We start from the raw sequence: 70,418 nt of genomic DNA, 5'->3' as shown, positions 1-70,418 counted from the left end.
CATTGGTTACTCATTTCATTTATGCTTTGAATTAATGAATATATAAGTGGATGTGATGAGTAGTTTCCAGTTGAAATTTATAACGTTCTCAGAGATGGAAGGAGGCAGGAGCTTAAGGCAGGGTGGTCAAATTACAAAAAAAAAACTTAAATTAGAGGGGTCAGATCAATAATACGATTATAAAAGGAAATTATAAGGAATATAGGTGAGAAACTTGTTGGATTAATCAAATATTTATATAAAATTTACATATAGAAAATTTTCCAAAATTCAGATGAGTCAAATTGACCCTCCTGAACCCACTTCGGCTCTATTCCTGCCTGTGTTGATAACTGTAGAGAACGAAATTACTGTTGATAAACATGGTCAAAAGGAATACTAGAGAAAAAGAAACCCTAAAAATGTATATTTTCATAAATGGAGATTAAAAAAATTCAAGTGGGGTTGATTCAATAAAGGCCATGCAGTGAGGCATAGAGTATGTGGTGTTGGATGATTTGATGGTTGTCTCAAAATACATTTATTTTTAAATATTTGAGAGTTAAGCGGTTAATTCATTTGTAAGTTCAAATATTATAAGACTGTCATATTATCTTGGGATTTTTATTATACTTTATCATATTAAAATAAAAATAATACAATATCTATTTATTTTGAATATATAAATATATATATATTTATACGTATTATTATATGATTAAATGTTATTTTATTTTTAATTTGAAATTATTCAATCATATAAAAATATACATATTAATATATATGTATTTATATATTTAAAATAAGTATACGTAATTTTAAAGATAAAATAATTCATAATTTAGTTGAAGTAATAAAAGTCAAACATGCAAAACAGGTAAATTACTACAAGGATTAATTTAGTTTTTGTTATTATTTGTTCTGACCATAAAGAGGCCCTAAGCACTTGAAAATGGGCTCAGGTCAGATATACATTTCCAATAGGCTCGATGTAAAATCATCTGCTTCATAAGTGAGCCCATCCATATGATCCAATGGGCTTCAATATTAAGCCCACTCTAAAACTCATTATAAACAACTGGCGTCCTACTAATCGACTGACAATTAAAAATATATTGCACGTATTTTAAATTATTTAAATTATTATTTTTATTAATAGTTTTGAAACTTTACTTAATCCATTATTATCTACAAACTATTTTTTTATATTTATCTTTTCATGGATGAACATTTGCCATAGGAAATAATACTAAAATTATAAGTTTTTAATTACTTCACTTATAAGTTTATTGTTATTTTTTCTTCAAAGTATTGGTAATTAATTTGATAGATTTTTTAACTAATTACATTCTTAGAATTGTTTGCAAGATTTTTTTTTCAAATGTTGACTTTCAATTTAATTACTTAAAACTTTAATTTAGAAATAACAATAATGAGATATATAGTATAACAGTAGTTTTATGTGTATAAATAATATATATAACTTTATATATAAATAATAACATATTATCATGTGATTAGATAATTTTATATTATAAATAAAATAATATCTAATCACAAGGTAATATGTTATTGTTTGGATACAATGTTATGCATATTATTTGTGCATATAAATAAAGGAAAACTCATTTTAAATATGAAAAAAATGGAATAAAGGGCATTTATAGAACTGATGGTGTCATAAAGAATTAATTTAAAATTTTTGAAATGAAATGTTTTAAGAAATGAGGTTTAAAGGAGTATTGTACCTAAACCTAAATCTAAACCGAACCAACTTAATCTCAAAAGTTGGCTTGACTCAGTGCAGTTGGGTCGAAGTTCGTTATTTACAAATTCGAATCAAATTCAAGCTATAAAATATAGCTAATTTAGAAAACGAGCCAAACTCAAATCACAAACCAACCATTAGCTCGGCTTGGACCAACCTAAGTCATAGCTCATATGAGCCAACTTGAATGACAAATAAATGTGTTGTTTACCCAAAATAAAATGACTAATAAATGTGTTGTTTTCATCTTACCACTCTTTATGTAATTTCTGACTTTCCTACCTTTTTATACTCTCCATTTTGACTTTCTATCAACAAAACAAAAATTATCTCCATCAAAATAAAATTTCTCACTCTCTCTCTACCATTTTCTTTCGTCACTTTCTCTCTTCACCATTTTCTTCCTTCCTCTTTGTCACTTTCTCTCTTCTCCACCATTTTCTTCGAGATATTAATTATTTTAGTCACATTTTCAATAGCATATACATATTTAGCCACCATTTTTATTATACATTTATAGTCTTATTTTGGTTTGACTTCCTTTAAAAATGAAATCTTTAACTGACTACACTACTCATTCCAACTTTAACCATTTTTTTGCCAAAAAAACAAAAGCAAAATTGTTGAAATGTTGCATTAAACTTAGGAAGATCCAAGCAAATATAGATCTAATTTTTTATAATTTTATCTATTTTGTTAAAGATTTGAAATCCATAAAGTATATACAGTGTGTCTGATAATTTATGATTGTTTGATAAAAGTCGTTTCAAAGTTGAATCAGTTAAAGTATTGATTAATTTATCCAAAAAATTAGTAAATTAAGTAGAATGCATGTTTTTGTGATCAAATTATTGGGAGAAACATAACTATTGTGATATGGTATTTTGGGCTTGGTTAGATGAGTTAGCCAACCAACCAAGTTTGGATGGAATGGTTCATTTGAATTTGAATTTTATCATATCAAATATTTATTTTTAGAGCAATACTATGTGTATCTATTTTTAGTACATAATTCATATACACAGTGATGTGTCATCATGTAATTAGGTAATTTTAAAATATGTGTCATTATATGATACAGAAATATCTAATCACATGATAACACCTCATCTGTGTACATAAATTATGTACTAAAAATGGGTATATATAGTTTTATTGTTATTTTTATTATATTATATTATATATATATATATATATATATATATATATATATATATATATATATATATATATATATATATATATATATTTTGTTGTATTGCAGGTATTATTTTTGTTTCAAAATGGCTAAAGTTACATTTATGACTAAGTTTGGAGGGTATTGAGTTACCAGAGATAACAATATTATAAAATATATTGGTAAGAATGAAAGAATGTAAATAATTCATACAAGAGCTGATTTCAAAGGATTGGTCGAGAAAATTTACTATCATCTTAGAATCAATAGAATATAATCAAATGTTTGTATATATACGGACAATGATTTGTCATTGCTTGGAAACCCATATAAGTTTTGAGATTATGATGACATTGAAGTTTTTATGTTGGTAGTAGGAAAAAAATTACTACCAACACGTCTTTATGTTATAGAGAGTTAAATCGAAGAAAGAGACAATTAAGACAAAAAGCAGGTTGAGGAAGAACAATCAGAGATGATTCAACATACTATTAGGCACAACCACAAAGTGTCCCGAAGGATGATAAATGAGATATTCTCAATAATGATAATGACGATGACGATAATGATGATGATGATGATGAGGATGAGGCTCTTGAGCAAGAATTTGTTAGGTTGTGGATGTTGACAAGATATATGATGTACTGATCAAAGAGACTAAATTGGATGGAAAAGAAGACATTGAGAAAAGTCCAAGTAATTTTCATAATGTTAGGGTCGAGTATAACACAACTCGTCATGGTTTAATTGACTATGAAGCATCTTTGGTAAATGTTAGTATCCCTTATCCATTTCAATGGGATTCATCAATAGTTGTGGATATTGAAAACAAGGTTATTGGTAATCTTGAAAGATGACCCGATGCAAAGATCAAATTAATGGGTATTATAATTGTAAGGAAGAATTGCGAGATCTATTTGCAAGGCTTGCTTTAGAAACAAGTTTTCAATTCAAAGTAGCTCAATCTACCATGATATGCTGGGAGATTAGATATGTACACCAACAATGTAAATGGTCGGCATAGTCAAGAAAAAAAGATGACACTGAATCAAGGCAGTTACATCATATGAATGAAATCCACACGTGCCCTATAAATTAAATATTACCACATTATAAATAGGTTGGTGCTTAAGCATTGAGGAAGATTCATAAATCAATGTTTGTGGTCGATCGCATCTATCGACTAAAAGAAATCATTGTCAATATAACAGATAGATACAAGATTTACATATCATATGCATAAGTGTGACGTGCTAAGACATGGACATTAAATGCATTAAAAGGATCACCCAAGGATTCTTTGATGCTATTATCGGAGTATTATCATAATCTCATGTTATGAAACCCTAATATAGTAACACATATTGACACAAATATGACCAATCGCTCTAAGTTTTTTTTTTTTTTATGGCATTGGGTTGCTTACTATAGACATTTCAACAGTTCTATCATTCAATCATTTGCCTTGATGTTGCATATTTAAAGGGGAGATACCTTATGAGACTACTTATTGTTGTTGAGAAATACGATAATAATCAAATTTATCCATTAGCATTCAGTATTGGGGGAAGGACATAAAGATGTAGATAATCTTCCTTAGATACTTATATAGGTGTATCATTGGCATCCCAAACTTGGCGATTATTTTAGATTGACATCCTTTAATAATTGTGTTAGTGGCAAACATATTTTCTAATATCTATCAAGGATATTACTACCATTACATAAAAAGTAACATGTGTGTTCACTACAAAAAATTAAAATTAATCATACAAATAACTACAAAATATTTCAAATCAATACTTACAGGAAAAGCCTCCATAATCATTTATTCATGTTCCCACATAAGGCTGCTTATGGTTCTCCATTTTAGCATTCAAAGGACCCAATCAACTCTTACATTTTGAACAGAAGCTCTTAGGTTATCTAATGTCTCGTAAATCCAATACTACATTATCAACAAAAATTTTGTTTAATATTTATGATCATTTGTTAAAAAAATTCATTAACAAAAAACATGATTACTTGGAAGGTCATTACATACCCCATTATCGGATAAGTTATAAATGGTGGTACATGAAGGAAAGATGGATAGCTTTTAATAATATGTTTGTATCTCTTGTGTATTGCTTGTTACATCGATTTAGTCATTGCATTCCACACAACAAAACCCCACAGGTTGTAACTAAATGTGTCAAGATCGTCTGTTAAATGTATGAGCCTATCTTGGATGACCTTGTTATTGTTCGCCCCTATCAATCCATTATGCAAAAAATAAAGAATGACTAGCTTCACTACATCTTTATCACAATCACCTTAACAATGTAACTTAATTGTTGTTTGCATATCACTATAATTAATCGATGAAGCCCCTAGAAAGTATTGTCGCCTCAATTAGGAGACCTCTAAAATCATTACATAGGATGACACTTTTGTATCATTGCCAAAAATTAGCCATATCACCAAGGCTAAAGCGAATATCAACACCATTTACTCTAAACCATAACTTTTTTATATGGTCTCTGCTATTTATAAGACGAAATAACACTAAGTGCATGAGTATAGAACTATTCTGATGTTCTTCCATGCCTAAAAAAATGCCCAAAACATGTTGCTTGGAACATTTCTCTCTAAGTCATATCTAGGTCAAAGCGGATCATTGTAATTGCATCTAGATATGCTCTGAAAGTCACATGGTCCCAAAATTTGTGGGTAACATGGAATCTAAACTCACCATCACACTCATTAACACCAAATGTCTAGATGCGCTCTGATAGTCACGTGATCCTAAAATCTATTATTAACATAGAACCTGAACTAACCATCTCGCTCATTGACACCGAATATTTGAAACAAACCACAAAGAGAACAAGTTAGTAAACAAATAAATTTCTTGATTTTCTATGTAAAATCATTAATTTATGTTTTTTCCATCATAATTTACGTAATTCATCACTTCTTGAAAAATTTATGTGACCTTATAAATGACTTCATTCACTTTCTAAATTTTTGAATGGTTGGTTCGATATTTGGCTCACCAACCAAGAAAATTTATGGAAAAAAAAGTAACTGATCGGGTGTTTGGTTAGCCAACTAAGACAATTTCTTTTTAAAAAAAAAAAGTGGCTAGTCAGGTGCTTGCCCGACCAACCAAGGTAATTTCTTAAAAAATGTAGTTAGTTAGGTGTTTAACAATCAACCAACCATTTTCTATAAAAAAAAAAAAAAGTAGTTGGTTTGAGCAAATCAACCACCGTGCCAACTCAATCACCAAAAAAACTAAGATTTTCATCAATAAATCAACCAAACCATGCATCATAAACAATTTTTCGACATAATTAAACTATTTTTGCCTACCAAAATACTATTTAAATATAATAAAATTAAATCTAAGAAAACCAAAATTTTGATAATTCAAAACTTAGCACAAAACTATAAATATTTGGTCCAATACTCGCCTAATGAAAACCAGCAAAGATGAGTCAAAATTGATGGGATCATGTTCTTGGCTTGTTAATGAATTGTCGACATGGTTTGTTGACAAAAAGGAGTCGATGAGATATTGGCCAACCTAATTTTTCTACAAACAATTGGAACTGCTATCAACGACCAAGAAGTGTGGAGTTCTTGTTGTCGACAACTGCTTAAGGAATTAAAAGAGCTCGACTAAGAATGCTTGGCTAGGTTCAACTTCCTTAGGTTAATCCTCTCATGGGAATTTTGGATATTTTGTATTTGTGGCTATAAATGTATGGTGAATAAAATGGTGGCTAAATGTGTAAAGGCCACAAAATGTGGCTAAAATCAAGGTTTTTAAAACCGGATCGAAGTAAAAACCAATTTAAGTACTGGTTTTGGCCAGACCGATTGAACCGTTTAAATCGACTGGTTCAACTGGAATTCTAGTTGTATATACTAACCTAAAAAAATTATATTTAATTAACTCGAAGAACTCTTATGATAAAAGGTTAAGGGTCTACTGTCATCTAAACATGTAATTTTAGATAGAATAAATTAGAGATAAACTTTATTATAATATATCATATTGAGATTTCTCAAATCTTAAACGTTTATAAATAACCTGTGATTGTTCACTACTTGGGCTAACCCGAGTCTTTTATAGTAATTTAATAGAGTGATAATCCTTACAAACTGTTGTCTCTTTTGGTTCTATGCATTTCTACTACGTACAGAATAAAAAAAAATAATTATTGAGTAATTTCATAACTGAAAATAAATACACCAAATTTTTAGGATCAAATTCCCCAAGCAAAATTTAAACAATTACAAGATTGCAAAGCGAACAAGAGTTTCTAGACTTAAAGATGACACATGTTCTCTAAATGACGTACCAAAACAATCAATACTAGGAATAAATTAATCTCCTCATTACTCAATTTGGAATCCAACAAAACCTATTTTATTAAGAAATAATGGAGATGACATTAATCAATATCCTAAAGAAGAGAACAAACTCAAACAACTCACAACGTCTTACAGAAGACCAATCTATCGTCATTGTTATTGATGTATAATCATCGGTCACAACAGCAACAGGAACTCATCATCGTCAGCCACCATTGGAGCCTAAGAAGTTGTCATGAAAGATTGCAAATATAATCCTAGATACTCGTCTTGTGAGCCTATGATTGAATCCAACACCCTTCAACGTCATCGTCGTCGTCGGTAGACATCGTTAAACCATCGTCGGCAAGAGCTAAATCAATGGAGCTTTGAATTTGCGAAATTGGAAGATGTCGTCGACTGTAGAAACTGTTCTTCTGCCTGCACAACAAGGAAGAAGAAAGTAGAAAGGAATAAAACTTTTGTTTTATATGCAAAACCTTGAATCGGAAATATCCTAAATTGGATTAGACTGCGGTTCAAGTACGAACTAGCGGTTCGACCACGGTCCAACCCAATTCCTAGCCTAAAACGGTTCTGTCTTCTATAGAACTCGTTTATAGTGCCGGTTCACGGTCCAGTTTTTCAATCCTTGGCTAAAATAATTAATATCCCATTTTCTTCCTTCTTCTTTCATCATGTTCTCTCATACTTTCTACCTCTCTTCTTCACACAAACAAAGGACAACAAAAAGAAAATAGTTCACTAAACTTTGGTGAATTGATGAAAGAGACATAAAGTATGTGAGAAAGAAATCCAGTCAACAAAGAGTATAAAAGAACCATTTTCTCTTCATTTCTCTCTACTCTCTAAACTCTAGTATAGCTATCGTTGATATATGTTAAATATTTCTAGCAAATTTGGGTTAAAAAACGAGCCACAAATTTGAATACTAAATTCGAACCGAGCTATGAACCTTAAATTTTTCTCTCAAGCAAAACTCGAACTTTCATTTTGATTAGCTCATCGAACTTGAACTATCTCTAAAATTATTTAAGTTGAACTCGAGCCAACCTATGTTTGGGTTTGGTTAAGTTTGAATCCACCCTTAACTATACTATACTCCAAAATAAATACAAAATTTTAGCAAATAATGGATTTGGAGACATGTAAAAATACAAAATAAGTACTAGTTAGTAAGATATAAATAGTAGTTACAACTTTTAATAACGAATAATACCCTCAACTATCAAAAATAATAATAATTAAGTTTTATAAATTTGAAAAATAATAATAATAATAATATTTAAGTATTTAAGCAATTGTTTATATCTAAAATATGTTCTTTTGATCTCAATTAAATTCATCAAGTTTGAACTCAAACTCGAGGCCTATACCTACTCCATCAAGCTGGGATTGAGCCAAAATGGTCATGCCTCATTTATATTTCAGTTCTCAAGTAAATCAAACCCCATCTAGAAGTAAATTCATACAAGCTTGTGCTTGTAATGAGATTTTAGAAGAAAACACTAAAAGAAAAATAACAATATTTACAAATGAGTAAATATCCTATAATAAAAAAGTATACATCCTTTTGTAGTGTTATAATATCATTCTAGTTTTTTACTATGTATGTTCAAAAGCTAATTCACTTGCTCTACCTTTTCAATTCATATTTCTTAGGCCTTGGAATAATTTTATTCCAACAACAAAAAATTATGTACACCCAACAAAAAATTTGAACATCAACAGATTTACCAAGCGGTGACAAACCTTCACACGAAAATTTCAACACCTTGCTAATTCTTTTTCTGTCTAGTAAAGTTGGATATGCGCGTAACCATTAGGAAATTGATGTTGATCAAGGAAATTTCACCATTCTCCTCATAAGTCTTATTGCATTGGAAATGTCATTGATAGCTAAAGACGTGCACTCAAGATAACATGCTTAACCACTATGTCATCGTAAAAAACTTAGGATTCAGCAGTAGAACAAAGATACATCATAAAATGCCAGTGCCACTCATAAGCATTCATATGTTCAAGTCGAATATTATAATTGAAAACTATTGTTATAAATATAGAGGAAAATATACCAAAACTATAAGATAAACAACTCACTTACAACCATTTTTAAGCTTAAGCTAGCTCCCAAGTTAAAACACCTCCATGCTTTCTTTGAAGTCAGTCAAACATTAAAGCTTTTAATGATTTTTTTTAAGAATCAGTCATATTTCATCGGCAAAATCACTAGCAAGCTTAGCTTGAATAGCAAAACTAATATCCTACTCATGGCTTCCAAAAAGTTGGAATTTGTAGTTATATTTTTTTGTGCCATTTTGCTAATAAATTCAACCAATTTTGAAGTCTCATTATGCTTAGGTAACCATTTATAAGTGTAATAAATATGACTACACTTGGAACACAATCCTCTGCTCCATATATGACAACAATTTCCTTGTCTTTTCTATGCCTTCCCTTGTAAAGCCCATCCATCATAATGTTATATCTCACAAAATCTAGAACAAAACCTTTATTTTGCAATTTGCGAAGTAATTCCAAAACTATTTTAAGTCTCCACATATTGTAAAATCCATTAACAAATTCAAGTTTGACTTTTCTTAAGTGAGTCGAGTTCGAATAACTTTTTAAAGGGCTTAACACCTTTCAAATTGAGTGTCGAGCTCGAGCTTAGGGAAATTTGAGTCCGGCTCGGTTCAAATCCAACCTTAAATACATACATCTCATACTTATCATCAAAACAAACAACTACTTAGCATCTCTAATTTTATCTACTAAGCAAAAACCATCAATCAAAATACTATAGCTAACAACATTAAGCTTACACTTGTTACATGCCATAGAAACAAATAGCTTTCTTGAATCTCCAATTCCACCTTCCAAGCTAACCATTGAGGATTATGTTATAAGTAATGAGAAGAGTGAATTTGGTTTGATTTGTAATACTATCATTTCTAAACAAAAATATTAGGTTACAAATGACACCACGCATACCATTCCCATCAAACATTTCTTCAAATAACCGATGGGTAGTTCAATTTGACACAATATAATACTCAATATCCCAAATGTAATCATATTAGGCCTACAACCAAAATCGATCATTTTGTTGAACAACTCATCCCTCTCCTCGATCCTACCCCCCATACTAGTAATGGTATCTGGGCAAAAACCCCTCCTTAATATGCTTTCAAAAACCACAAACCCATCATAAGCCTTACTCATTTGGCATAAACAGTTAATGAAAAGGCTAAAAATAATCAAATCAGGCGAAAACTCAGATGAAATTTTAGAAACTACCCCCTTTTGCTAATGAATTTCATTTAAGTTGCAAGGAAAAATTTTACATTGAAATTATTATTTTGTTGTCCTTATTTTTGGTATATTTGAATTGTTTCTGCAATTTCCATGATTCATACCGAACACTTTTAATTATCAATTCAAAACTCTAATCAATATATATATTAATAATATTTTAATAACATTATAAAATTAAAAATATTAAATTAAATTATCAATTGGAGTAAGGTCCACCCATGACGAGTCGACCCGACCTATAACATAATTAATTGCAATGGGAGTTATGGGAGTTGGTTAACGAAGAGAGAACACATTTTTCCTGCTTTTCCTTTTCTCCTCCAGAAAAATGCATACAGAGAAGCAAAGAAAAACATACAAAGAAATATTGAGCCTCCATAAACAATACGAAGGCAAAATGTGTCATGGATTAGATTAATCGTTGAACCTTGGATAGTATTTGGATTGCATTCATCATGAACATAAACATATTCAAAAACTAAATACGTTATTTAACAATAATTTAATTTGACAGAATTGACATAATTGTTTCCAATAATATCAATCACACTTGTAACTTTATTTGGTCAAAGACTAGTGATGAATCAAGTTTCGAATGAAAAATGTTTCTTCATATTTACTGAGTTAATAAAATTTTAACTTGTAAGTTAATAAAATTGGATATAGTTAAGCTCAACGGTGGTTTTTGAGAATTTGAGCTTTTCCTATGCCATAAAATATTTAACAAAAAGTTAAGGGCCCTGTAAATTCTCCCAGTAATATTATATACAAAATTTTTAGTTTTTTTCTGTTTATTTGTAGAACAAGGCGTCGGAAAGGCAGCGCCTCTTTGTCCTATCTTTAATAATGGCTACTGCTGCTACTTCTTGCCAGAGCTTTATTTTCCTAAACTACAATACTAAAACCCCAAATTTCTCTCTTCCAAACAACTCCATCTCCATTCTTAATCCCGTTTCAAATTCCATTCTTCTCACTGCTCGCTCTAGACCAACCCATTTGTGGCTTAATAGGAACAAATCACTCACTCCTCGTCCCTCTTGCACCAACGGTCTTTCCTCAATCACTCCCAATACCAGCCAGTACAAGGTAATCTTTTTCTTCTATTTCAAACTGCACGCTATTTTTTCTAAAATTTCTTGGAAACCCACTTCATGTTTTGTGAAAAATACTGCAGTTTTCAGATGGGTCCTCCGAGGTTGAGTTAAGATTACAAGTGGGTGGCCAAGATATTTTGAGCTCCAAAGATGTGTTTGTTGATGCAGATGGTTCTTCTTTGATTGTTAGAGTAAAGCGCTCTGGTTCTCTTCTTACGCTTATTGAAACTAATCAACTGTTTGATAAAATAAAGCCTGCTGAAACAATATGGTTTGTAATTATAAACTCAGAAATTGGGTACATTTGTTTTTGAAACTCTAGAACTTTAGTTGTTTGATATGAATACAAAAGGTTCTTTCTTTGAACAGGTATATAGATGACGATGAATTGGTAATTAATTTGAAGAAGCAGGACCCGGAATTGAAGTGGCCGGACATTGTGGAATCATGGGAGTCCCTGACAGCAGGGTCTATGCAGCTTCTTAAAGGAACATCCATTTACCTAGTTGGGGATTCAACTGAAATCAATGAGAAAGTGGCTCGTGAACTTGCTGTTGGTCTTGGGTATTGATCTGTTTTCCTTTAGGTTCAATAGAGTTTTATTAGTACTTTGTTGTCATTGGCAAGTAAAGAAACCACTCTACCGGTCTGTCAGTAGAATACGAAATTGTAAGTGTTACAATTATAAAGATTGGATTAGTAATTAATTCACAGGACTGCTGTTCTGCCTTTATGCTAATAGCAGGCTCTGCATGTATATTTGAGTCTTGCATTTGTCTTTGCTTTCTTTTATAAGCTTTTTACAAAATTTGATATTTGACTCTTATGATTATTCAGGTATACACCTCTGAATACAAAAGAGTTGCTGGAAACATTTGCCAAGCAAACTATTGATTCATGTAAGTTTAATGTTCCCTGATGAGCACTGATTACAATGTGGACAAAGCTAGCTCTTCACCTTTCTTGGAACAGGGTTCACCTTTTGAACACAATTAAAACCTCAATCCTCCAGTGTCTTAATCTGCATGTGTTTGCATATAAATATGTTCCAAAAGGTGTTCATCTATATCAAATAGTAAAGCAAATACAAGCAACTTCGCTGTACAGATAGTAACAAAAATAAGAATAGAAGATGCAAGAACGCTATGCGATAATTTCTTTGTCACTGTTATAGTATATGGTTCAGTTCTTTTGTGCAATATAGGAAGTAATCTTCTTGTTACAGCTGTTTCTCTCATTCCTGAACCATTTTCCGAACTAAGCAGTAAATTTTTGTTGTTCTAGTGCAGCCTATTAAACTGTTGAAGCATGATAAGATTAGGAAATAATTGATATAATAATAAAAGTTATGATAGGATTAGATAATAATGGAATTAAAATCAAAATAAAGATTATGATAATATTATAAGATTAGGATAATATTATGATTTTGAGAGAATTAAGGAATTTAATAAATTTAAACTAGGATAAGATTTTAGGATATGAAAGTATAAAAGGGGAATAGAAAAAAGGGGGGAAAATATGGTTCTTTGGGCAGTTTTAGCTGTGGGCAGCCCCTTAGGGCTGGTTGTGAAGGGAAAGGCACCTCTAATTGCCTTTGGGAGGAGTTGGCTCCTCTTGTTGTGAACACTATTTTCTTTCAATATTAATAAAATTTAAGTAGATTTCTATCAAATGGTATCAGAGTGGTGAGATCCTTGGTAAGGGAGAAGGCAAGCAATGTTGGGAAGACAAACTCTTATCAGAAGAAGCATAGAAGCATAAACAAAAGGGACACCAATACCTAACCCACCTTAAGGACAAGGTGGTTCTCAATGGAGCAAGTAATAATAAAATTAGGAAATAATTGATATAACCATAAACGTTATGATAGGATTATATAATAATGGAATTGAAATCAAAATAAAGATTATGATAATATTATAAAATAAGGATAATATTATGATTTTGAGAGAATTAAAGAATTTAACAAATTTAAACTAGGATAAGATTTTAAGATATGAGAGTATAAAAGGGGAATAGTAAGAGGAATAGAAAAAAAAAGGGTGGGGGGAGAGGAGGGGAAATATGGTTCTTTGGGCAGCCCCTTAGGGCACCTCTTGTTGCCGACACTATTTTCTTTCAATATTAATAAAATCTAAGTAGATTCCTATCAAATGGTATTAGAGGGGTGAGATCCTTGGCAAGAGAGAAGGCAAGCACTGCTGGGTAGACAAACTCTTACCAGAAGAAGCATAGAAGCATAAAGGATAATATTATGATTTTGAGAGAATTAAGAAATTTAATAAATTTAAATTAGGATAAGATTTTAGGATATGAGAGTATAACAAGGGAATAGTAAGAGGAATAGAAAAAGAGCAGGAAAACATGGTTCTCTGGACAGCTTAAGCTGTGGGCAGCCCCTTAGGGCTAATTGGGAGGGAAAAAGCATCTCTAACTACCTTTGAGAGAAGTTGACATTTTTTGTTGTCAATACTATTTTCTTTCAATATTAATAAAATCTAAGTAGGTTCCTATCAAAGCATCATTTTATATATCTGTGAATAATTGAATTGCACCATTGTCATCCCCTCCTCCTTAAGACCTTACCTTTATAGTAACTTATTTAATACAAAAACTTTCTACTTTCCATATTTCATTTATCAGCTCCATTGCAGTAACTTTTATTTTGCTATTTTTTCTTTGCTCAACATTCCACTTTGACTTTAATAAAACATAAAAGTTAAACTGATGTAAAATATCTCTTATTCATTATGATCAAAAGAATCTAAAAAAAATCTAAGTTTCTAAAGTGACTTGTAGTACACATCTTGGAGTGCATTAACAAGTTAGTCAATTTTAGGGATGCTTGCTGAAGGCTCAGACTCTGTAGCTGAAGCAGAATGTGCTATATTGGAAAGTCTAAGTAGGTATGATCTATGGTTTAAATCATTCTTCAGGTCATTCTTTGTTTAGAAACAATAAAGAGTATTCTTCCCAGGTTTGTAACTTTGGTTTCTCTTGCAGTCATGTACGTGCTGTTGTTTCAACTTTAGGAGGGCCACAGGGTGCTGCCGCAAGTGTTGATAAATGGCAACATCTTTATGCAGGATTTACTGTGTGGCTTTCACAGACTGAAGCAACAGGTACCTTTTTTTTCTTCAAGTGCTTCACTTTATATGAGTAACTCTTAGTATTTTACTCTTTTGATGCAACAAACTTGCATTTTGATAAGTTAATGCAAGACCTCCTCTTTATGGAGAAATTTCTTGCAAAATGTTATGAATACCCTTCTGGCCTACAAATTTTTAACTTTATGGTAATAACTCAACATCATGCAAGAGAGCATGTTTTGGAGTTACTATTTTATGGTATCATGAGCAGCAGTTGATCTAAACCTATTCATGCAGATGAGAATTCAGCTAAGGAGGAGGCCAGAAGGCAAGTTCAAAATGGTAATTTAGGTTATTCAAATGCAGACGTAGTTGTAAAGCTGCAGGGTTGGGATGCTGATCAAGCCAAAAGTGTGGCTCAGGCATCCTTGAGTGCCCTCAAGCAATTAATTTTGTCTGACAGGAAACTCCCAGGTACTCCTACTTATATTATTGAACTTCATACTTCACTTCATACATCTTACTGCTCTTGATTGATGTGTAGCTTGTGGCAGAATAACCGATGCAATTTCCAGTTCTTTATCACATTTCATGATTGAGAATGTTAATATTATGTTGTGGCAGTGCTGCTCTTGTAAATGTCATGACAGTGTTCTTTTTGTGTTGTGAAGGTAAGAAGAGTCTTTATATAAGGTTGGGATGTCGTGGTGATTGGCCAAACATTAAGCCTCCAGGATGGGATCCGTCATCTGGAGCTAATCCATCTCCTGCAACATTGTAGAAATAAACTATGTACAATAAAGCAATGCAATAGATTACTTGAGCATTTGTCCTCAAGATATGGCTACTTCTGAATTAGTACACAGACTATTCATTTAGGTATGTTTATCAATTTCATTTACAATTAAATAATAAAATTGAGAACCAAACTTTAATAAAAGAAAGATGCCATAGCTGGTTGGTCTAAGAATTGCCGGGTTCTGACCCGAGGACCTGGATGGCTGAAGATCAAAACCAAAAGGCGCCAGGGTTGATCATAGAAGGTGCTGGATGTGCTGATCCATTCTCTAGTTTCCATGGAGATATTTGTTTCGCAGTTCAATTTTTTTTTTATTACATGAGTTAACGTAAGTACATATTTTCTCAATAAAAAAAGATATTATTGGTAAATTAAAATAAAACTTTAAATGCATAACATAGCATATATTCTAAACAATACCCATCCGCAATTGAATTGACAAGTCTAAAGGATGAAAGAAAAAGTGTTTCGAACTAAATTAAACATGGACATAAACCGAGCTTAAACTTTTCGTTTGTTTAAAATCTTATTCAACTATTCAAGCCCCGGATTAAGCTCTAAGCCCAACTAGGCCTGAAACTCAACTCTGTCTGACCATACCCCCTAGGCTTTCTCATGAAGCCTCTCCGGAGGCACATACCTCCCACGATTTTTTGCATTTGGGTGTGTTCGTGTTTGCGCCCAAAATATTTGCTGCCAACAAAGAGAAAGCAACAAAAAAGTTGGCAGCCAGTTAGAAGAATAAAAACAACACGCACCTATACCTTTTGTAGCCATAGTACCATTGGTCTTGGTAGCGAATACATCGCAAACAATATCATCCAATACAGTCAGTCATTTGAATGGAAGTGTGCAAAAATTGCTTTCATAGCTATCAATATCTCTTCCCTCCACATACTTCACCAGAAGCCACATAGATATGAACATAGCTGCCATATCGTAGTGCTCTCAGCACTAGACCAACTTCTAGTGATGTCTTCTTTCCTTTGTCAGAATTATCGATCTGCAATCAATCGAAAATTTCACATCATATTTCGAATGCGTGTATCCATGTGAGTTTTTATTTTGAGCTTAATTTTGACCTAAACATGGACCCAAATTCCTAAAAATCTTAACACAACGAATAATGCTCCAATAAGCCCAGGCCTAATTACTTAGGCCCGATTCACATGCCCACCAACCCAATCACCACCTAACCTTTTTGATAGAGGGCAACAGAATATTCCTTTATTCAGACAAGGACGGTTTTGACTTTCTGCAAAAGTTTAGCTGACAGCCCATAATTTGAACAGGGATAATTTATCTAATGTCGTTTCTGACCAAACTTCCTTCTTGGAAAAAGACATGAAATAAACTAGTCAAATCTTTCGTTATTTCTAGAAACTCATTGCATCATTGAATTTTCAACAAAGATAAACCTGAAAGAGTCCACTTATTCTTTGGATACTCTGTCAGCATCCACTGCTTGACTAATCTTTAATCTAAAATTCAAAACAAAACCATGATTGAATTCCAGTGGTTATATGCTCCGCACTGAGATTTTTCGGAGGTAATTTGTAATAGTAAGCAGTCTCTTGCATAGCAGAAATTTGCAAATTCTTCATCAGACACCACTAATCTTCGAAGCTCTGCCTACACCAATCACCAGTGCTATTCAAGATTTTACAAAACCAAGAATTAAATATAACCCTAAATATAAAGGGAAATAATAAGGCCACAGAAGAAAAGTATCATTTCCACAAGCAAAATAATGCAGAAAGTCAAAGATTCCAATACAACTTAAAAGCAATTAGAGTCGAACTCATCTAGACTAAAACAAAACAAAGAGTAAAAACAACTAGAACTGAAAATTAACTAAAGAGCTAACATCCTTTAACAGAGTAATTACTGTATTCACAGCTTCATGTCGACATATTTCCAACAAGCATGTACCCAGCGTTGCCTCCTCCCCTCCTCTCCCCATATCTGTTGAGAGATGAGACCATGAACAGCTGCTCAGACTCCAGGAGACGGTCCTAACGATAACTGAAGCTCAGGTAATTTTTCAACATTTTGGTTCAACAGTTCAACTTCTCGCTTGGATGGTACCTGCAAACAATCATCATCAAAATTTCAATTAACCATCAAAAGTTCATTCCATGTGGGTGTATAGAAGACCCCATCCATGCTTTCTTAGCAAGTACCAATGGCCTTTGCAACCACCATGAATCAAATTCAATCAAGGATAATCACTTAGAAGTCTCCAATTAACAGAGAGAGGCAAAGCAGGCAGAAATAAAGTTGATTGTTCCTCCTCTGGTACAGTGGGCCCACCATGGAAGCAAGAAGTGTACTGATATTTCTGACAGGCTCTGCAAACTCAATTGTAGGTTCAAAAGGAAACATTCAAAAACTTTTAAAATGGAACAACTTTTGTTCCATGTTAAAGACATAAAAAATGAAAAGACCAAGTTGAAGATTACAAAAAATTCCCAGTTCATTCGTCTAGTTTTTTCCTCATTCTAATACATAAGTTCCAACAGAAATGGAAAGCAAGTGGTCTACTCACTCTTTTGACGATAAAGAACCATGGGAGGTAATCATACTGCTTCAGATTTTAGGGTTCCAGCAGTATGGTCGCAGAAAAGGGACTCAATAGGAGAAAGAATTTACAGCAAAGCAAAAACCTATAAGTAGTCCTTGGCCTCTCAATTGAGATCACATAGAACGCTTGCTAGATACATAAGGCCTAGTTAATACCGACTAGTCCCATAATGTAGTAAATCAATTGTTTTATAGGGAATTTGATGCTTTTGCAGTAAGTCAAAGGCTATAGTTCCTTGGAGGTGCTAACATTAGCTGTTCTTTCGCTCATATGGTAAGAAAGGAATATAACCGAATATAAGGATCTTTGAGGACACTTTAGTGGCAACTCAAATATTGAGTAATAATATTCAGTTCTTAGTTTCATCATTGACAGGAGTTCAAGGGGCGTAGGTATACGGGGTCCAACATTTTTAATATGTTTTTTGATTCAAGAGATGCAATCTCATAAGCCTTGGAATGCTGTTTTGACAGGGATAGAAATTTAAACCACATCCGACAGACTACCCTCGACAAAGATTGCCTTTATTTAATCTGTAAGTTCATGACAAGAATCAAGACTTCAATACCCTGTAGATTGTCTTCATTTAAGTCTTAACCTAGTTCTTCTCTTTCATTCAACTTCTTCGTACTTAACACTGATGTATAGAGACTCAGACCATGCAACATCTATGCAATAATGTGTCATTATGGCTTCAAGCACAGTCCACGCAACTCCAGGTGTTTCAATAATAGAATTTTTTGCGATTTGTCCAGCATAGTTATCAAGTTTTTAATTCAGTAGAATCCTAAATGCTGTCAAATAATTAAACTATAAATCCTGGTATCGCATAACCAGTATTGCATGCCCATTTAATAGCAGCTGTCCAAAACACTACCTTGCATTGTAGAGCAGTTATTGTTGACCTCAACAAAACATCTCCAACTGTCACTCGCAACTTTTTGACAAAATCATCCCGACTAATCTTCTTCGCCTGATAAAATGTCCAAAACAGAGAAAAAGGTGAGAGGAGGACAAATAGAAGCATGAGACAGAAGTATAGAGTGTAATACCAGTACATTATTTAACATACCCTGAATAGTTCATAATGATTGGTAATTAACTCCATGTCATTAGGAGAAACTTTATTTGAGATGGCAGCAAATAACATAGGAAAAGGCATCCAAGGAGATTTGGGAGCCCTTGGACTGCATGAATTAGTACTAGGAGCTTTTCCCTGAGATCCCCCAGTCTCTGAAACCAGAGGACTAACAGTTCCCTAGAAGATGACAGATGTCAGAATTTAATGCAAACTGAAATATCAATACCATCAGATGCTGATATTAAAATAAGCTAATCACTTCATAAGGATTAAGTAATCCTGATAAAGCAGTAAGAAAGCCACCAAAGAAATTATCAACAAAATCTAGCTCACAGGTTTTAAAACTTCCACTTTTAGAACTTGACGTTACAATAAATCAAAACAACCCACCATTAAGTTCTCTTAATACCATGACTCTAGTAGATAGTTAGGCACCGAGAAAATTTAATTGTTCGTGTACTTTAAAGTCAATCAATTCCTTGTTAGCAGAAAAAACATTTTCTCACAACATATTCAACTCACTAAAGTAGTAGTAAACATTTTATCATTAGGCTACAATGTGATCAATGATTGGTTATAACATTACAGTTTTAATAATTTTTGCTCATTCACTTTCCCATTGTAAAATTAAAGAAAACAGTTAACATGTTCCGGACACTCACAAAATCAACTGCAGAGGATTCCAACCGCAAATGGTTTCGAAGCCCTTGCGAAGATGTAGTAAATGCAGATATTGTATTCTGATTCTCACTTCCAACCACATTCCCTGGAGAGACAACATAAAGTACTAATGCTCAAGTATTAAGAATGTTTCAAGAAATAATTTCACTATATTCATACAGCATCTGCAGAAGACAAGGCCGACCAAGAGGAGATATCTCTACAAATCATGAATCGTAATGATTCTTAAAAACAACTTTTAATCTTTCACATCCAAAACTGACACAGATTGAACAGTTGAAGTCGCTTTGTTGGTTTCCAACAATCAAAACTTATTCGCTGTGTACCATCCGGAAATGACCAATGTTGATTGGTAGCATCACATAATGTAAAGTATGAAATTATAAGTCAGGGACAAAAACTGAAAGAAAATTTTACAAGGAACAGAGAAATATAAAGGTGAAATGTATCACCTTCACCATTGGAAGCAATCTTGAAACTAACAACAAATTCTGGGTAAACATGGGTATTCACATTCATATTCCAGACTGTGAAATGCCTTGGGTTCTGAAGATCATCAACTCCACTGTCAAAATCCTCTGTACTGGGATGATACTGCTTAGTTCCAGGGCATAATTGCTCCATATTTCCCATAATCACACGACAAAATACCATGTGTTGCACACCATTTTCGTCAACATCACAAATATTTACACTGTCATCAACAAGAAGCCAAATAAGTAGTAGCCCAGTAAGAAGAGACAAATAAAAAATTACATGTCAAAGATAATACAAGTGATAAGTATATGACAATAATTCTGCACTGTTATCAATGAAAAGTCATAATTTCCTTTAGTAGCACAAGTTTTCATCATCCTTGTAATGTTGAAACATATAAGGTTATTGAATAAATGCAATAAGAATCAGAAAAGTAACTGTCAAACCTGGCATCAGGAGAGCTTGCAGCAGCAAGATGGACACCAATGCCATATGCGGAGTTAGTTGTGGATGCTCCACAAAGCCCAAGCCCAAATGTCATAATCATAGGAAGTGCTCTTTTTGCAGTAGCAAGCCATGCATATCGAACATTTGCATCCCCACGATACTTTCTTGTAATTTCAAGCTGTTTCTGGAAAAGCTCAAAACGTGCTGACAACCTAGGACTAGCACAGCACTGTATATCAAGTATTTCTACACCACCAAAACATCTCATACCCATTAAAAAAATCTTCTGTACGGCATCAGATCCCAACTTTTCATCAACTAATTCAGTCCTGGCCACTAAATTGGTCTTCATATGCTGATTGTCTTCAATAGCTTCGTCTAATTTTGCATCAGTTTTCCGGTTGCAACTATCCTCAACTTCCACAACATACTGGGTACCAGCAGATTTTTGTGCAATTTGGACCTGCTTAATAACAGCATTTGACTCGCCACTACATTCTTTCAACTTAGACTGCTCCACTCCAGCTACATCAATTTCAAGCTGTAGCTTTATTTCATGGGGCCCATAAGAATCCCTCCGCACTGATTCATGGTCTTTGCCACATTCATTTTGGCAGCAGTTATATGATTCTTCGCCGTTGATGTAAATTTCTGGAAAGAAGCAAGCACCTGCTTCATCAATCCAAGCAATCGATTGTTGTGCACCTGTTTTTAAGTCCAGTCGCAACATATGCAGGAAATCAAGCAGAAAATAATGACCATTTAGCTCAACCTCTACGGCTGCCTTCTTTTCTTGAAGATCTTTCTTCACAAAAGCAATAACATCCTCAGGAAAATCAGTCCAATCACCATTCTCATAGTACATAAGACGTTGTGGTATACCACTTTTCTTGTAATTTGAGTAATAATGGATTAAAGATTTTCTAAAATTACACCCACTCACAACTTTGCTTTTGCATCCATCTAATTTCCTTCGCTTTTCAAGCTTTTGCGCCGACGATTTGCAAAGGGGCAGGTGCTGTAAAAATGCTCGTCGAGGCCCAGCAAAATGTGTTGCATGTGGAGTTGCTCTCTTTCTCTTCAGGCCGAGCACAACTCTAGAACTACTATCCAACACCTTTGCGATCTTTGGATCCATTTCTATTTCTACCTACTAGATCAATCCCTATCAAAAAGGTTAAATCCAAAGGTTCAAATATAAGGATATACAAGAACCCTACTCTAACCTGCCACCCGTCTCAAAGAAACAGTGCCATCTGAGTAAACCGGCAAATCCTGCACAATAAAACTAGTCAGGACACTTAAGATTGAATAGATAAGCTCATACTTCATGAAAGAGAATTTATAAACAAAAATTCATATAAACAAGCATTCAAGATAGTACTGATAGTATAAAAAATAAGCTCATCTAATAATGCAATCAATTGAAAGAATATTTAGGAAAAGAATACCACTTACCTAGCACCACAGTTAGTGTTCATCATATACAAATTCCTCGTGAATAGCTACTCCCTTATTCATATACAGTCCTGAATAGCTCTGCTCCTAAGCATCCAAATAGTGATATACAAACTCATACTCAAAGCCCCGAAATCTATTATATTTCCAAGTCTTGAACTCATTGAGAAATAAAATTGTATTGTTCAGCAATCTAAACAAAAAGATTCAAGATATAATTACTAAATTCCCATGAATACTAAGATCTCAGTCACCAAAGACTACAGCCACTCTTCGTAGCCAACTCATAACCATGACTAAATTAAAATTATAATTAATTAATCATATTCGAAAAAGACAGAACCAGTAAGTAATAACAAAGCCAACTCATGCTTAAATCACTACTTAAGGAAGATTTAAAATTATATATTCAAATATCTTCCTTCCTTCTCCTTACACAAACAGATCATGCAAAAAATGCAGAATCAAATAATTGATCAAATACTTTTTTCAGTAAAGGAAAAAACTTTCCTCATAAATCAATGTAATCAATCCTTCAAAGCTTAACATCAACCAAACAAAATATAATCTGAAAAAATTACACAAATCTTGAAACTATAACCCTAATCCAAGTCAACCACAGAATGATCAACAATTTATAAACATCAATTCTAAAAACCTGTCCGCCAAATCCTTGATAATCTTGGGCAAACAAACAGTCAACAAATTAATAAATTAGTTAACTCCATAATTACACTTAGATCGCTAATTTTTCACCAAAACACGAAAGATCGTCATAAATTCAAACCCAAAAACATATATCAGTACAAATCGACTCCGATCTAACAAATTATCCACTTAAAACATTATTTGAAAAATTAAAAACATACAAATCGTTCAATATATTTAAAGAAAAAATAAAAATTCCTCCACTACGGAATGTTAAAAACCGAAACCACCACGCAAAAAATAAAAACAGAAAAAATAATTCAAAAAAAATACTAAACATGAAACAAGAATAAAATTACCTCTGAAAACGTAAAACTAATACCGGTTAGGGTTTGGATTTTGGTGCAGGATTATTTTCATGAGCTAAGATTTCCTATGTCTATTCCAATTTTTATTTTCATTTTTTCTTTTTTGCTAGATTAAGAGAAATAGAGAGAGAAACAAAAGGAAGAAGAGAGAGAGTCAGAGCAAACCCTAACTACTGGTGAACGTAGAGCGGAACAAAGAAAAAGGGGAGGGGGGTGTGAATACGACGCCGTTGGAAGTGTGATTTAAAAAAAAAAAAAAGGCGAAAGTAAAACACGCGCCCCTTTGACTGAAAAAAATGAGTATTGTGTGGGTATCAAGCCATCTGTTGTATTCTATCTATTAAGTCGGCTCTTTCTCTCCATCTCTCGTCTACGCACGTCGTTTTTGCTTGTGCGAAAAGAAATACTGCTCGCCCACAATAAAGAATCGACCAACGTTTCTCATGGGCAGTGATAACATCACTCAGCCTGTGTTTGTTTTTGTCACAGAGTCCTTTCAATTGTGAAGACTTTTGGGATGTTCCGACGTGGAGAGATTTCATTGGTCGTTGAGTCGAACATTTGGTGTAGCTGGTGAGGATAGATACAATTTGTTTTTCATGATAAAATTATTTGTTTTATTTTTTGGCTAAAGTTAAGGACATAATTACATTTATGCCCATATCCGCAATAGTTTTATATTTTTCTATGAATGATTAATTTTTGGAATTAAGAAAATTTAGAAATTTAGTTAATTGGTTTTTTAAATAATAAAATTATATATATTTATTTTAAATATATAAATATGTATATATTTATATATTTTATTATTATTTAATTAAATAATTTTGATTAAAAATAAAATAATATTTAATTATATAATAATATATATAAATACATATATTTATATAATGGAGTGCAGAGGGATAATATTGGTTTTATTGGAACATAGAATAAAAACAAAAGAGGTGGGGTCCAATAGGAAATTTAGAGGAAGAAGATTTAAGGGGGAAAGTTGAAATGTCAAATCTAAACAGACGAAAGTATGGTAGACAAGAAGGGGCGACGTGTTTAAAGTTCAAGCACCTTCTAAGAAGGTGGGGGACTTTTTTGTTTTGTTATGACGAATTGGAGTATTTTTCTGAACTAAATGAATTACACTTATAGACTAAACTTTGAATTTATTGGTCGAATTATTAATATTAAATTAAATTAATTAAAATATAAATTTATCGATACACTTTTTTAATATTATGTTAATTTTGACGTAAGATATATTTGATTGGTTATAATATTGTTTACAGTGATGTAAAATATTATTATTATTTAACGGCGTAAAAATTATAATATGATAATACCTTATTATAAATGAAAAATCATAATTAGATTTTATTTATCAGTCAATAGATTAATTTCAATTAAGACTTATTAAATTTATTTTTCTTAACCAGACTACGATAACTTAAACACATAAATAATAATAGTAAAACTAGTTCAACCAAGGGAAAAGGACTATTTCCCACCTAAATTTTAGGGTGTTTTTAAACATATACCCACGAAAGATGAAAAACCCCAACTCTCACTCATAACCAAACTTCTGTTAATTTTTTCTGTTAAAAAGTTATAAAGTTTACTATTCTCTGTTCTCCCAGGTTTTAGAAACTAATATTTCATTTTTACTTAAAATTTTCAAACTTTGAAAAGTAACACTAGGTTTCTATATTTTTTAAAACTCAGCAGCCCCCCATAACTTTCAAAAATAATAGTTTCACCTCTATTCTTCAACTTCACCTTCCGATGTTGTTTTCGACCTCTTCTTTCTCCTAGTGCGACGACAGTGGTGATTTGAAGAAATCTTCATATCCTCGTCTGGGTGGTGCGACAAAGATCTCTTCGTCGCACCACCCAGACGATGAAAGGCGACGCTTCGTCGTTCTTCTTCGCTCGTCAAGTTGTCCAAACGTGACGACGAAGCATCGTCCTTTGTCTATTATTTGAGATTTGGATACACTTCGTCATCCAGATCTAGGCAACGAAGGGTCATCCTTCATCGTCCTTTCTAGTTGGAGATGGAAGATTAATGGAATACATCAGTCGTTGGTAGTAGTCGAAGAAAGAAGTAAATCCTAAGGGTGAAATCTAAACTTTTCAAACTTTGAGGATAAGTTAAGGTGTTAGTTTTTAAAACTTGGGGAGGGAAATGATAAAATTTTAAAGTTTTAACTTTTATAAATAAAATAATGATTTTGCCTTTGTCTCTAATTGAAAATTTGGACAACAGTTTGCTCATGAATGAAAGTTGGGGTTTTTCATCTCCTGTGAGTACAGATTTGAGAATGACCTAAAATTTGGATCGAAAATAGTCCTTTTCCCTTCAACTAAAATATACATACCTTAATTAATTCCAAATATAAGAAATTAATATGGTAGCAAATAATTTTAACGGCCTTTTCATTAAAAACTTTCCTAGACATCGATCCTTACAAGTTTTATAGGTTTTATATTTTTTACATCTTTGATTAAACATCAATGATGGTTAATTAAAACTTTATAAAATTATGAAACTAACTTTAATAAGTTAATAAACTTAATCACACTAGAAAAGAAATTTTACTCTACAAAACTATCCATGACAAAAAATCATCTTGTGATATCTTATTGCATTATTATTTCATTAAACACATTGTCACGTCACTTTATCACATCATCCACAATTGTTATGTCATGCCTCTTTCTTTTTTTTCACTTGATTCTCATCTTCCATTCAACCTCTCTCTTATTATAGGTTTTTCGTTTTCTTTTCAAGTTGAAAATTTATATCCCTCATTATTTGCAAGCATAACTTATATTTATAAGAGAAAATATAAAAAATTATTATAAATTCACCCCGAATCCACTTTGGATTAGAAACACTTCGTTCACAAATTCTATGAGGCACTACTCATCCACACAAAGGGTTGGACAACAATAAGAGGACTCACAAGTGCTAGCCTATGATGATTGAATGAGTATATTGTAGAAATGATGAAGAAATTTTGTTGTTCCCAAATAAAAGGAAGAGTAGTGGCTAGGGTATTCGTGACTAATTTTCAATCAATCAACTCATTATTCACAAATTATAAGTGGTCTCTAGTAATATATCATGACCATATATTATATCAAAAATCAACATAACTTATGTAAACTCTCAATGGTACGGTTATCGTGCATTCAAATCTCTCATTACACTGATATATTATCAATGTTGAGGCATAAAAATAGTATTCACCTTAATTATCTTGATTTATTGACTTTCCTTCATAGAGAACAACATGGTTTAGTTAGATTCGGGCATCGACCTAAATCCCCATAATGGCCACAAATTTCATTAATTATAGTAGTTAGTTAAACCACGCCTTGAGATATCTTTCTCTCATACTCAAAAGTAATAATTCTTTATCGTTCCATCATAACCTTACTTCATTTCTTGACATAGAGAATCATTGTCGTTTTGATAACCCTTCAAAAAGGTTACGTTGGGTTAGTGTCAAACTAAACCAATTAGTGCACGAGACGTTTCAATGATCTTAAGTCTAAGGATCACATACACCATTGTCTATTATGGGATTTATTCCACAAACACTATGGTTACCTTTTATATGGAATTTTTTATCAAGTCTATCCAATGGACATGTTCACAACATACACATATATATTGCATCAGATTGACACTGATAACTTTAACACATGAGATTTGTTGCTACCTTTTGGTATGGTTGTTTAACACTATAATAGTCATGCTGAATTTTTAGTGTCTCAGGTCATGATAAAATTGTGGCTACGAATGTTTCTAGATCAACCATCTAATGAGACTGTAAGGTTCTCATGATCAAGCAACTCGTTGATCCCCTCATCACAATTTCATCAATCTAAGGGCATTTGTCATATATAGACAACTATAATTAATAGATGAAATCATATTTTTTATTGAATTGTGCATTAAGATGAATAGGATCGTGCACATCCTTGTACACGGTTTTGTAATTTTAGCTTTCTTGGATTGGTCATGAATGCTCGTGCATTGAAGTTACATGCTCGTGCAAGACTATTTTCAAGCCATTCACAAGGAAGAGGTCCTTGTGCATATTATTGATTCAATTCAAGCTTGAGTCAACGCAAGAAAAAGTCAAAGACTCATGCATACTTGTGCATTAGATTGTTGCATACCGATGCATGATCAAATATAAAGACTCACAAAATAGTTACATGTTCATCATCATCATGCAAGGTCAAGGTTAAAACTAATCAAGTCAAGGCTTAATGCATGTCTATTCATACAAAAGATGCACGTTTGTAAGTCTTTAGCAAAAAAAGTCATGAGGAGGTTCTCATGCTTGGATTATCCATGCATTATGAAGAAGTCAAAGCAAAGTCAAATGCACGTCCGTTCAAAGGCTATTGAGGCCTATGCATAGACAAAATTTCAGCCATTCAAATCCTTGTTCATGTTTATCGTTCACAACTCTGGGATTCTAAAAGGTTTATGCATATAAAGTGATGTACGAGCATGCATAAGAATTGGGTGCTCCAATGAACGTTCGACGTTGTTAACCAATTGGCAATCAACTGTGACATATGAAATTCCCATATATAGTTGTAACACGATCATGTGCAAGGTGAAATGACTATAATACCTCTAAAAAGTAGAGTGGTCGAGAAGAGAACAAAAAAAGAAAAGTGAAATAATTATCTGAAGGGGCACACATCTATGTCTATAGGAAAATTAACACACAGGGAAATGCCATGAGGAGTTAGTTGTGTGCATGGACATAAAGAGACACACCCTCATGTGTACATAGACACACTCGTGTATCTGGAGCGGATTAAAGAAAAAGAGAAAATGAATTAGGCCAAGGATATATGGGTTGTCCTAAGCAATAGTAAAGAGATTTTGGTACACAATAGTACCTTACATACCTAAGAGTTTATCTCTAGTGAGACATGAGATATAGTTTTAGATGGAAGCAAAAGTAAGTTAAGTTGAGCTAAAGCTTGAGATACATGCATGATAAACATCATAGAATCGTTATAAGGGGACACCGTAAGTATATATTCCCTATACTACCCTCAGTAAGGCATATTTACAGTAGGACATCATACCCATAATAGGGTAATTGCTCGCAGTAGTGCTCAATTGTGATATAGTTTTGGTGCAATGTAATAGAGAGACATCTCACAAGGCCAAGATATCAAATCCCTATATTCGATCTAAATCGATCGACCTAGTATACAGTTTTAGTTACTGCTTCCAGATTTAGATGCTATCACCAAATTCAATATGGTCACACCAAATAGGAATCCAAGGAATGGTTGCTTAGTGACAAAGCTAAACATAGTTTGACCCAAGAGTTAAGATATATAACCTATATCTTTCCCTAAAGTTTAGTATGAGCACATATATGACAAATAAGACCCATTATCATCCTATAGGAGTTTAATGTCAACTTTGGATGATAGAAATAATAAAGGTCGAGACCAAGAAAATTTTGGAGATTTAAGTAAAAGTCAACAAAAAAGTCTCTTACTTATTGAGTATTTTATCACTCACTCTTTTATTTTCATATGTATAGGTATAGGTAATCGTGATAACTATATGACAAGCAGTGGTTAGAGGTTGTAGAGTAGTGAGGACATTTCTGTCTTTTGACTTTGCTATCAAACTTCATGTTTTCATTCTTATACATGTGTTTGGTTGTACACATCATTTCCTTCCAGTTTATGTTTTATAGTTTAAACATTTTTTGTACGCCTTTGATTTGGTTTGACAAGGATATTCCAGTAATTTTTTAAAGTTTAATAAATGAGTTTTATTTAGTTATTTTACTAGTTTTTATTTGTTTGTTTAATTAAAGTACTCAATTTAGTGAGTTTTAAAGTAGTCAATTTAGTGAAATTTTACTTTAGAGGACAATACTTCTTGAGAAGGGTTGTGTTACAGGTTGATGCGCAGAGAAGATACACTAATCGAAGATCTTGACTGTTGAGATCTATGGGAATCTTAATAGCCACGAAGATGGCAGTGCATAATGAAAGGCAAATGGTAGAGACGGATCTTGCCTTTTACCTTTTATAAATTGCCCCCAGCTACTTATAGAGTGAAGTGTCTACGGCGAGGGTTTTGGAAACAAAGCTGGAAGGAATGGGGAAGGAAGGTGACTTGTGGGATGACTCTGTTCTCATCCAAGCCTTCGACGATGCCATGTCCAAATACAAGGTCTCTTCTATCTCTCTTTCTATTGGCCTTTTCTCCTTATATTTCAGTTTACAGTTAAACTTGCCTTCATTCTTGTTCAGAAAATGCATAGCAAGAACAAAAACGACGTCACTGTGGTCCAGGAGCAAACGGATGCTGTTCATCTCGAGGACCATGCGGCTATAAGGTCCGTTTGTTACATTGTTATTGAAACCTTTTTATTTTTATTTGTAGTATTTGATTGTTTAATTAAGTAGCGCCTATTCTTGAATTTATAATAAGATATAGAAGAAACTAGAAGTAGTATGTGAGGCACTTGGGCAAGTTCTACATCTGCAAAACACCGGAAAGATATTGAGTTTATACATGCATCTCATCCTACGTCGCTTGGAATGCTAAAATAAGTCTAGTTAAATAGTAAGTTAGCTATTTAAGCTCTCAACATAAATTTTAAGTTTCAAAACTCAAAAACAAAATCATGATGGCCTCTTGAGCAATGGTTTTAATCATAAAGAAGCTAATTTGAACTTGTGATATGATTTATCTTTTCAATATGAGAGAAAAGTTTGGGTCTTTCCACTCCATTGCAGAAGTCTTCAATTTTTAATATAATTTTTTGTATTTCATGAATACATAGGGAGGGAGGAGATGACAACACTGTTGAAGACCAAAACAGGGATGATAGAGGATAAAAATCTTGCTCCGGTTGAAGAAAACCCTTGTGTAGATTGAAGGTCTGAACCTAATGTTGATTCTTCAAACAGTATGGTCATTTGAGATGCCATTAATGGCAATACATCTTCGCTAGGTGCGGAAGATTACAATCAGTTACTTAGTCAGTATTATGAGCTCAAGGAGAAGAAGGAACAGATTTTACAGCGGCTGAATCAATTTGGTAATTGGAATTACCAATGTTCGGGTGAAAATTTCAGTTACTTGCTCTACTTCTCAAAAATATCAACTCCTTACAGGCCAAACATCTCATCTGGCTGTTTTCAGTTCATGCTGCCAGCATGTTTCTCAATGTTGTCTGGCCCCTTGCACAACATGTTCTGTTTGTTCTTTACGTGGTGCTTGCAATGGTAAAACTTGTAATAATACTGATGAAGCAACAGGATCTGGGAAGTCACCCTCTGTGGTTGATGGTGACATTGTCAAAACAGCAATGGGAGCTGTAGAAAGAGCAATTTCTTATGTTAAGACAGATTAAGGTAAGCTTGTTCTCGTCTGCACTGTGGAAAATTGTAAGTATGTGAAATATGACCACTCCTTCCATTCTAAATGTCTGTGCCAAATTCTTATGATTATGACAAAATTTTTGTTGTTCTGGTTTAATATATTTTTGTAATCTATAGGTGCTAATTGTCTCTTATCGCATTGATTATTATGTTATCATGAATTGCAGAGAAAGAGAAAAAGAAAGGAAACCAGGGGGATGTAGGTCAAACTAGGGCTTCTACACTGACAAGTAAGTAATTACTTTGTGCCCCTTATATCAATATATTGAGACTCAAATTTGTTACTTTTGCTAATGTATATTCATGATGCACATTTCTTGTTATTTGACCTCTTATCACATCTCAAGGGAATTGTGTGGAATACTAAAATCTATTCAACACATCCGAGTCTGGTTTATGAGCTTTAGTCCTGACTGAAGGGCTTGTGAAGGTGTAAAGTCCATGAATTTAACCTGATAAACATGATCTGATAATTTTTTGGATAATGAATAGGTTCTAATACATGCACATTCAATCCTATCCGGCATAAATTCATTAATTTTAGTGTCTGCATCCCACAAACTTTTATGTTTCAGTTGCTTGTAGATACAAATAATAATTGATGCATAAGATTGAAAAAATTGTGATCAAGTAGATTTTCTTTTCTATCATTAATATGTGCCTCCCATTAATAATATAATTTTTGTGTGTATAATTGTCACTCAAATACTTTAAATATGGGTATTGAATCATCATATGATGTGGAACCTTCTTGAATGATGACAGGGATATCACTGGGCAGTCGTTTTCCAAGGGTCAGCACCAGTAAAAAAACTTCATTGATTTATACATAGGCAAAATTGTTTTATAACAAAATTTACAGCTTCTGTTTCTGAATCTTTGAGGTTTGAGGGATTGATTGTGCATTGTTATCTTTTGAAAGCCATAGGGAACAGAACAGTGTATTTACTGTGTGATGAATACCTGAATGTGCTGCGGCAGCTTTGGATTCAAGCTCCCACCGAGACAGCCTTCTGGATTGTGTAATTGTGATGGAATATAGATCCCTTGAATATGTGACTGTTTCTGGATGTCCTTCTCCACTGCTTGCAGTCCTTTTTATATCAACACTATCGTTTTCTGAATTTGATTTATCAACCTTGCTTGAGTTATCTGGATAACCCTATCATTATCTGAATCTGATTTATCAACCTTGGTTGAGTTATCTGGATAAGGATAATGAGAGTCTTCTAGTTGAATTGTACTTAAAACTCCCAATTATCATAGTTGTCACTTGGATTAAAGGTGATTTCTCTATCGTGCCCCTTCTTTTAAAAAGGTCAATCACTTTGTTTCTTTGTTTTTCAATTAATAATTTAGTCAGGTAATTAGGTGATTAACCTTAGCCATTAACATTTACTGATTGAAATTCAGATTAAGGATTCAAGTTAAGATTTTGCTAAAATATGCACAACGGTATAAAACATTCTCACAAAACAGTTTTTAGTAACAACTTTACTATATTTCAGTAGACCTAGAGTGAAACCGTTCAAATACAAGGGATTGCAGATCAGCTGCCATTGTTCCTCAGCCTGCCTTTAATGTATGGCTACTAGTCAAGTATAGAAAGGGAAAAATTGTATTCATACTTTCACCTTTGATGCAAATTCCTTAATTTGTTCAATTGTGAAAACGCCAAAGACATCATCATCTGTAACTGCATTTATTACTGCAAGTGCTACATCATCGACATTCACTGGTGGAGCCAAGAGCAAATCAGCTGCAGGCAGAGAACTCAATGGTTTGGTAAAATTTTCTATCGCACTAAGAATTCTCTCCAATGGTTCCCCAATCAAATCCAGAGGGATCTCAAAACCATCTACCTTTCTTTTCCCATATATAAAACCGGGTCTTAAAACCACACCTGAAGAAGTTAATTAGCATAGCAAAATCTGAGTTGAGAGAAGAAAGACAAATGAAGGTTAAACATGACATGGTTCATAGAAGATGGCCATACAAACTATAAAATGCTCAAGACAAGATGGGCTTGGACCATGAAATAACAAGGGAGTTGTAGTTCAAAGATGTATTCTTAAAGATTATAAAATTAAGCCAATTGTGACTTTAGCCAGGCTCCCAGAGTTGTGTTTACCATTTTGTGGATATAATTCCAAATGTAGTTGCTTCAAGGGTGTTGATGAGCAAACCAAGAGACAAGAAAGCAAGGTTCCACATTTATTTGCTTAGTTTTGATTTTACATAAAGACCAGAAATGAAATTTGATGGAAAAAAAGAGGCTTATTACCCCTATATGCATGAAACGAATCTTAAAGCTTCCGTAAAAATATACCAGAAACTCAGAAAAGGGATATCTAAGAAAAAAAGGCTTATTGCCCCTATATGCATGAAATGAATCTTAAAGCTTCTGTGAAAATATACCAGAAACTGAGAAAAGGAATATTCTAAGATACCAGAGTATGGATATTTGGAAAGAACCTCTGACTCCGCTTTCCTCTTTCCCGTGAAATATCCTGACGAAAGTAAAAATGGTGGCAAATTGTAATCATGCACAGAGATCAAGATAAACTTGGGAATTCCTGCAAGGAAAAAGAGAATATATGAATACATATATTCTGGAACCATATTCTCAATATACAGATATATCAAGTGCAGAGAAAGAAAAGTTAGTGAAGACAAAATATTAGCCTAACCTATCCATAGCATTGATTGGTTTAATCAAGAAGTTGAATTTTCAAGAATTAAGATTGTTGCATTCGTAAATTGATATCTATTAACTATGGAAAACCCAAACTCTCACACATGAACAATTAAAATTAACAGAATTAATTAAGTTTCAAGAACAAAATTTTCATTTTACAATAATATATTAAAAATAATAAAACTTTCTCATTTCCCCGTCTTTGTTTAGAAAAGTACTAATTTTCCCCAAGTTTAAACTTTGAAAACTTACATTTTTCCCCTTAGGGTTTCAATTTTTCATAATAATTTTTCAGCGAATAGTAATTTCTCAAGCACTCTTTCTCCCTCCCGACGATTTCTCCCTCTCTAGCGTTGCTTCCAATGCTTGCCTCTTGCATTGATCCGTCCAAGAATCTTCGCTAGAGACGAAGATGTTGTCAACGCGTCAATTGTGTCGTCTAACAACCATAGACGCCATCGAGTTGTGCTATCGTCAAATTGCGCTTAGATAGATGTATGAGAAGTAGGGCTAAAATTTGGCCCATCTCAAAAAGACAAATTGTCTGATTGTGCCATCAATTTCATTCTTCTTGGACATTGTCTACTTCGTCTTTGAGGAAGACATTTGGACGGATCAACGCCGGAAGCAGAGCCAAAGAGGGAGACATCGTCGGGAGGGAAAGAGACCGTTGAATAAGCCATCGTTTTTCAGAAAATTACCCCAAAAAATTGAAACCCTAAAGGAGGGAATGTCAGTTTTCAAAGTTTAATTTTGGAGGAAAATTGTTAGTTTTCTAAACCAATGGGGGGAAATGAGAAAGTTTTATTACTTTTAATATATTACTAACAAAATGACGATTTACCCTTAAAACTTAACTGGTTTTGTTAATTTTAATTGTCCATGGTGGAAGTTTGAGTTTTCAATAGTTAATAGATAATAATTTGAGAATGCAACAATCTTTGGGTGGGAACATGTCCTTTGGCCTTCCTCTTATTTACTTAGGAGGTTTATTTGCATTCACAAAGACAAACGTCTGCAATAACCAAAAGCATTTCCCGCTCTTTCCCATCCATTGTTAACATAAAATGCTAAGGACCATTCTTGGTTGATTCTAGGAAAATTCATAGACAAACTACCTAAACATTCATTTCAGTCAATGTGCAGCAAGCTCATTATAAAGCCAGTCTTCTCCAAGTGGTTAAAATATATTTCTTCATGTCATGTCTCAAAACCAATGTTCCTATGTTAGCTGGCCAGAAAACCAATAAATGAAACTTAGGAATCAAACTTATGGGGCGGATAGCTTTATGGCACAAATTATATTTCTGACTGTCTTAAGGAAGTTGCTTAAATCTGGTCTAGGAATCCATTAGAATTAAATAAATAATAATAGTAATAAATAAATAAAATTAATTTAAATTAAGATAGTATATTTTATTTAATTATAGGATATTTATAACAAAATATTTGATTTGATTAGGTTGACTATTGGATTTAATCAAGATAAGTATTTGATTTGAAAGTTAAAAGGAATTATAAATATGAGTGATTGGCATTGTGCAGGTCGAGGAAAAAGTTTGTTATTTGGGTATTTGAATAGCCATTGGTTGATAGGCAAACTATGGTCTTAGGAGAGGAGCTATAACCTCTTATTTGTGTCAATATTATTTATCTAATTCAATATTTCTACTGGGTCTCCATTAAAGTGGTATCAGAGTACGTTAGATCTAGGCAAGAGTATGGAAAATAAAAGTACGGACTTGGAGAAGATTATAGGGATTGTTATGACTAAGTTGGATATTGTGATTGTCTGTTTGGATACGTTGGACATGATAGGGTGTATGACGGAATTAAAGGAGTTGCATCTATCGCTATCATCGTTGTCGTTTATGAAAGAAGACTTTGAAAGGGACGTGATTGAGGAAGACAATGAGATTGAAGCTCAACCACCATCGTCGCTATTTGAGGAGGAAGTCATAAAAAAAAAACTTGTGATTGACAACAAAGATAACGAGATCAAGGCTAGGCTAGGAGTTCTTATAGTGGATGATATTAAATTTGGCGAGCAGAAGGTTCCAAAGTTATTTGAAACATATGCGACAATTCTTAAAACGAACGATGTCAGAGCAGTGTTTTTGGCAATGATGAACATGGAGTTGACTTTTTTGACCACCAACAACAATTGGATTAATGGCAAAATGGGAGAAATTTTTTCAACTTGGATAGAAAGAAATGTTAAAAAAAAAAATCTCAAAATGATTTCCACCTTGAGGACAAGATGGTTTTCAAATAGAGGGGTAATGTTAGGATCAAATAAATAATAATACTAATAAATAAATAAAATATATTTAAATTAGGATAATATATTTGATTTAATTATAAGATATTTATGATAGGATATTTGATTTGATTAGGTTGAATATTTGACTTAATTAGGATAAGTATTTGATTTGATGTAGATAATATTTGGCTTTGAAATTTAAAATATTGAAATCATAAATATGAGTGATTGGCATTAAGGGCGAGGAAAAAATTTGTTATTTGGGTAGCCATTGGCTGATAAGAGGGTTATGACCCTAGTAGAGGAGCTAACACCTTTTATTTGTTATCAGTATTATTTGTTTAATATAATATTTCTATTGGGCCTCCATCAGAATCAATCCCCCTCACATCAGCCTTCAAGGGGATCAATATAATTTGCATTTGCATATGGAGAATGAGTGGGATCAGGTTTGTGACAACTAAGGAAAAGAAACAAATATCTAAGATGAAGAAAGAATGAGATTGAACATTAATATTCAATGGTTGGAACGTTATTACAGACATTAACATACCATTCTCCTGTGCAGCACCAACAGCTACAACATTAGCCTCGCCATTAATCCTTAGCATCTGTTCCTCACTGCCAAAACCTCCAAGGGTTGAAACCACTGCAGTAGCCCCAGCAAGAACTTCATTCCAATTTGCATAGAAAACATCTCCTACATAATATGGTCCATGTTTTCAGTACTATTCCTTGTTGGAATTCAATTACCAATCATACAAAAATGCCACTGAAGTTTTAACTACAATTTCACCCAGAATTCTAAAACTAAAACTTGTTAAGTTGCCTTACAAACTGATCCACTAACAACTGGCAATGCAATCAGGGAGATAATTAACAAAATATACCTGATATCCAATTGACTTGTTCTATCCATGAACCCGTATAACGAGGACGCCCTGACCTGAAATATGACCCAAATTTCAGATTTCACTCTATATATTATAAATAAGAAAAAGTGACAAATACAACAAAAATTGGTTTTCTAGTCCACAGTAACTTCCAATAAATCCCAGAAAGAATAATGCATGCCAATTAGGTTGAAAATTTCCTAGCACCTGCTAAGGCTTGTAACTTCAATGCCCTTGGAAACTGCAGCCTTACAAATTGCAGAACCAACAAAACCACTGCCTCCTAACACCACAACCTACTAAGAAAAAGTCGTATATGAGAAATCTATGGTTAAATTTAACCTAATTTATGATCTCAAATTGAAAAGGACTGTGATGAGTGAAGGCTGCTGCTTACTCGTTCAGGCTTAACATCGGCAACTACATCTATCGTAGCAGATTCAGATTCGTCTACTACACCAGCTTCCGCGGAACTGCATTTTACACCAAACCTGCAAAACCTAATTACCAAATAAACAAAACAAATCAAACTAATACCTAAAAAAAAATCAATTATTTGATTAACGAAAGGAAACTAACCGGTTCCGGAAAGGCAAGACGGAACGAGTTCGAAAGGAAGGTCTCCTGAGCAGAGAGGGAGGTGGTGAAATGGCTGGGAAGCACGAAAACGACGTCATTTTCGGATTCGTATTGAAGTTTGGAATCAGAAGGGGCAGAGAGGGGGTAAAAGAAATTTAGATATGTGGCGGCGAGTGAAGGGGAACACGCGTTCCGCACTCGGGCAAAGGCCCCAAATTTGTGTCATATATGGCCTCTCATATTTATTTCCAAAATTTTTTAAGTTAACAGAATTTTTTTTTTAATTATTGCTATTAAATATAAAATGGTATAATAATTTAATGAAATGACGATATTATCCCGACGACTTAGGGCGAGTCGCGAGTTGAAAATTTTGCAATAGAGTAGAAGGAAACGAATCCTCGCTTCATTTCGTACTCGATCTGCGTGGTTGAATTGGAAGAAGAAGAAGAAGGGATAGCAAATGGCGAGATCTACCGGCAAAGATGCCCAAGCCCTTTTCCACTCTCTTCGCTCCGCTTATGCTGCAACTCCGACCACTCTCAAGGTTTCTTTTTATATTTCTTTAATTCACATGCCCGCCTTTTCTCTCTTTGTGATTGCACTTTTTTAACCTTTCTCTGGTTCAATTTGGATGCAGATCATCGATCTATATGTGGGTTTCGCCGTCTTCACCGCGCTGATTCAGGTGCCTGATTAACATTTGCTAGTTTCCTGAATTTTCACCTATTATTGTAGTGTTTTGACGTGATGTCACATGGCTGCTGCATATTGTTCTATCTGTTTAATTTAATACTATATGTAAAGTAATATATGTTTATGGTGCTAATAATATTACTTTAGGATTGCGAGACCAAAGAAAGCTCCTATCCCATTTGTTAAGGAGATTAGGAGAAAGCATAGCCATTTGTAGATTAAGAAATTATGTTGTAACATCAGTTGATTAACCACGTATAACAAGCTGAAAGAGGAAAGTATTAACTTCTAAAATGGAGCCCACGTCAAAAAAATAGCAGGTGTCACTGATCTAGGAAATGGTATGTGGCTTCATGTGGTGGATTTTGAAACAAAAAAAATTACTCTGACATCTATCTGTCTATGAATTTGCATAGACAGTAATCATAATTGCTCTTGTGGCCTAGGAAACTCTTTATTGACACGGCAGTTAATAGATTTTTTTTAACCATAGGGATTCATTTTGGTGAATTAGCATAATCAATCTATTATTTTATGTAATGTCAAATATTTTGGAATATGTTTGTAGGCTCATTTTGTCAATGATAACAAATATGTTAATGAGGCATTTGCTGTGCCCAAATATAGTAGTGTGATTTTGACAAATCTTACATCTTTTTCTTATGAATCTACAAAGGGATGAGTTTTATGGTATTTTAACTATTTGAGGAGGTCTCTATCCTCACCACATATGGGTGAGGAATCATGATTTCAGTATCTAAGGGCAGATGGCAGTAGCACTCCCGTTCACACACCCTTGGTTGATTCTCACTTCTATATCTTATGATTTCAACAGCAAGAACTCTGGGTTGGGTCTACACTAAATAATAATGAGTTTTAGAGATTACATATGTGCATTGTTAAATATGTAAAATGGTTGGTCCTATTTTCATGTGATAAAAGTTTTGTGTTTTCTTATGTAAAATGTGTATTAAAATCATCGTACAAACTCTTACCAAATTTTAGACTCTATGATGACCAATAGGATTTTTCCCTTTCTGCTGAGAAGAAATTAGAAAAGTTAATGGCAACTCAAGTTTTTTAGTGGGAGTAGAGACCAAAGTGAATCTACTCAATGGTAGTGCCTTTACTCTTTCATACGGGTAAGATTTATCCCATTATAGGTATATAGAAACGAAACATCTAAGGGATGCATTGGCCAAAAACATGCTTCTAGATACCAAATAGTCCAATAACAGAATAGTGATTACTATGCAAATGGGCTACGCAAATTGCTCCATTATATTTTACATTAGCCTTAGCCTTGTTTTAATCTCATTTTCATGGAGTTTTTATGTTTTTAAAGGAATGATATTATGCAGTTGTGGTCCTTAAATCATTTAATTAAGGTTATAACTTTTTATGCATATATTATGGTATTCCATTCATGATTATGATTTAATTATGAAGTTTCAAAGAGTGTGTGTGTGTGTGTTTTACAAAGATAAAAAAATTATGATGATTAAGAGCTCTAATTTTAGAATAATGCTGGAAGTTTTTAGTTTATTTACGTATTCAGCAATAATTTGATTATTGGTTGTGCATAAAGGGTTCTTGAAATTTAACGTCCTTAAAGTCATGCTGTCTGTGATGACGCTGTGTGAACGACCAGCCAGGAACTGCAATAGATGTGATTAAATGCTGTCAGAAGGCCATTTATCTAGTTGTCAGTCTACTTTCATTGTTAGTAATCTTTTACTTGTCTGTCACAAGTGCTAGTGTACTGCCACATGAGCTTAAACCAACTGATCTATTTGTTATATATTTTTATTTTCTTGTCTTGTGCTCCAAACTAGAAACTTTATGTTTTGCTATACAGTTGCTGCAATTGGAGCAGCTTTTAGATCACTGCAAGAAGCTGGCTGCCTGATCCACTGTATCTAACACGAAAGGCCTTTGACTTACAAGCTTAACAAGAAATCTAGGTTGACCACTACCCGTGAAGGGTAAATTAATTTAACCACTACCTGTAGTGCAAGGGGAAACTTATTGGGTGCCAACATAGAAAGCTCCCATCTGGTGAAGTCTGCTCTATTGAATGGCCTTGGTTATCACATTAAATATTTGCAGATTTAGAAGTATGGAGATTATAAAGAAGCTAGTATGATTTTATCAGTTTTAAGTTATTCAAGTACCCTGTTTATAATAGCCTTATACCCTATCTGTCCTACTCTGTGTGTCAATTTTTCTGCTTGGTGCTATGCCCTTGTTTATTCACCATTGTGTTAGTTTATATCATTTTGTGCACAGTTGGTCTAGTTGCTATGTTCAGTTTTGACATTTTTCAAATTTTCCTGGATGACAGGTTGTGTACATGGCTGTTGTTGGATCCTTCCCATTTAACTCTTTTCTTTCAGGAGTGCTTTCTTGTGTTGGGACAGCAGTCCTTGCTGGTAAGTAAGCTTATGACATTTGGTGTGGCTAAAATCCTTATTCTAATAGCAAGTGATGGTCACTGATTTGTGTTTTTTCGCTGCAGTCTGTCTTCGTATTCAAGTGAACAAAGAAAACAAGGAATTCAAGGTAAACCTTATTCTTCACGTTTTGTCATGATAAATTAGCTGTCAGGACAATGGAGGATGAACACCTAAATTGAACTGGAAACTCCAAATAATTGGAGGAATTCATATCTGAGATCTGTCAAAAACATTTTCCTCCCAATCTCATCCCTGCATTTTTCAAAAAGTTTGGGGGCTTAATGTATAGATTTGAACATACTTCCATATATTGGTATCTTAATTTGGAACTATTCTCTTTACAGTAGTTGATAATTTCTAACTCAAATTGCAGGACTTAGCACCAGAGCGAGCTTTTGCAGACTTCGTCCTCTGCAATTTGGTGCTGCATTTGGTGATCATGAATTTCCTTGGATAAGTGATTGGGCACTACGGATTTTTAGAATGTTATTCCCTTAGTTTGTGACTGCAAGTATTACTTGTTAAAGTATTTTATGACATTAATGAGGGAAGAAAGTTTTCTTAGGTCACCACTTCTATCAATGAAATATGGAAACAATAGTTGGAATTTTTGCTTTGTTTGCTATGCCGGAACTTTGCCTTGCTGCATGTATTAGATAAACCATTACAAACAAGTTTTGCAAACATCAATTGTCAAAAGAATATAAATTCTTGCAAAAGGGCCTACTCTTTTATATCATGAGAGCCATTGATACTCCTTTTGAACATATAAATCAGTGCATGGAATCTCAGATGAGATTCCAGGGCTTTTGATTTGCCCTTGAAAACTCAGGAGGGCTGGTTTGGAGATCAATTCATTCTAGGGTTAGAATGAGATATCAAACAAATGGCTTGTAATACCCTTTGGTGTCTTCCTTATAATTATCAGTATTTTACAATATGATATAATACAAGTGAAAAATGATACGTATCATAAAATATATCAAATTAATATAATATAATAGACGTATCATATGATATAGTATGTATTATTGAAACGAATTAATATATTTAAAAAAAATGATATAATAAAATTATATACGAGAAATGTTAAATTTTTAAGAATATTTGTAATATTTTTTTAAAATAATGATATGTGAATTAATTTTTTTATTAATTAAAAAAATGATATTTTTTATTATTTTATTTTTTAAAAATTATATTATATAATAAAAAAAATTAAATTTTCAATTTACGTTTTAATTATAATAATTTTCGAGTAAATGTGGGCATGGAAGTGTGATAGTTCTAAATGGAGCCCGTCAGTTATGAATGGCCCCTATAATCTAGTTAGGACTTAAATTAGATAATGAATGACCCCATGCTCATCTGATTTTGAGATTACACTGGACGCTGTCATTACGACATTGAATATAGTTCAACATTGCAATTGATACGCAATTGAAATTTATTAATTGATAAGATACTTCAATGTTAACGAAAGAAGAAGAATCGAACCGAATGTTTTTACATGGCATCGACTCCTCCGTAATTTACCGTTTAAACCCAAAATTACAGAAATAATTGTGGGCCCCAGTATCTTCCACACAAACTTTCACTCACCACCCTGTCTTTATATCAGAAATTTCTGCCTCAAACACTAAGCATTTGCTTATTCATCTATGCAAATCACGTGCCTCTCAACTCAGAAATTATTCCCTGTGATAAGCGCATTGTACTATTCCTACTCCTTCAGGTAAATTCTCGCCGCCCTTCAGTTTTGCAATTTGAGATACCTTAATTATTTTAGATCTTTATGAAAATGATAATCAACGGTTTAAGTTTGATCACAAATCTATTTGAATCTTGAATGGCATATGATCCATAAAAAGAGTAGCGCAATTGCAGTGAAAGCATCTTATCAATTCGGCTTGCCTCCACTAGAAGAAGTTCACTCTGTTTGTTTTCTGGCTTTTATAAATAGAAAAAGAGTGAAGCCAGTGGTTTTCTTCTTTACCTTCTCATTCTTGTTTCTGGCTTGAGGACCGACTATGACTTCTTTGTCTCTCACATTCTTCACCGCGTCACCTAGGGTTCTCTCCTTTCCATTATTTTCTTCTTTCTCGTCGTCTCTCAACGTCAACCTCCCGCCTCCTTCTTCGCTGTCGTTTCGATCCGGCGCGGGGAGGTTCGCTTCTTTCAAGGTCGAAGAAATGTCTAAGATGCTTCAGGATGTGGAATCCGCTCAGAAGACTATTTTCGCCGCAAGTGCCGCGCAAGACGAGCGCAAGAAGTCTTTGTCTATCGGCGAGGTCAACCATTCGCGTGCTTTTCTCGATGCTCGTACTGAACAAGGTTCGTTTCTGTTGTTCTTGCTTCTTCTTTTTGTTTCTTTTACGTGATTTCTGAATAGGAAAAATTCATAGCGGAGACTACACGGTATGTGTTTCTTCTTTCTTTTCTTGATGTTTCCACTGCAATATGTAATTCTTCCTGTTACTCTAGATGTTTTTATTTACATGATTCCTGAATAGGAAAGAATTCTGAATAAAGATTAATGCAGTTATATCTTTCTTCTTGCTTCTCTTGATGTTTTATGTGCATGATTGTCGAATGAGAAAGAAATCTGAAGACTAATGCAGTAATGCTTCTTCTTGCTTCTTTTGATGTTTTATTTACACAATTTTCTGGTTGCAGAATAAGAAAGAAGTCTGATTAACGACTAATGCAGTACATGTTTCTTCTTGCTTTTTGTGATGTTTCATTTACATGAATGCTGAATAAGAGAGAATTCTGAGCAAAGACTACCATGATATATGTTTCTTTATAAGCTACATGGTGTAGAATAAATGTAAATGAAAAGCTAAATCTACAAGGCTAGAATTATTCCTGGTTAAGTCAATCAAATGAGGGATTCAAATCTTATGAGCTTCAAGAATATGTAACTTTTTATTCTTTTTGTTGCTGAAACTGCAATTTTTCTCAAATATAATACATTAAAGATTTTACCATCTGTGATGCACCCATTAGAGGACCCAGAATATTTATTTATGAGAATAAAGAGGGCAGAAAAAGTTTAGGGCGTTGGGAACTGATTCTTGAATACCCCAGCATACATAATTTGGGTATAGAACTTGGAACTTTTTTACTAGTTGTCAGGTGTGGAATTATATGGTTGATGTCTGTTTAGTTTTAGCCTGGCAACTTAGTACATCAACAACATTTAAGGACACATGAATTTCACAAATTAGGTCAGTCAAGTAAATTTGGAGGCACCTGTTAGAGGGTAGGTTACCCTTAGGGTTCTGCTTTTTGTTTATGCACTTTTCCAGGATGGCAGGTAACAATTTAAATTTTTGCTTGTTTGTTGAGATAATTCTATGTTGAAGCTCACTGGAATATCTGTTCAGTGCTACTATATCTGCATCTCTCCTACATTTGTTTTAGTGAAACATTAGAACAATGTGCTTATAGTCTGTTGAGCGAAGTTGCTGCCATGTTGGTTAATCTAAACATTAGTGATTAAGAGCAATAATATTAAAAATATTGGGGCCATATAAGCTGATCAGCCTTATCCCCTAAAAGCATGTGATGGATAAGGCCATTTAGGGTCATGTTCGTTGGATATGTATGATTCCAGTCATGTTAAGAGTTAAAATCTTCTTGGTGAACATATAATTGATTTAAGGAACACAATAGCAGGACAGAGGAAAAGCGACTTAAAAACTCCGTAAGATAAATGAAACAATTTATAATGTTGCTGTGAGAACAGATTTATTTACTTTTTATTCCAATAGTCAATATTAATTTTTTTTTTCTCTGCAGAGCTCTTATCTGGAATTAGCAAGGAAGTTAAAGCAGGAAGGCTGCCCTCAAATCTTGCAGCATTGATGGAAGAGTTATATCACAATTATAAAAATGCAGTAAATAAGTATACTTGAACCTATGCTCTAATGTACATATTCATGTATATTCAAAAAGTTTTCATTGTTTTTGGATTGAATAGTTAATGTGCCTCTTTCCTTTTCCCCTAAATAGAGTATAATTTTCTTTATTCAGTTATGAATTTGGTTCCAACTCCATTGCAATTAGCTTTCTTTATTAGTGAATAATTCCAGAACACTTATTATATGCTAGTTGGAACCATGAAATAAAAAATGGCGAAAGAAAGATAATAAGATTTGGTATTAAATTCTCTCGAAGCAATCATCTAGAAATTTCCAAAATAATGTCATAACGCCTATTTGAAAAGTATGATGATCTATAAATTCATTGATCACTCTTGACATGTAAAGAGCTTCTAAGATACCATTAAAGTAACTTTCATGATTCTGTTTGTACAAGACTTCAAATCAACAATATAATGCTCCCTGTTTTTTAAAGTAACATCTGTCAATTGATTAAAACATTTAGATCTATGGTGTAAAAATTTAAATAAGCAATAGGTGGCCTACTGATTTGACATATGTAAAACCTTAAAATTTAAGAAGTTGTTCGTGTGAAGCTTTTTCTGTCAATAACTGATCTCTGGCTATTGATGTTGTAGATTCACTTGATGTTTTATGTCCATTCTACTATTTTTCTTTCACTATTTCTTTGTTTTTTCGGTCACCCTCCTTTAAAGTTGTTTTTCTTTCACTATTTTCAGGTCTTCAGCAGTGGAAAGCCTGGGGCTGATGAGCTTGTATTGTCAAACATGGCTGTGACATTTGATCGTGTACTTTTAGATATGGAGGTAATTGAGATTTCTACATTAAGATAAATGTTTCTTTGTTGTGCATGTGCACTTTATTTCTTCTAATATCTGGATAGCTGCTTTGTTTATATGAACCTCATCTATGAACACTATCGATATTTTTCAGGAGCTGTTTCAATTCCAGCCATATCACAAGGCATTAAGAGAGCCATTTGACTATTACATGCTTGGTCAAAATTATATACGTCCTTTGATTGATTTCAGGTGTGTCTAAGAGACTTCTATTTTCTTATTCATGATGAAGTCTGTCTCTGTGTAAATCTTTTTGAAAAACTAGGTATGAGCTAAAAGTGTGAAATTATTTTTTAGTAATTTGTGAATAGCATGTTTGTTCTTCTTGTTGTAAGTGGTCACTTGAATTCAAGTGTTCTTTCCTAAATTCCTTCTTTACCTTCTTCCTGCTGGGTTGATTTTCTTATGGTACTGTGAATGCAATTCAGTTCTCAGAGTGGCTAGCAACAGCTATATTATAATCTATGGTTTATATGTTACTTTTTTTTTTTTCCCCTGCCTGTGTCAAATAACTGTTGTAATCTTTTTGCAGCAATTCATATGCTGGCAACATCTCTCTTTTCTATGAAATGGAACAGAAACTTCAGCAGGTACCCATAATCGGTAATTATTTCTATATTTTGTAATTTGGGATTGTTTTGCATTGACTTATAAACATAATTGAATTTGGTTCGATCATTCATTACTTCCTAATTGTTGAACAAAACCTCCTCCTTTTCGTTGTGGAAACAATCTAAATTGCTTGTCCTTGAATTTGGTAGTTAGTAGTCCTGTTGTACACACTGTTTGTCCTCACCACTTGAAATCTCCCAGTAAATTTTCTGTATTTAATGCGTATGTACAATTGATTTCAGGGCCACAATATTATATTGATCTCTAACCACCAAACTGAAGCAGACCCAGCTATCATTGCTTTGCTGCTTGAATCAGCAAACTCCCATATTGCAGAGAACCTGGTGAACCAAACATTCTAGTCCAAGCCCACATTAAATAGTCTTTATCTGTGTCTAGAATGCTGATAACCAAAATTTACCTATGTTACGGCAGAACTATGTGGCAGGGGATAGAGTTTTAACTGATCCTCTCTGCAAGCCCTTCAGCATGGGAAGGTAATTTGATTATAACATTTATTTGACAGTACTTGATATGCCTAATTATTGTAACAATAGTCGTGAATATCTATTTTGTATGATCTAGGAATTTAATATGTGTATACTCAAAGAAACACATGTTTGACGCCCCTGAGCTTATTGAGATGAAAAGGAAGGCTAATACACGAAGTTTGAAAGAATTGGCTTTGCTTTTAAGGTGCCTTTATCTGTCTTTTATGTTTCTGTGACCAAAGCTTGAGATCTGTTAACTTTTATTCCTCATTCATATCCCAGAGTTTGTGAATGTGCAATGGATGGTGGTTCTTGAGCTTTTTGTCTCTCATCACATTGTTTATCTCCTCTGCCTTTCTCAGATATATGCGGTAGCATTTGCAGCATAATTTTTACTTTGACTTTTTGAAGTTTAGTAATTTATCAGACATGTAATCAGTTTGGAGTAAGAAATCATCAAGAACTATGCTATGCACATATTTTAGGTGTAGTCATAAGACTTACAATTTATTTTCTAGTTCGTGGATCTAATTTCTAATTTAATTCCCTGATATAAGTTGGAGTAATTTTATCAATTTTTGATGGATTTCTATTTCCTAATTGAGGTGTATTTTTTGTTTCTCCAATCAGTACGTTATGATACTTGATCGTTAATGAATATTTCAAGAATTTCAATGACGCTTGTAATATCCTTTGCTGATTTATTAAGTTTCCTGTTTCTCATAATGTTTGTCAATATATACATAAAGATTATCAACACTTACTAGTTGCTACAGAGTGATTGAATATGTTTGACTCCAGGGGTGGGTCACAAATAGTATGGATAGCTCCAAGCGGTGGTAGAGATCGTCCAGATCCTGTTACTGAAGAATGGCATCCAGTAAGCTTCCACACCCTTCTATCTCATTAAGTTTCTAAAGAGCCTGTTCAATGACATCTTTGTGGGTTTTACAAAAGGTGAAATCTTATGCAGTGCGATTTTTTGTTTTATTTAATGGATAACCATCCTGATTTTATTATCAAATGAGGCGTTACCTACTGTGTGCGCTCATCAGTGACAAAGTAATATGATTCATTAACATTAATTGAATATCATCTTTATCTTTCTATATTCCATTGTTTCCGTTCCTAATGATATAAGGGGGTCAGGCACCCTTTGATGCTTCTTCAGTGGACAATATGAGGAGGCTTGTAGAATTTTCTGGTACTCCAGGGCATATGTACCCTTTAGCCCTGTTATGTTATGACATCATGCCTCCTCCACGCCTGGTATGCCATTGTTCTTTTATGTTATTCTCCTTTTTTATTTTTCAAATCCTCTCTGCTCTTGTAACTGGATAGCACTTTTCTAGGTAGAAAAAGAAATCGGAGAGAGAAGGGCGGTATCCTTCTGTGGGGCTGGGTTATCAGTGGCGCGAGAAATCAGCTTCTCAGATATTGCTTCTGCTTTTGAAAATCCTGAAGAGGTTGGTTACTTAAGCACATTGATTTGCACCTCCCTGGTTTAAACAGGACCTTTTGATGTTAAATTTATGCTATTTTGTAAAGTTTTTTTAAATCTATTTTTCCCTTCTTTCGGAAAAAAAAAAGAAGCATATTAACAAACACATGCATATGTTGCCCCCATGAAGATAACTTCTGAAACGATAAAACAATTCTATTTTTGTAATGAACAGTGTGCTTTAAATGCACCCTTCACTTTTTGTAATTTGTAATGTTCTCATTGTTGCTGTGGCAGGCCAAGGAAGCGTATTCAAGAGTATTATATGATTCTGTGACCGAACAATACAATGTACTCAAATCTGCCATAAATGGCAAACAAGGACTAGACGCATCAATTCCAAGTGTGTCTTTGTCACAGCCATGGAATTAATCAGACTTTTGTATTGTTTAGTCCTGGCTTCTGTAACGATCAGGTAATCTCTATCCGTTGGTTAAGACCACAAATCAATGCTTTATTTAGTGCTGGATTTTTATATTAGCATGGTTATGTAGAGCAGTCCACAATACTCAACTCCATCATGTCGTCATGAACTTTGCTTGATTTATTGCAGGCTAAAATTTTGTTCTTCCCTAATTTTGAAAATTTTCGACAAGGCTGCGGATATGTTAGCACGTGCACTGCAAGAGGAAGTCCTTTTCAATAGCCATCAATGATTTTGACTGGAGACTTTTGTCATCTATTTTTCTCAGAAGGAAATTGAATTTCAGGTTTGCATTGTACTGTACAGATCTTAATCATTTCATAGGCAATTTTACATGTATATTTGAAATTCATGTATTAGATAATATTCTTCAGCTAATTGGCTCAATTCTTATTCTTTCATCCTTAATATTCTTCAGCTATTTGAAATTATAATGACTTCTGGCAACAATTCCATGTAATCGGATGTATTCGAATAGTATAAATCAAGAGGTTGCTTATTAACGTTATTTTTTAATTCAATTATTAAATGACCAGTAAATAAAGATATAATTTCTATAATGCTATTCAAATTATTATTAAACAGAAAATGAGAGTAATGGCATTTATGAAATAAAATATTTAATATTATTACTTCAAAATTGGGATGTTTTAATAAATGTCATTTCTTAGTTCGTTAATGGGTGTCAAAAACTTCACCCTACTTGGAGACTTGCAGACTAGAATTCAATTTTTTTTTTTTTTAAATCATCTAAATTATTCATTAACTTATTGATTCATTGACTTTTGGTAAAAAGGCAATAATAGGAGTTCAATGAGGAATATATTTATTTACTTATATTATTATTAATACAATATTTTATAAAAATTAAGAAAAATTGGATAAATTTATTTATAAAAATTAAAGTTGAATTTGTGATTAAATGATATGATTATTTATTTTTTAATATAAAATCAATTAATTAACATATTAAATTGAATAAATAAATTTATATAATTTTTTTTAAAGATATGTGTTGTCACTTTTATAAAAGATTTTATTTAAATATATTGATTTGATGAACATAAAATAAAATAAAAAAGAAGCAACATTTAATAAGAAAGAAAATTAGGTGGCCCTCACGTGCTAAGCAAAACGACAAGGAACAGTGGCACTCAAACGCATCTCTGCAACTTGAATTGGGTGTCTTGTTTCTTATGCAAGGGGAAGCTAAAAAGCGCTTTCCCCGCTGCAGCAGCACCTTTCGGTTTTTTAAAAAGGCCCAGAATCACTTTTATGTTTGTCTTTATTTAATTAATCTTAATTATTGATTGATTTTGCATGCACGAGGTTTACGAATCATCTCACATTCTCAACTCCCCATTTTCTTTCTTGGAAATCTACATTTCCCCTACTCCCTCTTTCTTAGCGATGTTGTTATTATTATTATTATTATTATTAAGAAGGTGGGAAATATATATACATTTTGGCAGAATATCATAATACGGTTAAAGGGTCTAAAGTTTATGTTAATATGGCAAATAGATAACGAGTTTTATTTTTTCAAATACGTGTCTAACATCGATTACAGGCTTTGTAAGTCTCTTATGGGTTCAGTGAGCTCACTCAAAGGAGTATACGAAATAATTCTGATAACATTTATAACATTTTATAATAGTTTTATTTCTAGATTTTATAATTTAAAATATGTTTTAATAATTTAAAGAGTTTTTAAACTATTTAATTACTCATATTTTAATATTTCTAAATAATATGAGAAGCATATATATACTTTATACTTTATCAATATGAGATTTACTTAGAATTCTCACAATTCATCTTTAAAAAATATTAATTAGACAACATATTTATTTTTTAAAATATTGATGAATTTTACTAGGTGAATATAGTTTTTTTTTTTTAAATGATGAAACTTGCTTTGTTCTGTATGATGAGAGTTGGTAGCTACTAGATAATTTTGGCTTTTGAAATGGTCAACTCTAAGAATAATTATCCTATCCTATATCAAATCAATAGAAATTATTAATTTTCTTTTTACAACTTCTCTCTTGAACTAATTATTTTCTTCAAAATGATATACAAACAATTAATTGTGTCCTCCACTTCCCACCCCTCCCACCTCTTTTTATTCTTTCCTTGTCCATTTTTCAAATTATTATTTTACTTAATTATTTCATAATATATATTATATTCAATTATTTTAAGTGTTCACTATACAATGGAATTAAAAGCAATAGCATTGAGACAATAAGCATATCCAATATAATTTTTATTTTCATTATTTTGTATGATGAAAATAATCTTTTATTTAATTATAAATTAATTAAATAAAATAAATAATTTAAAATGTACCTATTATTAACACAACTCGCTTAGTATTGCATGGGGAACCCTAAGCTAACACGTGGCAGCCAAACACAGGAGAGAAAGTGAGGATGATGAGTCATCAAACCTATGGGTCCCATCTTTCAGATTGGTGCATAAGTCAAACAACAACTCCAAATCGCGATTGAACTTAACAAAGTTGATTTACATGACAAGTGGAATGTAAGCCCACGCGCCACCCGGGTCCGGTCCTTCATCAGAACAACAAACAAGTGCAGCAGGCTTTGCAGCTTTCAGTTGGACTAGCTGTGAAACAAACAAGTCATCACAAAGACAAAGGTGTGCCACGTGGTTTTGATCTGAGCACTGCGACTGGGCCCTCCTTATCTTTAATTTCCAAGATAAGGTAAACATTCTCATGATTTTTTGCTTTAAAAAAAAAAACGTTTTTATATAAGCATTATAGGAATTTTCTTATTATTATTTTTTTTAATCTAGCGTTTTAGGATTAGAACTGAAGCTGCAAAGCTTGCCGTCATCTAGAAGTAGATTAAGTTAGCCTTATATAAAAATTTTTAATTTTAACTTAATTCAAATTATAATTATGTTAAAATTTTTTAATACTAATCTAATTCTTTAATATTTAAGTTAATTGAACATAACTTAAATTGATTTTAAATTATTTATTATTTTTATTTTTAAAATATTTTTATTGTTATTTGTTAAATTATTTCAATATATTATTAATAAAAAATATAATATAATATTTTATCTTATTAACAAATATTTTTAAAATTTATATATAAAAATTTTTAAAATATGTTAATATTCTGACTAACTAAATTAATTTTTTATTACATAGTAATAAAATAAAATATTTAAATAAAAATAAAAATGATATGAGTAATTATAATTATACAAATATATAATTATATGAAATTGATAAATATTTTAAATTTTTATTATAAAAATACAATATATAATTATAAGAATAAGAATTTTAAAAGACATCTATAGTCTAATTAACCAAATTAAATTTTTACTACTTAATAATAAAATAAGAATATTTAAGTAAAAATAAATAATAATAAAAGTAATTATAATTATATAAAAATGTAACTGTATATAATTTATAAAGATTTTAACTGTTGTTGATATTGTCTTTTTAACATTTATATAATTTATTCTTAATATATTCTATTAAAGTAATATTTCTCCAAAATGTTCAAATCGATTCGGGTCATGTTAGGTTATTTTGTATGAATCTTAACACTATCCAATTTAATTTTGTGTTATATCAGATTAATTCGAAATAAATTTCATATCGAAAAACTCAACCAAACCCAATATTTTTCATATCGGGTTAAAAATTCTTAATTGTAGTTTAAGTGGTATAAATGAAGTATTTAAATATCGGAATATAAATTTGAAACTCATTAGCAACATGTTAATATTAAACTTTTAATTTTTATAATATAATAATTATAAAATCAATTATTAAACTTAATATTTTAATATGTTTGGTATGACGGTTCAATCCCAAAATGATAATCTAATTTAAACTCTTTTTTTTGTTGTCATTTAAAAGGTTACAAGCTTGCGACTTACTATTAAGCTCAATTATTATTAAATCAAATTAAGTCAAACTTGAGTTTATTGATATTTAGTTTGTAAATTTTTTATGTATAATATTAATAAGTTTTTCAAAATTTAAAAATTTACTTTCTAACTTTAAAAATATAAATATAAATAAATTATAAATTTTAATTATAATTTTTCAAACTAAGTTTGAATCAATTGTTTCTACATTGGGTTTGAGCTTGACATCAAACTTGAACTTTACATAAATACAATCAACTCAAACACGATCTAAACAATATTCGATTCGACTTTATTGTAACCCTAATTAATACCAAACACTTATCAAGTCAATACCATTATTTTTTTATTCAATAATATAACTGTGGGACAATATTAAAAAAAACATACCAAAATTTTTGTATACTTTGTAATTCTATAAAATAGGAAAGTGTATTTGGATTTCCATTTTTGTTCTCATGAATGGTTCAAATGCGCTTTGAGAATTGACGTTAGTCATTTTTCACGATGACATTTGCATTCCTATACTGCCATTATGTATTATTCGGGAGACATGAATTTTCTATCTTTTGTATTTGGTAGAGAGAAGAAGAAGAAAACTTTTGCTTTTTGTAATATGCCTTAACTTGGTGGGAAGACAGTTTTTAGACATATTTATAATAGTTTAATTATCTCTCATATGCTCTTTAACTGTTTTTTGACAATTTTTTTTACATTCGTATTATATTGAGCCACCCCGTTATGAATTGACCCAGACCTAATAATATTTATAAGTAGGGTTAGACTTGAACAGAGCCAGTTCGAGCTTGAGCTACTCGTCAGATTTTCTAATTAAAATTTTTGAGACAAAACGACATTATTTTGATCAATATGTATTAAAACGACATCGTTTTGATAATAAAAAACGAATCGAATCGAATTCAAACTGGCCGTAGCTGAGCTCTAGCTTGAACTCGAGCCAACTCTATGTGAACTGAGATGAGCTCAAACTCAAACTCAACTCAATTCGAATCTAACCTTATCTATAAGGTTAAAGACTATTTTTTTATCCAATGAAATATAAGGGAAATCATTCTCATTTTAACTCTCAATACAACCAGTCCTTTCAGATCCTTGTCTTTGAAAGTGTAAATTCAGGGGATTTGGGAGATTTCTTTGTTGGAAAGCAAAGCATAAAAGAGTAATGAGATAGAAGACAAATTAAGATTTAGAAAGAAACGCCTGCTTTTATTGATAATGTAATGTAAATGTAAAAAAGTAAAAAGGTCGGCAGCTGAAATTTTTGAAAATTATAGTACTAATTCATTCATTAATCATGCTTATGAACAGGAAAAAAAACCTTCCTTTTCCCCTTTTAATATTCACGTGCCCACCAAAATTATTCCCCAAAATTAATTGAGTTAACTTGAAAAGAAAAAAGAAAGACACTAATTATATATTTCGCCCGTGTTTACTATTCAATTCAATTATATAGCTGTAAATATGAGATGCCCTGGTAAAAATATCTTCTGAAAATAACCCATGTTGAATGACAGCTTGTGAGGGATAAAAATTTCCCAAGTACCAAGAGAATAGTAGGTAATGTTTGTTGGTAAATAGATACAGTAAAATTTGGCACTATTGCTGGTACTTTTGCCGTCAAAAATTTCATGGATGGAAATGGAAACGCAGAGACATAGTGGGTATTTTGGTTGCATTTATAAGTTGCCAAAAATGGGCACATGTTAATCCAATTTCCATGTTATTTCACTCAGTGCTGTCAACTTTTGCTTCTTCTTGGCTAGCCTTATCTTGCACCACTTTCTCCTAATTGGTTTTATTTTTGCTTTTATTATCATCAACAATCAGAAATCCAAAACATGGCTTATCAGTTTCACATTTTGAGACAGAAATTCATGTTTAACATTTTACATTCACTGCAACTTTATGAACAAAATGGGCAAACTTTGTGCAGCGACTTTGCTCTCAACAAAATGTTGCAAAAAGAAATTCTAGAGCACCTTGATAATATGGAAATTTGAATATTAATTATTTAGAAATGGATAATTCATGGAGCATGATTATCAATTCCGTCAATTAAGAACTTTTATAGAATCTGCTTAGTGACAACGAATCCACAACGAGTTCTGTTTGCCATAATTATGTCTAAAGTATGATTAATAAACATGAAGAGTCTCTCTCAACAAAAACAATCGATGACATCTTAGAAACCAAGGCAATTGCAGCCAGCGAGTGAGTGATGTTAATGGAATATCAAAAATTCAAGCTTTTTGATTTTGAAGGAAACCATCCCCCCCCATCTCTCACTTCACCTTAGCGAGTTTGATTCAGTTTGATACCCGCAAGAGAGTATGCATAAATCTGATAAAATAAGCCAAAATAAATAATGTTCTGTAAACCACATTTGCAGGAAGAAAGAGAGAGAAATATTTTGACCCTTTTCTCTCTTCCTCTCTCTCTCTCTCACAAAATACAACTGAGTTTCTGACACAAAATTGAAGTCTTGGACACATAATCTTGTTTTATGAACTCTGTTTTGAAGTGAAAGCACTGTCTCAACTGAAAGAGGCTCTCTCTCTCTCTATCTATATTCTCACTCCCTTGATTTTTGGCCCTTTGCCAATTGCCAGTTTGCCACCCAGCTTCACTTCTCACTAGTCACTTCACAATTCATGTTTTGCGTGGAGAGACTTTCTCTTTCTCCGTTTTTTATCTATCTATTGCTGATGGTACTCCACATCACGCACTCCATTGTTACAGTGACTGCACAGTAGCATCTCTGAAAAACCTTCATTATCTCTCTCCTTTCATGAATTCTACTTCCGTTGTAGGAATGTGTTACCCCACTTGGAGCTTAAATGATGTTTCATAAATCTAACTAGACAAAAACTTCAACCTATGACCCTAGAAAGGTCACCGCCACCTTTTGCTTTCTTTATTTTCTCTCTCTTTTGATGGTAAGAAAGGCATGAGCCATTGAAGGAGCAAGTTCTTCTCTCATGTATTCAAGCTTCTTCTTGTTGTTTGTTCGATGAGTTGGGTCTGTTTTGAATATAGGTGGGGGGTTGAATGGGGTGTATGTTCTCTCAGTTAGCTGCAAAGTTTGCATTTTTTCCACCGACTCCGCCTACATACCAGATCGAGAAGCGTGAGAATGGGAAGCTGGCGGTGGTTTCTTCTTCTTCTTCAATGCCTATTCCTGTTGCTGATGACTGTTCTTTGGATATCTTGTTGATTGATACTAAGCGTGGCAACAAGATTGTAGCTTTCTACTTGAAAAACCCCTATGCGAGACTCACTCTTCTCTACTCTCATGGCAATGCTGCTGACCTTGGGCAGCTCTATGATCTCTTTGTCCAGCTCAAAGTTAATCTGAGAGTCAATCTGATAGGGTTAGCATTTTTCTTTTTTATAGTTTTTGTTTTAAAAAAATTCCATCTTTAATCTTTGTTTTTGAAAAGGATTAATGATATTCTGTTGATGATTTTCTCACTCAAAAACCTGTTTGTGTAAAGGCTAATATTGTTTGTTTTATGTTAGGCTTGTACATAGGTTTTCTTTTGTGTGATCTCAAGCTTAATGAGACACAGAAACTTTTTCTAGCATTTTCTATTGGGTCTATTTTTTTTTTCCCAGTTTGGTCTTAGATCTGTAATTATGTTGGTTGAATTTCAAGCTTATTCTCCTAATTAGTGGCCATTTCATTCAGGGCTGTCCTATTTTTTACAATTGAAAAAGTGGTTGAAAAGAAGAGTATGTTTTGGTTTTGTTGTCTCTAACCAGTCTTTTTCCCCTTTTTCTTGTTCTTCATTTTAACTTTTCATTTTTTTCCTAGTTAAAATAAATTACCATGATTTTTACTGTTTTATATGGTTTGGAAGCCATACTTCCTTTAGTTTCTTTCAATTTTGTGCCTGTTAAACACTACAATATAATATATATCTTTCACTTTATCCTGGAGAAATGCTTTTCTTTGTCATTTCAGGCATAATTTTTTTTATAATTTAGATCTTGAAGATACTTCATCCTTCTTTCTGATACCTCTTATTTTTCTCTTCTGTGAACCCCATTTTATGATGCAGATACGATTATTCTGGCTATGGAGCCTCTACTGGCAAGGTAGGTTCTCATTCCCCAGATTGGACTATGCTTTTCATCATGGACTTTTGGATGGTTGCTGCAATTTCAAATTGCGGCTTAATTGTTGAATATTGTGGTCAGATCCAAGCAATAACTTGATATTGTGTTTGATCAATTTACATTTGCAGTCTATCTGTGTTGATTGTTTTAGTTGATTCATTCTTTGTGATGAACAGCCGAGTGAATCAAATACATATGCAGATATAGAGGCTGTTTATCAGTGTCTTCAGACCGAGTATGGGGTAAGCCAGGAGGACTTAATTTTGTATGGGCAGTCAGTTGGCAGTGGACCGACACTGCATCTGGCTTCTAAATTGCCTAGGCTAAGGGGTGTAGTTCTGCATAGTGGTATTCTTTCTGGCCTTCGTGTACTCTGCCATGTGAAATTCACATTTTGCTTTGACATATATACGGTAAGGAGATATAACTGCCAATCGCATGAATTGTGTATTTATGTGCTCTATTTGATTGTTTGCGAGATTGGTTCATTGATCTGAATTATGTTTGCGCTTTGGTGTTTATGCTATCTGAACTGCAATGTCTGATCCACTCATTGTTTTATAAATGCAGAATATCAACAAAATTCAGAAGGTGAAGTGCCCTGTGCTTGTAATACATGTAAGCACCTTCTGAATTGTTTGATCATTGTAGATCTTGAATTTTTTAATTTTACATTCATATTTATTTTGCCATGAACTCATTAGCTCACTTATGGAGCATTTGCATTAAAGAGATTTACGTTTGAATTATGAATCTTAAAATCTGAAGTCAAAATGAGAAGACTAATTTACAACTGTGTTTAGCATGCTAAACTTTGTCTGGTTGATTTAGTTTGCAAGTCTTGATTGACTTGGTGCCATTTACACTTAACAGAGCATCCCTCTTAATGCTTTTCATATGATGTCCGAAAACATTAATTCTTGTGAATAGCGCGTGTTACATTTATTCTTGTTACATCATGTTTGAGTCCAACAAGATAGCTAAGATTTCCATATTGCAGAGTTGGACCATATCCGTGATAAAGCAATTGATTGTCGGCATATTCTATTTGCTTTTGAAATTGACCTCTAGTTGTGGCAGAAGCTTTTGGGGTAATTCTTGATAGGCTAAGTAAAAGATCTATTGACTTTCAAACTCATCATAGCTTTTCTTTCTCTCTTTTTTGTTTCTTTGCACTGATGGAGAAAATATGAACTCTCAAATTCACATTTAACTTGCTATTGAAACCATTCTCCTGGGGTTGACATTTGATTCATCTGGAAAGGAATTATTTGTAACTAAATTTTATGTTGAGATTGTCAAGCCAGCCTAAAATACACTCCAAGATTGCCCCTGCTTGTTTTTCTTTGTTTTTCACTGTTTTTTTAAAGTCCTTATCGTACTTTAGTTCTGATTCACTCTTCTGAATCTCATGTCTAACATGATCTTTTTGGTATTTTCATATCTTGAAATCACATAAATCAATCTATATGCATACTTGTTTAGCATCCTTTATTGCCTATATTGCTAACACACATTATCTTGATTACATCAGCCACTCTCATACATAACATGTTCCAATAATGGTGGTTAGCCACAACCAATATAATGTAACTATTGTAAAGCCTAAGAATGTACATGATGAAGAAAAGAATCATGGTTGCGCCAGTGAAACCCTCCTGGATTCATCATTGTTGCACGTATTTTAGCTGATAATTTCTTTTGATTTCTATCTTATCAGAATTTTCAGTTGTTGCCAAATGTTTGAATGCGGTTACCTTTAAATTTTTCAGGGAACAGAAGATGATGTGGTGAACTGGTTACATGGAAATAAACTGTGGAAAATGGCCCGAGAGCCATTTGAGCCCTTGTGGATTAAGGGAGGTGGGCATTGCAACTTGGAGTTATACCCTGATTATATTAGCCATCTTTTCAGGTTTATTCAAGAAATGGAGAACATGAACAGCAAAATCCACCTGAATAAGATTCGGCAAACACTCCAATTACCAACAAGGTCCAATAATACCACGTCTGTGTCAACAAACAGGTGCTTTTGGATAAAATGCTGGAGACCTAAATGCCCGGAATGCCTAAAGCCCAGCTGCTGCAGTATAAAATGTTCCTGGAAAATGAAATGCCCATCATGTTGGATACCAAGCTGCCTAAAATGTTGCCAGATCCCAAAATGCCCTTCGAGTTGGATACCAGGCTGCCAAGAATGTTGCCAGATCCCGAAATGCCCTTCATGTTGGATACCAAGCTGCCTGGAATGTTGCCAGATCCCGAAATGCCCTTCGTGTTGGATACCAAGCTGCCTAGAATGTTGCCAGATTCCGAAATGCCCCTCATGTTGTATACCAAGCTGTGTAAAACATTGCCAGATTCCGAAATGCCCTTCATGCTTGAGACCCTCCTGCTCCTGCTGCCGCGTAACGTGTTTTAACTGGCAATGTTGTGTCGAGCCGAAGCGTCCGATAAATGGAAAACAGGATGGTTAATGGTGATAATGATGTGCCTGTGCCTGTGCCTGTGCCTGTGCCTGTGCCTGTGCTTGTACAGATTGCTTAAACTTTCTTCTAACAGCCCTCTAATCTTGTGCAATACCGTACAAAACAAGAGGAATAGAAGTAGCTATCTGATAATTTAAAAAAAATATTGGTGGGTTATGATTATAACTGTAATTTTTATATAATCTCCTTTGGAAATTAAATTATTCTCATTTCGTGTTTTTCTATCTTGGCTTACTTAGCAGTTATAGTTTGTCCATTTTAATGCTCACTGTGCATCTTGTATTCGATCAGGGGGCTTGAAGATGCGTTTAAATAACCTGGATATTTAACTCTATGTTTATTTATTAAGTACATTGGAATTTGTCAGGTTTAGTAGGTTAATGTACTGATAATAAAAATATGTAACCCTTTTTATTGCACAAAACCGTTTTGTTCGTGGAGCAAAGGGGTAATTAAGTTTTTACATTTTAACTATTAATATTTTTAATTTAATAATAATTATATTATTAATAATTAAGGGGTGTTTAGTTGGATTAGATAAAAATTATTTTGGTGATGTATCTTTTATCACTTATATTATTTTATTTGGTTTATAAGTAATAAAAGATTTTAGTAATATATATTATCCACGATGATGTAATAGATTATATAAACAGTAATTTTATTTTTACCTCTATTTTAGGTATTAAAAAATTATTAAGGTAATCTTGATTTTAGTATAATTATATTTTTTTATTTATTAATTTTTTTAATACAGAAATAATCTTATTTTTAATTAATATAATAAGTAATATAAAAAATATTTTAGAATAATTGTATCCAAGGGTATTTAAGTAAAATAATATATTAGCATTTTTTTATTATCTTTAATCAAATACAATAATTATTTATACCTGTAAATTTTTATTAAATATAATAATAATTTATACCTAATAATTTTCTAGATTTCTTTAAGATAATTTTTTAATTTTGATAATAAAATATTATTCAAACCAAATGCACCCATAAGGTTTAGATATATTACTTTGAATAAAATGGGAAAAGAATTAAAATTAGGAACCGGGAAGTAAATTCCATCCACTAAAACCAATTTCAATTTTCTTAGATGCCTTAACTAGGTCGATTCCAAGCAAAAAAGGAATGATCCACAACTAGGATTTGAAAGAATGTATTGTATGATATGCTTCATCACAAAAATGAATTTTAAGTGTTTATGAGATTTCTTATTATTTGCTAATGTACGCAATTCAAAGTCTTGATCAAGATAGGTTATAATACTAGTATTGAGAATTCATTACTAAATCTCGATATATGTTATGATATAAGATTTTAATATGATTAAGCTCATTGTTAGAAAGTCTACGTCTACGATTATATAATTAGTAATTGTAACACCTATAGATACGTCTCATGGGTAAATTTGTTATTTTATGCTTGTATATATGATTTTCTATCAATGTGGCATGGGATAATACTTAATTTAGCTATAAATTTTGAGTTTTTAAGCTGATAAATAACTGTGTATGAAAGGTGCATGTTCATTCATCTAATGCCATATCAATAAAAAAGATAATGTGCCACGTAAAAAAATTTTAAAAAGAGCACACTACCGTGCATAGCTATTATGCATGTCCATGCAATTGGTTTTTCCATGAAAGTTTATGTAACACACATTATAGGCACCTTAGGGAGTTTATTCCATAAATTCATATGTTTATTTTTATCTGTCAAGAGAGAGGTTTGAGTCAAGATTTTCTGTGGTTAGAAGCAACTTTGGTGACATTTTTTGATGAAAAATAGAAGAGATAAAATGACATCAAATCGTTTGAGTGGAATCCAAGTAAGTAGTCCTACTCTTTTCTAGGGTATTGATTCTATGAGATTTTTGTGTTATCAATAATATGATTTGATGATTGTACGAGCCCACAATTGTGATCCTTGTAATGGGATAGTCATATGTGAAAAATATCATGTTATGGAATTTTTGTAATTATGTTAGCAAAAGAACTGATTTCGTACATAGGGTATGTTTTTGGATGATTTGAATGTAGTTGTGTTGAAAGTTAAGATATGTGGAATTGTAAGAGTTCTTTTATGTATTTAGGGCAATAGAGACTTGTTTGAATACATGAGGCATCATTAGAAACCAACAGGTGATCGATTTGATGCAAAATAGACTGAAAATAGGTTTTTCAGATGTTATGCACAACTGTATTAATGACATGTTTGACTGTGATATGCATAAAATGATACGAGGTTTATGACATGCACGATCGTGCATAAGGATATGCACACTTGTACACGCAATACCTTATGCTTTTTTGACAAATAGTAAACGATTATGCGGAGGATATGCACGATCGTCTATGGCACATACACTAGGTCGTGATAGACATCCGTACAAAAGGGATGTACTGTTGTTCACTAGATAGAATGATGAAATTACCTCTAAGAAACATGTATATCCAAAAAGGGAAGCAGGTCATGCACGCTCATGCACTAAGTCGTTAACCATGCGCAAGAGGATATGAGTATATGCTCATACAACCAAAGTATGCACGCTTGTACATCACGTCACGACCAAGTTTGTCGATAGGACTGAAGTCGTGCATTGAAGGGGAAGACTCACTACTGTGCACCCAATGGTGCATAACTATGAACTTAAGAAAAAAGATTAAGTGATAATCAGTTTCAAGTTTAAGTAACTAATGTTTAGTCCTAAAGGATGGTACAAACATATATGCTATGTAATAGTGGCAAAACATTCCTAAGGAGAAAAACGACTAGTAGGGCACGACAAGAATGTTAAGATGAAAACTATTACGAGCCTAAATCAAGTTAGTGGTTCAAGATATTTGCATACTCCAAAATTGAGATGAAATTTTTTTTATTCAAACCAATTTTAGCGGTAAAATATTCAATCTTAGTGGTAAGAAAAGTGCTATGGGAACTCATATATAAACAAACCCAGAGAAAAAGTCAAATCCAAACCTAGATGTTTGCATTAATATTGTGTTTTATTCACTAATAATACTAATGTTGGCTTAATAATTTATGCTCTTACTAGTTACTATATTATATATAAACAATATATTACATTTTTATAATCTTTTAGTAAAAACAATATTTTACATTTTTTAATCTTTTACTAATAAAAAAACTTGTCGGTGAAATTGAAAATAAATGTTATATATACTGTATACACACTTTTGGTATATAATTTGGATACATAGATGATGTGTCATTATATAATCAAGTATTATTTTATCTTCAATTCAAAATCATCTAATTAAATAATAATATATACTCTGTTTATTTAAATTATATATAAAAAATATATACATATAATTTTATTAGAAATTGAATATTCCTTTGTCAAATTTATGTAAGAATGAGTTACTATCTATTTACTTTTCAAACAATTAATTATATTAGCTCAAAGGGTCGTCAAATTCTTGCCACTAGATATAACTGATTCAATTTCTTGCACTCAGTGCTCTCTGTTGATGATTAGAAAGCTTTAAACTAATCAATTCACAGTCATATGTAGAAATTGATTTTGTAACTCTTGTTATTTATTCCCTATTTAATGTAATAATTTGTAGTACTATTATTAATACAAGAAATTGCACCACTGCAGTATATAATTACTTGGAGATGTTATGTGAGAGTTGTGATGAAACAATGACGGTGATTGTCTATTTATGTAAAACATAAAGTAATGGAAAGCTATTACAAGAGAGTTTTAAAAATGGTTAATTTGGTTGTTTGAATAAAGCTTGCATCCACTATTTTGTAATTATTTTTCTTTTTATAATGTGTTTACAAAGAATAGTTACAAAGGGTAATTTTGTGAAATGACCCTAAGAAACTTTCAAAAGAATTCTGAAGAGAACTCAATAAATGATTTTCTTATTTGAAGAACGATAAAAAAACATTCAAAAAGAGGATTTATCATTTTTGTTTTTCTCGTAGTTTGTATACCCAAATGGAGAGGGCATTGTTATTATCCAAGTGGCACGTGGTGCTTGTTTGCTTAGAGGTTTTCCTTGACATTTATGTTTGTCTGATTAAAGAGATACATGTGAAAGAATATGGTGAAAAAGATGATGGAAAAATAACATGCATGTAACAGATATGCAAAATCAATGCAATAGATAAAACCATAAAGAAAGTTTAGTGTATATACATTCTCCTAGCTTTTATATTTGATGAAGGATGTTGGGGACGAACTTCTCACTTGTTAAGCCTCCAAAGAAGTCCAAAAAACCAAGCTTTTTCTTTTTTGACCGAAATTTTAGAGTAAAAAAGAAGTGAGATAAGTGTTTTAGTTCAAAATGAACTAATTTTGATTTTATATAGTAGTGGACTTACTTAACAATTTCTTAATTGTTACATGGTCATTGAAAAATCTCAATTTAAACAATATTCATGGATATATATCACATATATACATTAACCACCTTAATTTATCTTATAAACATTTTAACTCTTAAAATATTATTTTTATATTTATATAACACTTTATATTATATTACTTTTATTATCATTCGGAAGGTGTTAGCCAAACTTTGATAATCAATTCTTATTCTTTAAAAATACTTACTTTATTAGTGTGACTTTTTAGTTTCACTGTGATGTAGCCATGATCCCCTTTTTCGGATAATCTAAAAAATAAGTCGAGAGACCCAATGACTATAGTAAACATTTAGCAATGTATTATAGTCTCTAAACCACGATAAATAAACACTTTATCAAACCAATTTATTCGATTGTATGTTCTGTATAAGTAATATCCTTTCATTGTCTAATTTTAATTGAATTCGGGTTTGTGGTTTATCAAAACCCTAATCTCAATACTCTACGAATCATCGATCGATATATTTGGAATGTTTCATCACAAACATCCTTTGTATTACTTATATTATACTTTGACCAGAGATTTTAGTTTCTAATGTTTATTGACATTTATTCAAAAACTCAAAATTAGATTATTCTCTAGTCAACAAATACTCGGAATCTAATAACTTCGAGTTAACTGACAATGTCTTCATCATTATTTGTCTTTGCATACAAACAATGTATGATCGAGATAGCCTTTCGTATGAAACATGACTAACCCAGTAGTTATATACCATATAAACTACACTCATTTGTATCAAATTCGACCATGATATTTCAGGTCAAAAGATTACTTTGTACACTAGTATAATCATATAATCAATCATTAACTATATTTCAATGACTATGTGACTTATTGTTATCGATCATATTTGAAAAATGGTTTATTAACTGTTAATCCACACCAATGCTCTAATGACATGATCATCATTGTCACTTGCAATAATATCATCTCATGATATTTAACAAAGACATTGAGTATGTCTACTATGTGATATTATTGTCCAACTATTCTCATGCCCGTATAATATAATAAATGATATTTAACAGAGGCATTGAGTATGTCTACTATGTGAACATATATACTTTGTATTAAAACAAATAAAGGAAGCTATTTATGTATATGAAGAAAAAAATATTTTCTTTTATTAATAAATAATAATTACAAATATACAAAATGAAATGTTCTAAAACCAACAACACGAATGGTTCTTTGGGCATATATTAACAACATGTACAATCAAGATTAGTACATATTGAAAATGGTTGGTTGTAGCACCACTACTTTACATATAATGTGATGCATGTTGTCTAACATGTTTGTTGCAAAGTGATGACTATACCTAGTTGCATATTCGAAAAACTTAAATATCTCATTTGATGGTGGACATGTGGTCATGATTGAATGACTCACATTCCTCTTTACTTGAAAAGATTTGTCATTCCCACTACATCAGGTAGGATTATATATTTACATCATATGACTATATGCATCTAGGCAACATAAGTTATTTACACGCTTATAGTGTAAGTTGTCTACATGTTTATAGTGATACATTAGGTTGCAAAGATATTGGATGCACACTAAATACTTGCCATGTGGCAACTAGACGTTGCCCCAAGCATAATTAAGGCTGGATCTAAGTCGAGTTGACTTGGTCTTAGAAGCCAGCTCGACTTAGACTAACTCGATTTGTGTTCATTTTTTATAAACTTGAGCCGAATTTAAACCATAAAATATGGCTTGTATAAAAAATGAGCCTAACTCAAACCAAATTAAATTTGGTTTGGTTTGGCTTGTGAGCCAACCATTAGTTCTGCTCAAACCGAGCTGAGTTATGGCTTGTATGAGTTGGCTGGGTTACCTTGAAAAAAGTTGCAACTTTTTCAATTCTCAATTATGTCTCCCCTACCTTTTTACATTTCCCAACTTTTCAACTTTCAATTAAAAAATCCATATCTCTTTCTATCAAAATTACTTTTTCCATTAACTCCTTGCATTTTCTTTTTCACCTTTCTTTCCACCATTTTTGTCTATCTCACTTTTTTAACACTTCTCTCTCCATTCACACAAACAGACAATAGAAAGAAAATGGTTTGTTGAACTTTATTGTACCAAAGAAAGAGGCAAAAAGCATGAAAGAAAGAAATCATGTCGGTAAAGAAAATGTAGTAAAAGGACCTGCAATAGCAAAGATTACCGATTCTTTTCTTGTTATTAGTCATCTGAGAACCATTTTCTCTCCATCACATTCTCAATGCTCTCATACTTATGTAATCATCCTACAACAAAGTTATTTTTTGTTAGATATTTTTGGCGAACTCGGGTAAAATATCAAGTCACCAATTTGAACATTAATTTCGAGCTATGGATTTGAGTTATGGAGTTAATTCATAGATTCCAACTATGAATTCAAACCGAGTAACGAATCTCGATTTTTTCTTCTAAACTGAACTCGAACCTTCATCTAATTAGTTTGACAAACTTGAACCAAACTCAAACTATCTCTGAAATCATTCTAGTCGAACTTGAACTAACTTATATTTAGGTTCTGCTCGATTCGAATCCACCCTTAAGCATAATTATCAAGGGGTTTGGGTTTGCTAAGTAATAAAATATTTTGGTAATCTTTTATTACCAATAATAATGTCACAAGTAATTTATAAGTAATCAGATTAATGTCTCATAGGTATTAAAAGATTATTAAGAAGATCTTAATTTTATTATAATTTTATTCTTAATTATTAATTTTTAGGATAAAAATGCATTTATTTTTCAATTAAAATAACAAGTTACATAAAAAATACTTTTGAAAAAATATATTGTCAATAAGATAATAACTTGAAAAAACAAATTTAACTAATTAATTTCATAATTTGACGACACTGAAAAAAATCTTAATATATTATTAAGATGAGAAATATAGAAAACAAATGTATCATCTCCTTCTAGAAATACTACCCTTCAAAGGAAGACATTACTAAATTGATTATTTCAAACATGCATTTGATTTTAAAAAATCTAATGAATTCATGAAATAGTTGAATAAAACTCCATTTATTAAAACTTATAAAATTATTAAAATACCTCTATCAAACCAAATTGGAAGTGTATAAAAGATGTCAAATCATAAAATGTAATTGACCAATCATAACATTTGAAGTCTAATACATAAAGAAAAATTTTGATGAAATAAAAGCTAAAAAGATGAAAATACCCTCGTTGCACTATACCGCGAACTGTCACTCATATCATAGTCATTACGATCATCTGTAGTTGTATACATAAAAATAAGGGAATGAGTGATAAAATACTCAGTAAGTAGGAGACTCAATTGATAACTTTTACTAAAATCTCTAAAATGTTTTTGGTCTCGACCTTCACTATCTCTGTCATCTAGAGTTGACATTGAACTCCCTTATGGATGATGATGGGTCTTTATTCTGTCCTTGTGCTCATACTATACTCTAAAGACTATCTAGGTTGTATTTCATAACTTTTGGGTCAAACTATGTCCTACTCGGTCATTAAAGAACCATTCCCCTGCATCCTTATCTGGTGTGACTGTACTAAACTCGATGGAAGCATATGAATTTGGAAGTTGTAACTGTAACTATATGCTAGGTTGATTGGTTCAAATCGAATATAGAGATTTAACACCTTGGTTATGTGAGTTATCTCTCTATTTCATCATACCAAACTATATCTTAACTAGGCTCTATTGTAAGCAAGTACCCCACTGTGGGTTTGATGTCCTATTACAGACGTGTCTTTCTATAGGCGGTGTAGAAAATATATACTTATGGTGCCCTATCATAACAATCCTATGATATCTAGCATGTATGTATCTCGAGCCTTTACTTAACTCGTTCTCGCTTCCACCTAACAATATGTCTAGTGCTACACTATGGCTTAACTCTTAGGCACGTGGAGTACTATCGCATACCTAAAATTTCTATACTGTTACTCAGGAAGACCTTTAAATTTCTAACATAGTTCCCTTGCTCTTTTCTTACTTTTGCCCTATACACACGGACATGTATATCTTGACACATGGGGGTGTGTCTCTTTACATTACTCACACACGAACACTTTTCCATGGGTTCTCCTCATGTGTGACAATTGATAGATATAGGGGTGTGTATCCTAACAAACATGAGCGTGTGTCTCTTCAGATATTTATTTTACTTTCCTTTTTTGTTCTCATCTTGACTGTTTTACTTCTCAGAGGTATTATAGTTATTTTACCCTATACACAATCATGCTAAAGCTATACATGGAAAGTTCACGTGTCCTAGTTGATTGCTTACTGGTCAACAATGTCCAATGGTTGTCGAAATACTAGAAACCATCAACTGAATTCTAAGCTACGGTCACAAGGCCTTGTGTCATGTTTAGAATGCTGAAAATGTCTGATTTCACTTTAATTTAGTTCTCTACGAAATTTCTACTAATTGATTATCATCTCAATTCCTTCCTAATCAATATATAACACAATGCAAATAATAAAGCTTCCCAATGATTTAGGCATAATCAATATCAAGTACTCACATAATCAACACATCATAATCTTGACTAACCAATAAACACAAAAACACAAGCTTCATAAACAAAGTCAGACATTAAACTATCTATTCTTCCATCCAACACCAATTGACACGTTCAATACTTAACAACCTTTGCATGAACACACTCTATGATAGGTTAATAACTCATTCAATCATCATATTGCTCTTTAGGGCATCATAACCTATTATCAGACAAATCTAAACATGTAAAATCCCATAGTATAGGTAGAGGCAAAAGCCTCAGTCTACTATTGACAAAAATCGTTACAGAGGCGTAAGAAAATTCCTACTTACCTTAACTCTACAGAAAAACAAGTGCACAAGTAGACCCTTTTCTTTGTAGAATTATTGCCAATCAGGTTGTCGAAAAATGTTGTTGGAGCTATCAAACAAAAACCAGAAGTTCAGATTTAAAGTCTCTCTCTCTCTCTCTCTCTCTCTCTCTGTGAACGGTGAGTGCATTTGATTAGGGATACAAATCCCTAAAATGGAGTCATCATGCCTTTCATAAAACTAAACCGCGTTCAACATAGGTGGACATGTGTCTAAGGCAGATGATCATATGTCACTTAAATCTGATGATGTGGCACGACATAAGGGCATGATCTCTCCATGCACGGTTGTGTGTCACCCAAAACTTAAACTTTGGCTTAGAAATCACATTAAATCATGCTTACATCATATACATTCATGAATAAAGACTATTTTAACTTTGAAACTAACATGTGGGTATTACAACAAATATTTAATATAAAACATATTAGTTTAACCAAACAAAATACTAATTTATATCAAATAATTTTTTAAGGGTATTTAAGTAAACTAATATCTTAGTATTATTTTAATACTACCAATCAAATATAATAATTATTTATATATACTAAATTTTATCAAATATAGTGATCTTATAAGCAATTTATTTTTGTGTTAAAATTTTATTTTTGAAGCAAACACACTCTTAATTTTATTATTATGATTATGTTTCAAATAGTAAAAATTGGTGATGGATGCTTGTACATTGTTTAATGTACTCTACAGTATATTAAAATAAAAAGGAAATTACATTTTCTCATCCAAGGTTTGACCCTAAAACACTTTTTTATTCCTTAATGATATAGGTAACACTTTCTGACATAAAATTAAACTCTTTATTAAAAAAAATTAAATAATGTAAGGGTAAAATAATAATTTCACAATCTATAATTTAAACAAATTAAAAATGATCATTTTACAAATATGACCCAAACATTTTAAACCTAATAGTTCAATATTTAAAAAGGTTTGAAAACTTGTAAATAAGTCCCCATAATTTTTTGACAACCTAAATTGTTATTGTTGCTCCTTCACTATTGCCACAATCTCACCACTATCACGAGCTTCAACCTCCATTATCCCTTCTTTTGTCATGATCTAATATATTGTTAATGACTCATTTACTCAATCGAGTCGTTGACCATTTGATCAACTAAAGTTTTCATCAATGGCAACATAAAATCACGACAAAAGGAAAGTGGTGAGGGTTGATAACATGTGCAACAGAAAAAGGCAAAGATGGTGGTATATGAGAGAAGTTGAATTCAAGGGTTAGTAGAGTCGAATGGGTTGTTGGAGAAAGGAAGGTGGTGGGGGTCAAAGAGAATAGAGAAAGAAAGGGGAAATCATTGTAAAGGAAAGAGAAATAAAATGACTCTTATGTAATTTAAACATTTAGAGGGCTTTTTTTTTTTTTTTTTCAAATTTATGTTAATATAAAGCTATATAGTTAATTCATAAATAAAATAATAAAGATAAAATTATAATTTTATTTCCTTGTATTTAGGGTTGGACTCGAGCCGAGCTAGCTCGAGCTGGTTCAGGTTGGTTCGGTAGATTTTTTTTTAAAATTTTTTATACAAAACAATATCGTTTTGATCAATATATATTAAAAACGATGTCGTTTTGATAATGAAAAAAGAGCTGAGTCGAGCCGAACCGAACTCGAGCCGAACTCGAGCTGAGCCGAGTTGAGCTCGAACCGAACTCGAGCCGTCCATATATGAACCGAGTTGAGCTCAAGCTGGCTGCGAACCAAGTTTGGTTCGGCTCGAATCCAACCCTACTTTTTTTTTTTCAAAAAATTTTCATTATCAAAGTTTAATTTTAAGTGAGAAAATATTATTAATGTATGTGATCGCAGTTGATAGAACAAAATCAGTATGTTATACGTAGAATGGTTGGTGAGTGAAATGATTAATCTTGAAAATCATCATTACAAAAGTTAAAACATCACCAATATGTCACTTTCTATGCCCATTTATGCTGCAATTCTAATCACATTTCCATTATTTTAAGTTCAACATAACAATCATACTTCCAGAAAAGTTCAACCCTTTCTTTTTTAATCCCTTTTCAGACCAATTTTTTAGACAATAAAAAATTAGAGTCCTCTTCAACCTTATTGTTACGCTGCAATATTTCTCTTTTGTCAGCCTCATTGAACTTATACTCAAAATTAAATTAACTACATGATCAAAGACTAGACACAGTACCTATACTTAGATTAGCCTACACTAAATTTACGAGATTATATTTCTATTACCTCTCTGCCTTTATGGGATAGCAATCATGCCATACAAACTCAGGTATTATCTACATACCATACGAAGAAAATTTGATATAAATGTTTAGATTAATTAGTGTATTAAAAAGTAATAAAATTCACTTCGATAATTATATGTATTCTTACGTTTTCTATAAATCAAGGATTGTAC

The 70,418-nt window shown here is 32.4% G+C and overlaps 7 protein-coding genes across 17 annotated transcripts; 4 read left to right on the top strand and 3 right to left on the bottom strand.

The window, feature by feature from the left end:
* The first annotated feature begins 11,381 nt into the window (after positions 1 to 11,381).
* On the top strand, positions 11,382 to 15,630 carry LOC123223892 (probable inactive shikimate kinase like 2, chloroplastic). The gene is made up of 8 exons (XM_044647354.1): positions 11,382 to 11,693; positions 11,782 to 11,972; positions 12,071 to 12,265; positions 12,539 to 12,600; positions 14,544 to 14,610; positions 14,708 to 14,826; positions 15,091 to 15,267; positions 15,465 to 15,630. Exons 1-8 carry the CDS (start codon positions 11,454 to 11,456, stop codon positions 15,572 to 15,574), a joined length of 1,161 nt encoding a protein of 386 aa, XP_044503289.1. The 5' UTR covers positions 11,382 to 11,453; the 3' UTR covers positions 15,575 to 15,630.
* A 351-nt stretch (positions 15,631 to 15,981) lies between these two features.
* LOC123223890 (inactive poly [ADP-ribose] polymerase RCD1-like) lies at positions 15,982 to 23,585 on the bottom strand. 8 transcript variants are annotated; one of them, XR_006503884.1, is made up of 11 exons: positions 23,328 to 23,577; positions 22,321 to 22,513; positions 20,862 to 22,137; positions 20,391 to 20,632; positions 19,920 to 20,023; positions 19,249 to 19,434; positions 19,054 to 19,149; positions 17,481 to 17,680; positions 17,011 to 17,224; positions 16,375 to 16,595; positions 15,982 to 16,285 (listed from the first exon to the last, which is right to left on the bottom strand). XR_006503884.1 is itself a non-coding variant. In XM_044647353.1 (8 exons), the coding sequence occupies exons 3-8, from the start codon at positions 21,998 to 22,000 to the stop codon at positions 17,588 to 17,590; spliced, it is 1,860 nt and encodes a 619-aa protein (XP_044503288.1). In that variant the 5' UTR covers positions 22,001 to 22,137; positions 22,321 to 22,513; positions 23,328 to 23,577; the 3' UTR covers positions 17,302 to 17,587. The 8 variants fall into 8 exon arrangements, 1 of the variants encoding a protein (XP_044503288.1); XR_006503883.1 differs by having other exon boundaries at positions 15,982 to 16,595; positions 17,011 to 17,242; XR_006503882.1 differs by having other exon boundaries at positions 15,982 to 16,595.
* A 6,546-nt stretch (positions 23,586 to 30,131) lies between these two features.
* Positions 30,132 to 32,345, bottom strand: LOC123223979. The gene is made up of 3 exons (XM_044647469.1): positions 32,322 to 32,345; positions 31,749 to 31,947; positions 30,132 to 30,719 (listed from the first exon to the last, which is right to left on the bottom strand). Exons 1-3 carry the CDS (start codon positions 32,343 to 32,345, stop codon positions 30,568 to 30,570), a joined length of 375 nt encoding a protein of 124 aa, XP_044503404.1. The 3' UTR covers positions 30,132 to 30,567.
* On the bottom strand, positions 32,265 to 37,444 carry LOC123223144 (uncharacterized protein At1g32220, chloroplastic-like). Of its 2 annotated transcripts, none has more exons than XM_044646240.1 (7): positions 37,219 to 37,444; positions 37,037 to 37,130; positions 36,847 to 36,935; positions 36,637 to 36,692; positions 36,300 to 36,446; positions 33,236 to 33,361; positions 32,265 to 32,688 (listed from the first exon to the last, which is right to left on the bottom strand). In XM_044646240.1, exons 1-7 carry the CDS (start codon positions 37,314 to 37,316, stop codon positions 32,408 to 32,410), a joined length of 891 nt encoding a protein of 296 aa, XP_044502175.1. In that variant the 5' UTR covers positions 37,317 to 37,444; the 3' UTR covers positions 32,265 to 32,407. The 2 variants fall into 2 exon arrangements, with proteins under 2 accessions (XP_044502175.1, XP_044502173.1); XM_044646238.1 differs by having other exon boundaries at positions 37,037 to 37,139; positions 37,219 to 37,443.
* A 101-nt stretch (positions 37,445 to 37,545) lies between these two features.
* LOC123223145 (dolichyl-diphosphooligosaccharide--protein glycosyltransferase subunit DAD1) lies at positions 37,546 to 40,979 on the top strand. Its single transcript, XM_044646241.1, has 5 exons — positions 37,546 to 37,765; positions 37,859 to 37,906; positions 40,259 to 40,346; positions 40,433 to 40,476; positions 40,744 to 40,979. The coding sequence occupies exons 1-5, from the start codon at positions 37,682 to 37,684 to the stop codon at positions 40,825 to 40,827; spliced, it is 348 nt and encodes a 115-aa protein (XP_044502176.1). The 5' UTR covers positions 37,546 to 37,681; the 3' UTR covers positions 40,828 to 40,979.
* Positions 40,980 to 42,171: 1,192 nt separating this feature from the next.
* LOC123222519 (glycerol-3-phosphate acyltransferase ATS12, chloroplastic-like) lies at positions 42,172 to 48,546 on the top strand. 3 transcript variants are annotated; one of them, XM_044645342.1, is made up of 13 exons: positions 42,178 to 42,704; positions 44,175 to 44,272; positions 44,998 to 45,084; positions 45,212 to 45,309; positions 45,650 to 45,707; positions 45,972 to 46,073; positions 46,165 to 46,226; positions 46,315 to 46,425; positions 47,022 to 47,100; positions 47,370 to 47,489; positions 47,573 to 47,686; positions 47,959 to 48,095; positions 48,229 to 48,546. In XM_044645342.1, the coding sequence occupies exons 1-12, from the start codon at positions 42,401 to 42,403 to the stop codon at positions 48,091 to 48,093; spliced, it is 1,368 nt and encodes a 455-aa protein (XP_044501277.1). In that variant the 5' UTR covers positions 42,178 to 42,400; the 3' UTR covers positions 48,094 to 48,095; positions 48,229 to 48,546. The 3 variants fall into 3 exon arrangements, with proteins under 3 accessions (XP_044501279.1, XP_044501277.1, XP_044501276.1); XM_044645341.1 differs by having other exon boundaries at positions 42,183 to 42,704; positions 47,959 to 48,136; positions 48,275 to 48,546; XM_044645344.1 differs by lacking the exon at positions 47,370 to 47,489 and having other exon boundaries at positions 42,172 to 42,704; positions 47,022 to 47,051; positions 47,584 to 47,686; positions 47,959 to 48,136; positions 48,275 to 48,546.
* Positions 48,547 to 54,387: 5,841 nt separating this feature from the next.
* Positions 54,388 to 58,922, top strand: LOC123222346 (alpha/beta hydrolase domain-containing protein 17B-like). The gene is made up of 5 exons (XM_044645047.1): positions 54,388 to 55,461; positions 56,152 to 56,188; positions 56,386 to 56,622; positions 56,780 to 56,827; positions 57,982 to 58,922. The coding sequence occupies exons 1-5, from the start codon at positions 55,139 to 55,141 to the stop codon at positions 58,684 to 58,686; spliced, it is 1,350 nt and encodes a 449-aa protein (XP_044500982.1). The 5' UTR covers positions 54,388 to 55,138; the 3' UTR covers positions 58,687 to 58,922.
* Positions 58,923 to 70,418: the final 11,496 nt, after the last annotated feature.

The sequence above is a fragment of the Mangifera indica genome, chromosome 8 (genome assembly GCF_011075055.1).
Source record: "Mangifera indica cultivar Alphonso chromosome 8, CATAS_Mindica_2.1, whole genome shotgun sequence".
Taxonomy (NCBI): domain Eukaryota; kingdom Viridiplantae; phylum Streptophyta; class Magnoliopsida; order Sapindales; family Anacardiaceae; genus Mangifera; species Mangifera indica.
This window is presented reverse-complemented; position numbering and strand designations above follow the sequence as displayed.

What these genes read in the sequence shown, in the direction of transcription:
- LOC123223892 (XM_044647354.1), top strand. Translation starts at nt 11,454, where the DNA reads ATGGCTACTGCTGCTACTTCTTGCCAGAGCTTTATTTTCCTAAACTAC. An exon ending in CCAATACCAGCCAGTACAAG is followed by an intron (nt 11,694 to 11,781) that starts GTAATCTTTTTC and finishes AAAATACTGCAG; the next exon opens with TTTTCAGATGGGTCCTCCGA. An exon ending in TTCACAGACTGAAGCAACAG is followed by an intron (nt 14,827 to 15,090) that starts GTACCTTTTTTT and finishes CTATTCATGCAG; the next exon opens with ATGAGAATTCAGCTAAGGAG.
- LOC123223145 (XM_044646241.1), top strand. Translation starts at nt 37,682, where the DNA reads ATGGCGAGATCTACCGGCAAAGATGCCCAAGCCCTTTTCCACTCTCTT. An exon ending in CAACTCCGACCACTCTCAAG is followed by an intron (nt 37,766 to 37,858) that starts GTTTCTTTTTAT and finishes ATTTGGATGCAG; the next exon opens with ATCATCGATCTATATGTGGG. An exon ending in TGGGACAGCAGTCCTTGCTG is followed by an intron (nt 40,347 to 40,432) that starts GTAAGTAAGCTT and finishes TTTTCGCTGCAG; the next exon opens with TCTGTCTTCGTATTCAAGTG.
- LOC123223979 (XM_044647469.1), bottom strand. Translation starts at nt 32,345, where the DNA reads ATGGCAGCTGATCTGCAATCCCTT. An exon ending in CAGCTGATCTGCAATCCCTT is followed by an intron (nt 31,948 to 32,321) that starts GTATTTGAACGG and finishes AGATAATGATAG; the next exon opens with GGTTATCCAGATAACTCAAG. An exon ending in AGCTGCCGCAGCACATTCAG is followed by an intron (nt 30,720 to 31,748) that starts GTATTCATCACA and finishes CTCTTTCTACAG; the next exon opens with CTCCCATTGCTGTTTTGACA.
- LOC123223890 (XM_044647353.1), bottom strand. Translation starts at nt 22,000, where the DNA reads ATGGATCCAAAGATCGCAAAGGTGTTGGATAGTAGTTCTAGAGTTGTG. An exon ending in AATCCTCTGCAGTTGATTTT is followed by an intron (nt 19,435 to 19,919) that starts GTGAGTGTCCGG and finishes GTCATCTTCTAG; the next exon opens with GGAACTGTTAGTCCTCTGGT. An exon ending in TAACTGCTCTACAATGCAAG is followed by an intron (nt 17,681 to 19,053) that starts GTAGTGTTTTGG and finishes GATTGTTTGCAG; the next exon opens with GTACCATCCAAGCGAGAAGT.
- LOC123222346 (XM_044645047.1), top strand. Translation starts at nt 55,139, where the DNA reads ATGGGGTGTATGTTCTCTCAGTTAGCTGCAAAGTTTGCATTTTTTCCA. An exon ending in CTGAGAGTCAATCTGATAGG is followed by an intron (nt 55,462 to 56,151) that starts GTTAGCATTTTT and finishes TTTATGATGCAG; the next exon opens with ATACGATTATTCTGGCTATG. An exon ending in TTTGCTTTGACATATATACG is followed by an intron (nt 56,623 to 56,779) that starts GTAAGGAGATAT and finishes TTATAAATGCAG; the next exon opens with AATATCAACAAAATTCAGAA.
- LOC123222519 (XM_044645342.1), top strand. Translation starts at nt 42,401, where the DNA reads ATGACTTCTTTGTCTCTCACATTCTTCACCGCGTCACCTAGGGTTCTC. An exon ending in ATCACAATTATAAAAATGCA is followed by an intron (nt 44,273 to 44,997) that starts GTAAATAAGTAT and finishes CACTATTTTCAG; the next exon opens with GTCTTCAGCAGTGGAAAGCC. An exon ending in CCCATATTGCAGAGAACCTG is followed by an intron (nt 46,074 to 46,164) that starts GTGAACCAAACA and finishes ATGTTACGGCAG; the next exon opens with AACTATGTGGCAGGGGATAG.
- LOC123223144 (XM_044646238.1), bottom strand. Translation starts at nt 37,316, where the DNA reads ATGACGTCGTTTTCGTGCTTCCCAGCCATTTCACCACCTCCCTCTCTG. An exon ending in GTCTTGCCTTTCCGGAACCG is followed by an intron (nt 37,140 to 37,218) that starts GTTAGTTTCCTT and finishes TTTGGTAATTAG; the next exon opens with GTTTTGCAGGTTTGGTGTAA. An exon ending in ACAAGTCAATTGGATATCAG is followed by an intron (nt 36,447 to 36,636) that starts GTATATTTTGTT and finishes CATATTATGTAG; the next exon opens with GAGATGTTTTCTATGCAAAT.